A 60,948-nucleotide genomic window follows, 5' to 3' on the forward strand; every position below is an offset into this window, starting at 1 on the left:
GCTGCAGAATACCAACAGCGGGAAGAAAGGGGCATTCACTTGGCAAAGGGAAAATTCCACCATCTTTCAGGCCTTGCTCAATAAACTCAAAGAGGTTTTACAGTAGAAGATGAGGAAAGCAAAGGTTGCCCACCCCCTTTTTTTTTAAATGAGGAAAGTTAAGCTGGAACTAATACACAGTTTATAGCCTCTAATCCTAACTAAATGTGGGATTTAAAGAAACAGCAAGAATTAAGGCAACAAAACTGGATGGTCTAGAAACCCAAATCCTTTCCCTGTCTCTGTTACTTATTCACCATGGGCCTCAGGAACACTAGTTCAGCTTTTAATTCTTTAATATTCTGTGAAATATGAGAGATAATAACCGCTCCTTCCTTCAACCAGGTATCAGACACTCCAGATCTCACCACCACCCCTCTGAGGTGTTACTACCCATATTACAGATGAGAAGACTGAGGCTCAGAGACATTAGTAACTGGCTCATTGGTGACAGAGCTTGAATCTGAACCCAGGTCTACTTGACTTCAACAGCCATGTTCCTAACTGCTACATTCTGCCATGTTCAGCCTCACTGTGGGACGGCCCCCTCACTCCACGCTGAATGGAGTGAGGACAGCGTCTTCCTGTAGGGCTGTGATGATGCTCCAGGGGTGGCCTCTTCCTCCTCTTCTACATCCCAAACTCTTGCCTCCGTGGGGAGCCGATTTCCTGCAACTTTTCTCTCTGGCCTGACCTCACTCCCTCCTATCTCTCTCCTTTTGGTGGGACGTTTCTAATGGAAAGGTATAAATAGTTCTTTGTAACTATCCTTTTAGTTTTCCTCTTTTAAATTAAAAAAAAAAAGAAGAAAAATATATATTTTTAATGTGGAAGTATAATTCAGTGAAGTAAAAAATTATGTCAGAACAAAGAACATAAAAGACAGAGCCCTTGCCGAGACCGGTTTGGCTCAGTGGATAGAGCGTCGGCCTGTGGACTGAAGGGTCCCAGGTTCGATTCCGGTCAAGGGCATGTACCTTGGTTGCGGGCACATCCTCAGTGGGAGGTGTGCAGGAGGCAGCTGATCGATGTCTCTCTCTCATCGATGTTTCTAACTCTCTATCCCTCTTCCTTCCTCTCTGTAGAAAATCAATAAAAATATATTAAAAAATAAATAAATAAATAAATAAATAAATAAATAAATAAATAAAAAAGACAGAGCCCTTAAAAGGACACGTACCAAACCTGGACAAGCCATTGCCAAGCTATTGCACACGTTGGGGACGTCACAGACACCTCCCCCTGCTGTGCCCCAGAGAAGCTCTCTGGAACTATCACAGGCAGTGAGAGTCTCTGTGCTCCCCTTGCAAACATCACCAGCATCAAAGCCCTGGCACCATCGGAGAAGAAAGCTGGAGTAGGGAAACGAGCCCTTAACTAGAAGTTAGTCAACTCCTTCACTGCTGACCAACCTCAGACCGCCTGTCTGGGCCTCAGCTCCCCATCTGCCAGCGACTTCCAAATGCTGGTGCCAGGGAGACTGCAACCAAATCACCTGGAGAGCTTCTCAGAAGTCCAGCTCCACCCTGCAACTTGGATGGAGTATCTTTCAGATGAAGCCTAGGAAGCGATAAGTTTTCAAAGTTCCCTGGGTGGTCCCCACCCCCAGCCAGCTGTGGGAACCATTGAACTTCTGGTAGATGATATCGAAAACACCTTCCAACTCTATGAACCTATGAAATTTCCCTTAGTCCACTCAGGGCAGCCTGATAGTAGCCCCCCCGTCCCCCCGCCACGTTCCTGGTATTGCCAAGTGCATCCCAAATGTTGGGGAAAACAGGGACATCGGTCTTTATTGCAAATCAGAGGTCCCAAGGATGGATTTTGATGACCATTTAAAATCAAGTCCTAATGAGGGGTGTGGCTGCCACCCAAGAGAGAAAGGGGTCTGGTTCTTGCCTGTCTGGATGGAAAGCAGTGAATACTTCCCTGGAAACAGACAATTTGTAGCACATTCTTGACAGGGTCCTGCTGCAAAGAATCTCTCCTTCTTTAAACAAAGCAAAGGCCTTGCTTTCAAGTTTATTGACAAACAGACCAAGTTAAGCGTTTGATGTTTTTATACCTAAACATACGTGCAGAGCAAAATCTCTGTAATGATAACATCTTTCGGGGAAGAGAGTTTAGATAGCAAAATGTAAGACACGAGTTCTTACTTTGGAGAATTTTTGAAAGAAAGAACTTCTATTACAGTTATGGGCTGAATTGTAGCTTTCCTTCACTACCTCCCCGCGCCCCCCCACCCCCCCCCCCAAAAAAAAAAAGATATGTTGAAGTCTGAATCCCAGTACCTCAGAATGTGACCTCGTTTGGAAACAGGATCTGTGCAGAGGCGATCAAGTTAAAATGAGGCCATTGGTGTGGGCCCTAATCCAATGCGACTGGGTCCTTATGGGAAGGGGAACTTTAGACAGACACACACGGAGAAGATGCCATGTGACCGGAGTGAGGCATCTCTAAGCCAAGGAGTGCCAAAGGTGGGTGACAAACACCAGAGCTCGGAAGAGACCAAGAAGGATTCCCCTGGACGTTTCAAGGGGAGCATGGGCCCTGCTGACACCTTGATTTAGGATTCGGCCCCCAGAACTGTGAGACGTTACATTTCTGTGGTTTCAACTCACTCTGTTTGGGGTGCTTTGTGAGGGCAGCCCTAGGATTTTATAAACATGACCTCATTTAATCCTCTCAATAACCCAGTGAAGTAGAGTTATCATCCCCACTTTTATTATCCTCCCCCATTTTAGGAAAACAGTTAGGCATGGCTAAGTAAGATTATGAAATTTGCTAAAGATCATGCCCAGTCAGTGTGGCTCAGTGGTTGAGCTGTCAACCTATGAATCAGGAGGTCATGGTTCGATTCCCAGTCAGGGCTCATGCCCAGGTTGTGGGCTCGATCCCCAGTGGGGGGGTGAGGGGGGTGTGTGCAGGCGGCAGCCAATCAATGATTCTCTCATCGTTGATGTTTCTATCTCTCTCTCCCTCTCCCTTCCTCTCTGAAATCAATACAAATATATATTTTTAAAATAACTTTGTTGAAGATCAGACAGCTAGCAAGGGATGGGGCATGGATGTGATCTCGGGCTATCTGACCCCCAGGCCTTCCTCCCATGTTACACAGCTGCCGACACTCTAGACAGAGGAGGCTCCATGGAAGAACTCGCCCTAGGCACGTCCTCAACCACTGAGGCCAATGTTTATGGCCTAGTCTCATTATTCTGTTTAACGTAAAATTGCAGATCGGATCTAATAGGTACATACCAAACTACATTAAATGTAAAATGGTTTCAAAGTAAGTCATCTGAGGTGATTTAGACCCAGCTTCTATTAGTATAAAGCAATTGATAGTTGGGTCTACGTATTTATAATAAAGACGATAAAAACGGGAATGTAAGAGGTGTGACTTTCCATTTCACCGTTGATGGACTTGCCCCGAGAACAGGCTGTAGTAAGTTCAGAACCAGAGTCTGAATAGTCTATCATCTTACTCTTAGTCCAGTAGGCTCTGCCTCCTTTAGAAGCAAATACGTATGTGATGTTTTCCACATAGGCCTATTTACAAAGAGAAGGCATATGTTATGTGATTACTGTTTTTCCAATGAGATTTTTCCCCCCACTGAATTAGCTCAGCAGAATACATAAACAGTTAGGGTTGTAGCTGAAAGAGTCAAATGTCTGTAATATTTAATATGTTAATTTGGTTTATATATATTTGAATCACACATTCTATAAAATAATATCTTAATAAATATTGCTATTATCAATCTCACATGTGGTAAAACAAATTTATTCATTCTTCACAAACATCTTCAACATTAATGTCTCCATCATCACTAGGACCCTTTCTTCTGCCTAAGCACTTAAAATTCCACATAAAACACTATCATTAGAAATGTTACATCCTTTGTATTTTTCTTCTAAACGTAGATCATCGTTGTTACAAGTATAACTACTTGAATTGCTTTTTGGTGATCTTTAAGAGTTCATTTACAATGATAGATAACACTTACCAATTTGTGAGGTTCTCTCTCTAGGAATAGTAACTAACCAACTGTGTGTTGAATTTCTTTGCATCTTCCTTTACTAATTCTAACAGCAGATCATCTCTACAAGCTTCCAAAGTTAGAGTTGATTGGAGTTGTTTTCAGGTTAATGGGTCTTTTCTTATATAAAAATAACAAAGAAATTTTAGAATTCCCCTATAAGGAGACCCCTCTCTGTTTGGTGAGGCCTAACTTTCAGGCCATAAAAGCTTTGGCCTCAAGGTAACAGCACAAAGATCAGATATGGGAAGGAAAATGCCTGAGATCACCTAGAGGTAATTTCAATGATGAAATGATGGTTTTCAATGATGAAAACAAAACTGAACCTTTTATTACTTTGTTTAAGTTGTGTTATCCTGCTTATACTTACATAATTCACGCGGAAATTCCCTGGGAAAGCTCATGAACGATCCGATTAGCACAAACTTGGAACTTGGTTGTGTGGAAGAGCTCTCCCCTTGGTTCTAACCTCTAGAATTCAATGGGTGGAAGAGCTGCATCAGCCCCTCCTGCCTCTGTTGCAGGTAGATCTGCAGGAATGTTCCCTCAGACAGGCTCAGACCAGGCCACCGCCCGGGTGTCCGGAGGAGGCGTGGCTTTTGTCTGTAGCCTCAGCCAATCAGACGCAGAGTTGAGGTGTGGCTTTACCAACTAGGCTTACCCCGCCCCCCCACCCCCCCACCCCCAACCCTTCTCAAATCTTCCAGACCCTAAGCCCTACACCTGGCCCTATGCCTCATGGTCCTTTGTTGTGAGCTGCTTCTTCAAACATTCGTTTTCAAGATACACATTTAAATTGTGCTTCTTACTCATTCTCCCTGTTTTGTTTTCTAGAACTTCAACTCTTTTCTCCTACTGAGCATGGTGGGTTAACTAGGCTTTTGTGGACTGGACATTGCCTGCAGTGAAAACCACATTCTGTGCTGGAAACAAACACCCTACACAAAGAGACCTTGGGAACACGACCTCTTTGTAGAGCGGGGACTGCCTGTCCAGCCTCATGTCTGAGAGTCAAAGCCTGCAAGCACTCTCTTTTCAAATCTGGGCAGCCCTTTTTTTTTTTTTTAGGTCTCAGTCTGGGATGCAAAGCTATGGATCTGGCCTCGTGTGGAGGCTTCTGAAAAGCAGACCATTCTGACATTTTTTAAATCATCCTCTTTCTAACTGGGAGGGGTGGTATAGAAACAGTTCCATGACTGCCTTCTTCCTCTTTAGGGAAGCATCAGTCCCGAGAGGAGAGGTGGTAGGAGGTGATTAAACTGTCCCTTCACTTGACAAAGATAATCTACTTGATTCATTAAATTGTCCAACCACCATATATTAAGCGCCGATGATGCTGGACACTGTTCTAGGTGTTCCAGCGAAAACTCTGACAGTAAACCAGGTCTATGGGGAGACTGACACTCGGTAACAGAATTAAACAAATAATAAGAACGTGTCCAGTAGCGACGGACAACAGAGGCTATGAGGAAAACAAACCGGGAGAAGTGTTACACAGAAGTGTGCCTGGGCAGGGACTTTTGGCTGAATGGCCAGAGAAGTCCCTAAGGAGAGGCTTTTACACTAAGACCAAAACCCAGTTAGGAGACCACATAGGGAAGAGGATTCCAGGTAAAGGGGAAAGTGAGTGCAAAGGGCCTGAGGTAGGATAGAACTTGATCTTATTCTAGGAACAAAAGGGTCAGGGTGGCTGGAGGGTAGCAACTGAGAAGAAGGGAAGGGAGGTTAGAGTTGCTTATAGAGGTGAGGAGGGACCAGATCCTGCAGGGTCCTCCCTCCTGGGTGAGCTGTTTAGTTGTAATCCTAAGTGCAAGGACAACATTGGAAGGCTTTAAGCAAGGTAATGGCTTATGGGATCTGACTTGAAAAGCCACTCTCCTACTCCAGAGAAGGCAAGAGTGGAAGCAGAAGCATTAATTAATACGATGATGCGTGAATTGATACGGTTTGGGTGGTGGCCATCAGGGTCTGTGTACTTACCCTGTGCCTAGAAGTCTTGGAAGGGCATTATATTGATCAATCTTCACAACCACTCTATGGAGTGGGGATTATTAGAATTTCCATATTACCCATAAAAAAAATAAATAAAGCCTGGGAAGTAAAGAAACTTGCCTCCAGCTGGTAGGGGGTTGTTTGTTTGTTATTATTATTTTCAATCCTCACCTGAGGACATGCTGAGAGAGAGAAAGGGAGAGAGAGAAATACTGATTAGATGCTTTCTGTAAGGTGTTTTTTACCCCAACTGGGGATCAAATCCTCGGAAAATTAGACTAGCAAAATGGATCTGACTAGAATTCAGTGACAGTAAACCAAGACAGTGACTGAATTTGTGACTGAAGAATGTGGAGCTACCCCAAACTCTCATCAAAGTGACTTGACCGTCATAGCAGGAAGGTAGAAACAGAATGTGATTATGACTTTAAAAGTGTAAATCTGCCTGGTTGGCTATATAGGATGCCATGTGGAGAAACCAGTTTGAAGAGACTAGAACATGTAAAAAAGAAAGAAGCCCAAAGTCTCAGAAGCAGACAGGGCCATCTAAGCAGGGATGGGTGGGGTGGGTGGGCAGCCTTCTTCTTTTAGGACATTGTATCAGGAGTATTTCTCTTGTGGCCCACACAGCTAGTTCATTATTCTAACTCCAGGCTAACTAAGAAAACATCTGGGTGGAATCTGTCTTCTTGAGTACATTTACCTACAAAGAGAGACTGTGCTTGCCATGACAACATGTATGCCAGTCATAATTCAGGTATGTTCATCAGTCTCTGGGATCTGGTTAATGTGAGTACACTTAAAGAAGGTCAAGATCTAGGCCTTGATGAATGTGGTGACATTTGTGGTAAATCAGCTGGAAATCACTTTCTGTATAGAAGTATCAAAAGAATACACAGTGTACCCACCCTCTGCAACATTAGCATTTGCATCTGACCAATCGCAGTAATCTTAATTATAGCCCAGTGAAATATTTTTTAAAAGCAAAAAATTTTTTAAAAAGAATACTTAAAAAAAAAAACACATTTGATTTTGATGGTCGTTGTATTTTTCAAATATCTGCATCCTATTGGTTTTTCTGCAGCAATTTCTAAAGCAGTTGCCTCTTTAAAAATCATTTCCAATTGTTCTTTTTTTTTTTTTTTCAAATTACATCTCCCAGCAGTTTCATCAGACCCCAGCCTAGCAAAGGTTTTTATGTCTCCTAATGCCAAGACCAAAGAACCAGACACACTTCAGAGGAAGAATAAGTGCCCACGTGGACCCAGCCAGGGAGATCTGCGTCTTCCTTCCCTCCATGCCCCAAAGGATCTAAATTTAGTTTACTGGGTAGACTGCAATGACATTAACATGTTGCAAGAACAAGAATGGAGAAAAAAGAAGCTTGATGTGGCATGAGGTATTTTAATGCCATGGTAACTATGATGTCTTCTCTATTATTTCACTCACTTCCTCGGGTCAGGTTATTCTTCCCTTTCTCTCCTGCACTTTCTGTTGTTGTAATCAAATCAGGTCACCCTGAATTCCTGAGTCCTCGTCACCGCTGCAGGCATGTCTATTTCCAGCAGAATGCATTTTCTCCATTTCTTCCTTTGCTCTCAGACCTTTATTCGGTGCCCTTGATGTTCCAGGTTGCTCTTCACTGTGCGCCGTATGCTACAAAGGCTTTCCTCTCATCCACACCTCCCCACAGCCTGCTCTTCCCTGCTCCTCTCCGGCCCCGCCCTCCAGCTTCTGCAGTTGTCACCAACACACTCAGCCACTGGATTTGTGACTCAGTGCTTCAGAATCCAAGGACCTTGGTTCTTCTGAAAGGCCCAGGCCTCTACGTAAGATACAGGTCCCTCCCCCGCGCCCCGATCTCAGTGCCATTAAGTTGAGGTGACTCTGGGACTTGTCCCTGGGGCTCTCCATGCTGTTTGGCCTTTCCCCAGGAATGGTGGACAGAGGAGGTTTGCACTTAGAATGTTTGTCGCCCAACCTCCTCACTTCCAGATGGGAAAACTGAGGTCCAGAGAGCTTCATTGACCAGTTGCATGGCTCATTCTCGGAGGAACCGACACAAATAGGATGTAAACACAATCAAATTGGTGAATTTGGTGGGAAAAAATCTTGTTAAGGTATGAGCAGTGCCAAAATGAGCTTTGATGACTATTTAAGAGTTTCTTCATTCTGTCCTTGTCTTCTGCCATCATTATAAACAAACAAAGCAGACCAGAGGCATCAGCCATAGATCCATGGGACACCTTCCAGGGGCTTGGAGGCTGAGGAGACCACCTGGCCCCTCCGGCCCCTATCAGCTGGGTGGTCCGAGGGGTCCGAGGACAGCAGCACTAGTAAACTCCACACAAGTTCCACCTCCACGAGGTTTCCCCCAATTTGCCAGTACACATAGTAGTGAATTGCCAATCGTTTCCCCTAAACGTAGGAAGGTGTATAAAATCCAAGATGCCTATAAAAATATTTATTGCCAAAACATTATGTCAGTCTTATAAGTAAGCCCCAGCCTTCTCTGGGGAATGACATGGGTGGTAAAAATGAAGGAAAGAACTCAGTATTTTGACTACTTGCTGCAGTGGAAGAGGGACTTACGTTGCTATATGCCCCTGAAGAGAGGACTGCATCCTGGGATGCAGAGGCGGCAAACCACCGCCGCTCAGTGTGATGTGGAACAAGTCCCACCCCGGGCCTGGCAGTGCAGCCGCTCCTCCCAGGGAGGCTGGCTCAGCGCATTGACCTGCTGAGCGAGGAGCTCGGCCCTGGCCCTGCGGCAGCTGCAGCCACCCCCTGTGATTAAGAGCTTTATTGATTTTCTAGCCCATGGCCACGTTGGTGGGGACAGAGTAGACAGAGGAGAATGGCGGGAAGCCAAGTGGGAAGAGGGTTTATAAAATGAGCTCTCAATGAAGAAAACTGTGGGAAAGAATGCGATGGAAGCAGCTTTGGGGCCAGTAGATGTGGGAAAGTGGAACAGCTCAAAAAAAAAAAAAACGCTCTTCCGACTTGAGCTAAAACAAAGCACGTCTGTGAGCAGGACTCGGGCGCTGTGTATAGGAAGCGAGATTCCTCTCTGCAACATCACCACCGACAGCGCCTCACCTTCATTCTGCACCAGGCACTGGGTTGGGTTCTGGGGCTTCAACTAAGAATCAGCCCATCTAGAGAAAGGCATTGAAAACATACCCAGAATGATTTGCAAAAATGCAAATGTATCTTAAGGGAGTCTAAAAACATTTTACCTTCATTTGGGGCCCAGAGTCAGCCGGGATGAATGGTGGCTGAAGGCGGGCAGGCCTGCGTCCTGGCCGCTGCCTGCCTCGTGGGCATAACCTGGCGAAGGTTCTCAGGGAGCTTTCAGTCCCCTCACTGCCCAACCTGGCAAGAATCCCCACCCCTGACAGGCCCAGAGGAGGGTTGTGTGCAGGGCGCCCTGTGTCCTCAGGAAGCCCTGGGCAGTCTGGCTGTGCAGTGCAGGCTGGGAATCCTATGGCACCGAGGGCATGGCTGGGCATCCTCCTGGGAACCCACAGATAGGAGCAGGACACTTGTGACGTGGTTCCTGCCCCCACCCCCCATGAACTGGTGTCTCTGTGCCTCACCTGTGTGTTTTGAGGGGAGATTTCTTCCAACCTACATTGCCCCCACCTCAGCCCCCTTTTAGTAAAGGAATACATTATTTTTGCTTCCTTTTAGCTTTCAAATAATTTCTCCCCCCCCCCCCTGCAAATAAACTGGAAACAGGGAAAGAAGATGCATATCTGGTGTGTGTTTGTATATCAGTGTCATATATAAGGTAGATGATATGTTTAAAAGGGGAAGTAAGGAAAAAAATATAACTCAAAACCAGTGAGCAACCAAGCTCAATACATGCTGCTCCTTTTAAAAATCTGAACTAAAACCCTCTTTCTGTGGTTCCTATTTGAAAACGATGTAACCTGAGTGGCTCTTTCTTCTCCCACCTCAGCAGCACCTTCTCTGTGTAGCTTTAGTGCCCAGGTATCTGCTATGGAGGACTTTGAGGAGGTGCGACGTAAGCCACAAGAGTTCAGAGAGGTGTGGACTAAGTTAGAGAGGGGGGGGCCGGGGTGGGGGGTCTAGTCTAAGCTTGGGGACCTCCAATGGTCTAGCTCAAGCCAGGGGACCTCCGAGTGGTCTAGGGCAGTGGTCGGCAAACTCATTAGTCAACAGAGCCAAATATCAACAGTACAACGATAGAAATTTCTTTTGAGAGCCAAATTTTTTAAACTTAAACTTCTTCTAACGCCACTTCAAAATAGACTCGCCCAGGCCGTGGTATTTTGTGGAAGAGCCACACTCAAGGGGCCAAAGAGCCGCATGTGGCTTGCGAACCACGGTTTGCCCACCACTGGTCTAGGGTCTAGGCTCAGCCAGAGGGGACCTTATCCCAGCACTGTAGCCCGAGCCTCTTTTCCCGGGGAGGGATTCGGGCTGGCACCAGAACCCGTCTCCTAACTCCCTGTCCTTCTAAAACGGTCAAAAGGGGTTGAAATTCCTGGCAGTATATGGAACAAATGTCCCTAACATTGTCCTCTTTTTGACAGAGGAAAACTGAGTTTAAGGAGAAACTCACAGTACTCGATAAAAATACCTGGCATTTAAGCACAGAGCCCAAAAGCAAGGCGTGGCCTCCCGGGTGCTGGAAGGGCTTTGAAGTCTCCTGTTCGGAAAACAAAATGGAACAACTTTCCCTGCGCTCCCCCGCCCCTCCGCTGAGCAGTAGCTGTTGTTGGCAGATGCCCAGAGCAGCACCGGGCAATTCCACGGTACACTGTGTGCATGTGCATCTCTCTGAGCAGCTATTTACAGTCGCCCTTCATGCCACCTGTCAGAGACAACGCCACAGTGAATGTCTGGGCCGGGGACCGGTGCCCCGAGATTTTCTCCACTGGAAGAGCCCGAGTCTGTGGGATGGTTGCCACTTGGAGAACAGGATGACAGCTGGAGACGGCTCCCATCCGGGGCGGGAGGCGCAGGGCGGAGGCGCGCCGGACGGGGGTCCTTCCTCGTCAGGTCCGTTTCCACGACCACACCGCGAGGAGGAAGCAGCGGGCCTGGCGTGCGGCCGGTTTCCTGCCGGATCCAGAGCCATCAGCCGTTTGCACTCGAATCACGGAGACGCCCGGCGGTCCCAAGGAGGGTGGGAGCCGCAGTCCGGAGGAAGGAGGAATCGGGGCTGGATGTCACCCCCTGGATCCGGGAAGCCCGCGCTCTGCTGCGATGCGGCGACCCCGGAGCACCTGCGCTCCCGTGCGTGCTGCACTCGTGCAGCTCCGGGTGGCAAACGGGGTGAAGCGGGGACGTGGGCGAGAGGAAGTCGAGGCGCCGGAGCGTCGGAAACGCCGCCAGAGCGTCCCTCGCTCTTTGGAGTCTGTCGGGGGTGGGGGTTGCTGGCAGGCACAGCGCGGCGAACTTCCAAGTGTCCCCCGCACAGCTGGAGGTCGCGAGTGCGGAGCCCGGGAGGGCGGGTCCTGCGGGTCCCAAGTGCCCGCGAGACCCCCTCGACGCCCGGGACCGCGTGGCGCGCCCGGAGCGCACGGAGCCGCGGAGAAGCGGAGGAGAAACGCTGACGGGCCGGGGGGGCTGCTTGGCTGGGGCGCGGAGACCGCGCGGACCCGGAGCGCCTTCCGCGTTGAGGAGCCTTACTTCTGGGAAGGGACAGGGAACTGTCAATCAGCGAGGGAGGGAGCGCACCGGCGCCGGGTGATGTCAGCGGATCAGCTGCTCGCTAACAAAGAGGGGTTATTACTGGAGAAAGTTGCGGCGGCGAAGGCCACGGCGGCACCCCGGAGCCTCGGAGGCGAGGGGCAAGTGGGCGAAGGGAGGAGGGACGGCTGCGGCAGCGGCAGCGGCAGCTGAAGGCCAAGGAATCGAAAGGGCTGTAGGGGGAGGCCGTGCGAGCCAGCCCCGACTGCTCCTCCTCTTCCTCCTCCTCCTCCTCCTCCTCCTCCTCCAAACTCGCAGGGTTCAGCCCCAGCGCTCGCCCAGCCGCCCGAGCACCCAGAGGGACGGGAGGCAGCCGCGCGGCCCCGAGCTGGGCAGAGTCCCCAGCCGCCATGGATAGCGACGACGAGATGGTGGAGGAGGCGGTGGAAGGTACAAGCCTTTCTCCGGGGTCGGGGGAGGAGGCGCCGAGGGCTCGGAACGCGGAAGGAGTGGCGGGTGACCCGCGTGACCGCCACTGTCCCCTACGCGGGTGGCCGGCCGCACGGCCCGGGCAGGGGCGGACAGCCACCGCCACGCCGCCGGGAGCGCGCACTGCGCGGCGGGGCGCAGGCCGGGAACCCGCTCGGCCGGGCCGGGCTCCCGGGAGAGAGCACGGCTGCTCCAGCCCGCAGCCCGCAGCCCGCAGCCCACCCTCGGAGTGGCGAGCTGTGCCCCACACTCTGGCCTTAGCCCTTTCAGGGATGGGAGGTGGGGGGTGCGCGTGGCGACAGCCCCCGGAGACCCGCGGTCTCCGCAGAGCCGTGCCCCGGCTCCGTGTGGCGACCCCGAGCCCCTCTCGAGCCGCCAGCCCTTTCCTTCCGCTCGCCGCGGCGACCGCCACCGCGTCCGCGTCCGGGTGGGTCGGCGGCGCAGCGCCCTGGGCCGACCCAGGCACGTGGCAGCCGCGGCCCGGGCGGCTGTTCTTCCGAAAAGATGAAGTCATGGCCCGGCGAGGGACGACGCTCCCGACCCGGGGCTGGAACGCGCGCCGACCGGGAGGCGGGGGCCCTCCCCTCGCTGTCCCCGAGCGAACTCAGTCACGCCGCCCCCTCCCCCGTCCTGCTTCCGAGCGGGTGCCGCCGCCGCCACGCTGTGCGGGCGCGCCGCGAGCCCGGACCCAAATTGCTGGGTGACACTTAACTTTCTGAATTCCGTGCGGTTGGCTGAGGGTGATATCACCGCCTCGGTGTCGAATTTCTCCGCCCCTTCTCTGCTAGCGCCCCTCCCGACTTTCCTCGCCACTTTGTTTTGCCGAGTTTCTCCACCTCTTTTTTTTTTTTCTTTTTTTTTTTTGCTAGGTCTAAAAAGCGAGGTGGGGATGTTATACAATCTTGTTGTTTGTAGCATGAGATGTCAGGATTTTGTAACCGTGAAGACTAGAAGATACTCTTTGGCGTATTTATTTATTTGATTCTACCCAGCCAGTACGTCGTGATGTGTTGTAATGCTGTGTGGTAGAATTGCAGGATATGTTTTTTATTTTAAAAATATTTTTTCATTCATACATATGCAGTATACGTATTTGTAAAACTTTAGAACCCAGAATATTTTAAAGTAAGCATCTAAGTACATAGTTTTTAGTTTTGGGTAGAATTGGGTTTCTATCTCATTTGTTTAAACAAATTCTCATAAATGGAAAAGAAAACCAAAGTGGCAATACCGTACGTGCATAAAGATACATAGTTATTGCTGCACTAGAGGCCCGATGCACGAAATCCTGCAAGGACCCCGGGGAAGGATGTCCGGAAGGTCCTTGGCTGTCTGGTCTAATTAGCATATTATGCTTTTATTGTTATAGATTGGGAGAACTCCATTTTTTTTGTTTGTTTTCATAAGACATAATTGACTCCTTTTGCAGTGCTCCAGAGGTCTTGGGATGAGATTTGAATAATATTTCTGAAATTTCTAAAAGGTATCCATTATAATGTAACTATTAACACATATTTCTTTTTTTTAAAAGACATATTTCTTTACCAGCTTCAAAGGGTGTTTAATGTTTTAATTTCACAATATTGTGAACTTTATCTCTTTATCTCTCTGATAAGCAAGGCCTGTGTTGGGCCTCAATGGGGCCCAAAGACATTGAGCCCATCCATTGGAAGCCTTCTTACAACTTAAGTTATTGATTTCTTGTGCCTTCCTGTTATGAAAGATAAACGGGGGAAAAAAAGCTCTTCTCTTATTGTCAGGGCTTACTTTCATTCTTTAAAGTTTACTTTTACTTGTGCTTGTAAAATTTTAATGCAAACCCTTGGTCATGGGCTGCGCTCCCCAGTTAAACAACGTTCTCCTTTGAAGCTGTCTAGAAATCTAAGTCCGTGGTCCCCAGACTCCTTGTGAACAACAACTTTAGAAACATAGCAGTGTTGTTTTTGAGCTTGTGCAATTCATAGGAACAGAGAATGTTCTTTATCTAAACGAGGAAGGTTCTGTTTAATAGGGTGACCAGACACATTATTCTCCAAAATCAGGAAATGCTTGAGAATGAGAGGGGTTTGGTACTTATGCTGGTAAAACAAAAACAAAAACAAACTCACAGCTACCGAGAACAGATCAGTGGTTACCGGAGGGTGAGGAGGTGGGGGCCGGGGGAAGGAATGGAGCGGGTCAGTTGTATGGTGATAGGTAGTAATGAGGCTTTGGGGGGTGATCACTCTGTGGTGAATACAGATGAATGAGAATGTTTATCCCTGAAACCTTTGTATGTATATACTTAGGCTGGGATAACGTGAACATTTGGGGCAGTCTGGGGCACCTGATCACTCAGTTGTGCCTAACGCTAAACAGAGGAACACAGAATCTTTACAAGTCCTTAGAGGCATCTAAGGCCCAAACTCGCACAGCGTCCAGAGTGTACGGTGCACACGCAGGACATCGCACCAGTGGGCTTTTTTCCAGCCATGCTTGGCCTTTTTAGTGGCATCTGTTATAGTCTTTACTTCACATCTAGCACATGCAGGGGGGACTGGCATAAAGCTAGTCTGAATATCTTGGTATTCAAGTACCAACTAACCTACCCCTCCATCAACAAAGCCTCTGTTCTCAGTAGTTTCATTGTCTTAGCTATCATTATCATCATCATCATCATCATCATCATCATTATTGCTATAATTGTTTAGTTCTTACTCTGTGCAGGTTCTGTGCTGAATGTTTCACACACACACACACACACACACACACATATTCAGTCTTACGAGGTGGGTACTAATATTATCTGAATTTTACAGAAGAGGAAACTGAGGCATAGAGAAGTTAAGAATTAACCCAAGGCCACCCAGGAGGGTGCAAAACAGGCTTGGACCTCCAGAACCCCTCTTCACTGTACCTGACTACCTTGCTACATTTTTCGTATTTTTTACTTTTGATGAGTCATCAAATGTATGAAATACTTGGGAACCGGGCCTGGAAGCAACAGTTAAATATTATGTCAGTATCACTCTTTGTCAGTGGTAACTCTTTAGGCTGCTTCTGAAGGGGTTTAGTGACATTCAGGGGGAAAAATGTATTTGGGGGAGGAGAATTTAACTTAACCCTGCAACAGACATCCTTTTTCTTCCTCTGAAGAAATTTCTTCTGGGGAACAAGTTGGTCTGTTCAGGACTTGAAATGTCTTTTGTCACATCATACACATTTTGGTTCTCTGTCAGGGCAGAGCCGTGGCGCTGAAGTTCTGAGCTCCCAGGGGGTGAATTCCCGAGGGGAACTGGGTGGTGGAGTATCTCTGTGGGTCTGTGTACCAGCCCTGCTGTCTCCTCTGGGAAGGCAGCTGGCCCTGGGCCTCGGAGGCCAGACCTCCCCCTGAGCTCCTGCCGTGGATTTGTAAAATCTCGTTGAGACTCGCTGGTTCAGTGGGAAGTGATATAATCTCAAATAAATATATCTAAACAGGTGAATTACGGTGGTTGAGAGGAAGTAAATATTACTTCCGGCTCCGGGAAGGAGATGGAGGGGAAAGAGCTCCCAGAGAGGTGGTTGTGTGGTTGAGTCCAGCTGAGCAGGGACTTTGTGAGTAAAGACAGAGGGGTGGGATTACGCAGGCACCTCCAGAGACAAATCCGTCGGTTCTGCTGTAACAGAGGGCCCAGGACAAAAGCAGAGGGTAAGACAGGGAAGGCGGCTGTGTCACCAGCCACGGGCGTGGACTGAGCTGGAAGCCATGGGAAGCCGTGGGAATCACCTACAGGGCTCTTTGCAATCGTCCCGATGTGCACTTCTGAGGGCAGGAAAGAATGGAAAGGCCTGGAAACATACAGGAGACAAAAAAGGGGGGAAAACAGAATCCCCAGAACTAAGGAGCCAGAAGGAAAACAAGCATCTCAGTGTTGCACTGCCTTAAGCCCCTCAAAATATCAAGAATATTTTAACTGTCCCCCTAACATCTCCTGCCTGTCTCTCATGCTCATGCTCTAGGCTTAGGGAAAATGTGGGGTCCGTGTTCCAGCCCTCTCCCTGTGGCCATGCTTTAATATTATGACCCTCATGACTAACAGTTGAGCTCTGGTAAAGAATTACTCTCAAAAATCAAATTATGTTTCCACAGCCAGGGTAAATGCATCATCATGAGGGCATGTTCTTTGCACTGACTGGAATAAGCTTGCCTTTTATTATTATTATTTTTTGTGTCAGCAGTTCTAGTCTACAAAACCAACAATGCATGAAAGAGTCTCTTGTTCTTAGGGAAACACACACACACACACACACACACCACCCTCAGATCTGTGAGTGAGCCTGAGGCGGGAAGCAGCCCCGTGTCTGATGCCGAGGTAGTCTGCCTTGCCCAGATGATGTACCATCACGGCTCAGAACACAGACAGGCCTGGCTCTCATCAGGATGAGGAGAAAGCTCAGAGGTAACTCACAGGGGAAAATCTCACTTTCTATCCATTCAGTAGAGAGTGACCACTAGAACAAAGTAAGAAAGTAGACTGTGAGACTGTTAGCATTTCCCCCCTTTCTCTAACTTCTATAAATATTTTAAATCGCGCTGCAGACAGGAGCTGGGACAGCATTATCAGCACGGAGCAGTCATCCCAGTGACGCTCCCTTGTTGTCTGGCCTGCTGTTCAGCCTCCGTTTAGTGGGAACCGGCCTGGAAGGCTGCTGGTTGGCTTGGCGCGTTTCAGAAATTGGCCTCGCTCAGAGCAAGGAGGACGAGTGTTTCTCTTTGAGTGAGGTAACACTCGGAAGGGGTAGGAATGCTGTTGCAAGTCCTGGTGGCCCGACAAGGACTATCTTCACGACAAACGCCCTTCCCCTGCTGGACCTGGGACCTGGGACCTCGCATACCTACCTGTTTAGAGGTGCCTACTTCCACCCTCAGCAGGGAAGCAGGGCAGTGGGGCAGGAGGGTTCTGCTAGTTTCCCTTATCCAGAGAGAAAGGGAATGGAAAGACTTGGGGAAGGGGCATTCAGCATTCAGGAGCACGTTCAGAGCCGTTCACGTGCTTCCTGGGCAAGCCACATAGCATTGGCTTCCTCGTCTACGTGATGGGCACTTGGGAAATTGTCGTGAGGTTCAATTTAGGTAACAGGAAAGCACATAGCCCAATGCCAAATGCAGAGTAAGGAACACAGACTTTTTTCCTTCTTTGCGTATCAGTTTCCTCTCCATTACATTGATTATTGCCAACAAGACAACTATGACCTGCTCTACTGTCCAGATGGCATCCGAACAAGACTCTTTCCAGAGGCTCCTCTAGCACTGATGTGGAAAGGAGTGGTGAGGCACAGCAACCCAGTCCCTTTCTTTCTTTGGAAAGTCTCTTTGCTGCTATTGGTGTTTTGTAGATTAAGTTCTACGGCGAGGATAACAATTTCTGGCTATTAAACATCCACGGTGGAAGTCTTAAATGTTGACAACCCTTAATATCTAGCTCCTGTTCGTTGATCCTGTTCATTGATCACATCTCCTCCTTTCGGAAGAAAACAACAAACAGGCCAACCAGGGGTCCTGCAGTGGACTGACAGAGGGAGTTTCAGGACTTGATCACAACAAGCAACCTAACCCTTTAGAATGGTAGGGAAGTGTCCGGTGTCCAAGCACCTCCTTCTGATGCCACCGGAGAAACGACCATCATCCAGCAGCTCCTCTCTCCCTAGAGACTAGCAAAGTGCCGGGACCCCTCTTCACTGACCTGTCGAAAGAGGCATTGAAACAAGTAGCCCTCGTGGAGCGAGGCTGATCCTTTTGCTTTCATCCCGATTGGGATCAGTACTGACCCTCAAGTGCTTTTAGTGTGTTACATGACACTTTCCATCTTCTCTGCTATCTAAATCCCACTGCTGACGGTGCATCTGCAGTGTTTTATTCAGAAACTAGAGGCCCGGTGCATGAAATTCATGCACGGGGTTGGGGGAGGCCCTCAGCCCAACCTGCACCCTCTCCAATCCAGGACCCCACAGGGCAGTCGGACATCCCTCTCACCCGGGACCACTGGCTCCTAACTGCTTACCTGCCTGCCTGCCTGCCTGATCACCCCTAACTACCCCCCTGCTGGCCTGGTCACCCCCAACTGCCCCTTCCCCCCACCGGCCTGGTTGCCCCTCACTGCCCCCCTCTGCCGGCCTGGTCATCCCTCATGGCACCCTCCCCCCCAACCACCAGCCTGGTCGCCCCCATCTGTCCCTCCTGCCGACCTGGTCACCCCACGCAGCCCGCTGCTCAGTCATTTGGTCGGCCCTCACTACCCCTCCCCCCCCCCCACTGGCCTGGTCACCCCACACAGCCTGCTTGTTCAGTTGTTTGGTCCCTCACTAATCCCCCTTCTGGCCTGGTCGCCCCACGCAGCCCGTTCGGTTGTTTCAGTTGCGACGGTTGCTTAGGCTTTTATAGATATATAGATAGATAGATAGATAGAGATAGATAGATAGATAGATAGGACAGGACTATTGTGACTGAGGGAAGGTGGAAATGAATTTACATTGGGGTTTTTTCCCCCCTCAATGTTCATAGTTATCATAATATTTCTCTTGATCTAAAGTAGAATAACAAAGATTAACTTTTGAAAGTCTGAAATATGTGAACTGTTTCTATGGAGAAAGTATTCCAACAAATTAGTAAATACTTCACTACAAGGCTAAAATGAGTGTTCATACCTACATCAAAAATAAACTGCTGGATTCATAGGAATGTGAATAGCTAAATTGAATTTGATCCCAACATTATTTCATAAAAGAAAGTGTTTAGCTGTACCTGTTTTTTAATGAAAATTTTAAAAGTAGATTTAATTTATTTTGATGAGAGAAATGTCATCAGTAGATATTTAGAAGATAATTTTACAAATTGTTTTACATGGCTCCGGTGTCATTGAATTATGTCACATACAGTTGGGTTTTGAACAAGAAGAAAGCAATTATGGCTTATTTCCCTCCTGACCATTAATTTCCTGGCCCTTGGTAGAAAAAAAACAAAAAACCTGTATTGAGTGGAAAGGAACTACATCAACTGTGATTTATTTAAGTAGCCACATTTTTTTTTTATATTTGTCCATTGTTACTTTATGCTTACATAAGAATACAATAAAAATAAAGAGCTTTTTGCTTTTTTATAAGAGTATTTACTTACTATCTCTTCCAAGCGATGATGTTCTTTTATCGCTTTAGAAGAAATCATTTTAGGAGACTAAAGTGTTCCTTGTGGTGATATGGTTTGTGCTTCCTTTTATGCCTGTGAGCCATCTGGAAGCCACATTTGAGTGTTTGATGTCCATGCACTGCCCACAGTTTTGAATGCTTTTGTATCTCCTCATCCCTGACCCAGGTCATTCACTCACGAAAAAGCCACTAGGTTAACTACTGCCTTCGTTTTCACCCACCTCTGCAAAACCAGCTCACCAGAATCATTGGGGAGACACCAGTGAGGGGACTCCCAGGTTCTGTGAAATATGTAGATAATCGTAAAATCCTAAACATTGACTACAAACATAAATGTTAGAATATACCAGTCTGTGACCCAGGCAGAACCAGCATTTTAGAGATCACAGTGTCAGAACTGCTGGGGATGTTCAAAATCGCTGCTTAAATGGCCATGTGGCTGCTTCTAGCTGCATTTAAACATAGCCCTCTGGACACAGTTATAGAGGAGATATGACAAGGTCATTACTAAACATTCAAAGCTGGAAGATTTTGTAAAATGAAGCAGTAAGTTCAAGGTTAAGCTTAAGTTCAAGCTTAGAAGGACTCCGTTCCCATGTTAGCCCAGTGAGGTATATAAATATCCGGGCAGTTTTAGAGGCATAGCCACGCCCCTGTTTGAATGTAATGAACCGCAGTGGGGTTTTCCGAAGTCCCCTGGCTAGCAGCCCTCCACTGCATACTATATAACATATAAAACCATATCGCATATTAGTTCCAGCATTAGAAGACTCATTGCAGGGACAAGGTACTTGGCAATAGACTATAAAATGGTGTTACCTCAACTACATTTCGGTTAAGCATCAGTTTGGGGGCCTTAATTCCTAATGTGAGAAGTACCAGGTGGGGAAGCACTTGGTAAACGGAACAGGCACTGCGGATGCTGCGACTGGTAAGAACGCTCAGTCCCCGCGAAAAGACAAGCTTATTTTCGGTTCCCATCGGAATGTGTCCCAGTCCCTCCATCGTAGACCCGCCGTTCGTAAAGGGCACAGAACAGTCAGGTTGATCCGGCTGATGCAGGCGAGGCGAGCAGCCTTTGCTCTCTCCCCTGGAGCAGGGAAGGGACCCTTTGGCTGCTCAGGGGACCTGCTGGCCTGGCCGCTTCCGTGCTCCGACGCATCGGTGGGGGCACAGGCAGATGGTAAGGTTGGCCTTGTGATTCCCTTCCTCCAGGGCAGCTGGATGACGATGGACTGCCGCACGGGCTCTGCACGGTCACCTACTCCTCCACAGACAGATTTGAGGGGAACTTCGTTCACGGAGAGAAGAATGGACGCGGGAAATTCTTCTTCTTTGACGGCAGGTAGCACTCGCGGTTTTGTTGTATTTCGTTTGGGGGAGGGTACCAAATCACTTTCTTTGAAAGGGTGATACAAATGGAAGAAGTTAAGTGGATGTTTGGGTAACAACTTAGAGACAAGGTAATAGTGAGCCCAACCTGCATGCACGCACTGCTTTGGGGACCAGGGGAGTCACCCCCGTGGTTATGGAGAAGCCAGCGTAAGGCTTAGCTGTCATCACTGCCTCCTAGGGTGTGCTTGTCCAAGGGGTGCGCTGCAGTGCCGGGTCCGAGGGCCCCCATCTTGCACAGGTTGGTTAGGTGGTCACCCATTTCTTTGATAGGTTTCACCTGCTCATTCGGGTAATGCGTCTCAGGGAAGTGACACCGGGGGCTCATTTGTGTCAGGGGCCGGTTGGCGCAGTTCCAGCAGTGACTGACACGCTTTTTTCCAAGGGTTCCGCACACTGCATGCCTTAGCCCGCGCTCTCAGACCTCAGGGTCCGGTTTCTTGCTATCCTGAGGGAAGATTCAGCCACCTCGGTGGTTCTGCAGCTTCCCCCGTTTCTCAGCATGTTCCTTCTCCTCCTGGGATCGCTCAGGAAAATGGCGAGGTAGACACCGGAGGTGTACAGCTCTGGCCTCACAGTGCTGTGAAAGCTTGTGTTGGGAGAGCTGGTCTTTATGCGAGGTGCCTGGATGCTGACGTCAGCACCCGTGTTTCCTGTGTTCTGCCTCTAGTTAAAGCGTTTTCGCAGCAGCCGTCTGTTCACTGTGCTCTCAGCTCCTGCGTGAGGGCGCTGTGGGGCAGGAGCTGCTCACCTCTGGTGAGGGCTGCAATGACTGTAGACCTTTCCTCTTTCAAGCGGTGACTTTTAAACCATGTCAGCTTTTTTTTTTTTTTTTTAAAATATATTTTATTGATTTTATTACAGAGAGGAAGAGAGAGGGATAGAGAGTTTAGAAACATCGATGATAGAGAAACATCGATCAGCTGCCTCTTGCACACCCCCCACTGGGGACGTGCCCGCAACCAAGGTACATGCCCTTGACCGGAATCGAACCTGGGACCTTTCAGTCCACAGGCCGACGCTCTATCCACTGAGCCAAACCGGTTTCGGCTAAACCATGTCAGCTTCAGAAACAGAGTGGCCACGTGGCTTTCCCAAGCATTCAGAGGAACGAGAGGCACAGGAGGGTTGGGTATTGCAGAAATGGGTTTCGCCAACACCGTCATGGGGTTCCACAGGACGTGGCCCCACTCCCTCAGCGCCTGGCACTGGTGACAACCTGAAGCTCCTCACCCTTGGAGTTCCTCTGGGAAGGGAAATGTCCAAGCTGGCCATTGAAGGGTGAGCACAGGGACTGGCTTGTGACGCAGAATCCCTTTTCCATAGATGGAGTAGGTGGCTTTTGAAGATATTAACAGTTCCTCGGGCTGTCAATTATCTGAATTAAGGAGGGGTGAGAAAAGCAATAAAAACCCATCTTCGAGCTCTTGTGACATGTTATTTTAATTAGTCATTCCAACCTTCTCTTTCCCATTACCCCAGACCCCATCCCACCTTTATTTATTTATTTATTTTTTATTTATTTATTTATTTATTTATTTTTAGCAGAGCTTTGCTTACAGACTACCATTTTGAATGGGTGGATAGTTTGCTTGCTTGCTTTTGCTCTGCTTTGAGTCCCTGGTGGCTACCTGAGTCCCGTGGAGGACTCTTAAGATTTGGTATCAGTGCTTTCTTCTCCCAGGACCCCTTCCCCTGCCAGAGGGACACGTTTCCTGTTCCTCCTTTTCCTACTTCCATAGCAGTGTACTCACTGCTGTCTTCTGGGAAGTGTCTTTTTACCTCCTGCTGCAATTATTGTTTGATCCATTTCGCAAATGTAAGTTATAGAAATGTCTTGTTTCCCCCACAGGACAGCAGTTTCCTTAAGGGCAGAATCTTGTCTGTTTCCTCTTCTGGGCTTCAAAGCACTTTCCCTTAATTTAATACTTAAAAAAAATTCTTGCTGAATGAGCGTGGGAGCTGAATGAAAGTAGAAGTCACCCAGAACACACACACTCACTCACACGCTCACACACTCACTCATGCTTTAAATCTGGTAGTTTGATAAGCAGAGTTGATTGACTCCAGGAAAACATCCAGCAGGTTTGGTTGGTTGTTAGTGTTAGTTTGGTTGGAATTTAGGGTTGGTTACTGCGTTGTTTCACAGACCTGATGCACAGAGTATTGATGGACTAGACTGAGCTTCCAAACCAGTGTGCCCACAATGAGCTGCATGTTAGTTAGTTCCAAAGTACTAGTCCCTCCACCTTGGGGCCCTGAGTGGGGCCCGAGACTCCCCGAGCACCGCCCTTCCTCTGTCCAGCTAGTCACTTCCAGCTCCAAGCAGCTTCACCCAGTCACCCCAGTGTGTCACACAAATGTAGTAATTGACATGTATGTTATGACATGACAGAGCTGAAGCACCAGGCCAACAACTATGGATGGGACAGCAATAAATTCATTGACCTTTTTTTTTTGAGGCACCAACTCACTAGTTTTCTGCCACTCAAACCCTGGTAGATACTTCGCTCAGAGAGTAGACTCAAGGAATGATGGCGTTAGTGAGGACCTTGAGAGCGTACCTTTGTTAGCTTTCCTCAGGCAGATGGGGACTGATGCCTTGAGGGAGGAGGTCAGTATCACTGCTTGTGTGACATGTGATGAAACTGTGTGGTGACAGGTTCTCGTTACCTTCTTCCTTAAACCCAATACTGATCCTGTTGTGAGACACCTGCTAAAGGGATTCGCTGTAAAAGGTGGTGAGAGCCTTATGCCTGGGTCTTGCTAAGCAGAGCGCAGCATTGGGTCACGGAGAAGTCGGTTGTTTCTGCATGAAGCAGCACCTTACTTTACATTGGTCTATTAATTTTCCTCCCTATTGCCACTCCTAACTTTTAGGGTCTGATGAGTTAGGTAGAATAAGGTGGGAACCCTACACCTTACCTGCCAGTCAGGAGGCTGTGGTTGGGAAAATTCCCTCACAAAGGATGAAATCAAAGTTTTGAAATAACAGGTGAGGAAACAAATTAGAGTTTTTAAAAGTTGTTCTAACCTGTGGTGCTGGCTAATGTTCCCGTCAAAGGTTTTTTGGGGTTTTTTCATCATAAAGTGTAGAGACAGATTTAGATGGAGACCTTCTAATGTTATATAAAACCTGAACTCAGGTGTGTGATTTTTTTAAAAAACCAACTTATTGAGGTATGATTCACATGCAGAAAACTGTATGTATTTAATGTCTACAACTTGGTGAGTTTGGAGTTAAACATATGTCCATGAAACCATCACCATAATCTGTGCCATTAGCTGGGTGTGTGATTTATGAGAAGGTTTCATACAAATGTGAATTTCTATCAAGAACATTCCAGAATCAGTTTTTCCCTTAACACAGGTTATGATAAACCTAAATAAGGATTTTAAATATTCAGATCACCCGAAAAATGGCCCTGTTAAATTTTTTAAACAAGTTCCTAGATAAAAGCAGATTCTAATTTTTTAATTGCATATGTGACAAATGTTTGGTAGAATAAAAAACTTCAAGAAATACAGAAATATAAAAAGTGAATGTGCTCCTCTTTTTTCTTTTTTTTTTTTTTTTTTTACCCTTAGCCCCATGTCACAAAAGTCACCACTGTTGGCAGAAATTTTAAGCATCTTAATTATTTTGTATTCAAGCATCTTTACCTTGTATTCAAGATAAAATAAGGAAATAGCTATTTTTAAATCTCTAAATTAAGTTTAAATAGTCAAAATGTACATTGTTTGCCTTTTTACTACTGTCTCAGCTTAGACTATTTGCTAGTTTTGAGATTTTTTTAAAAGAATGAAGTTTTTTAAATATATTTTTATTGATTTCAGAGATGAAGAGGGAGAGAGAAAGAGAAACATCCATGATGAGAATCATTGATTGGCTGCCTCCTGCATGCCCCCCCCCCACTGGGGATGGAGCCTGAAACGGGGCATGTGGCCTGACCGGGAATCGAGCCATGACCTCCTGGTTCATAGGTCGACGTTCAACCCCTGAGCCATGAGGGCCAGGCTAGTTTTGAGATCTTAATCAACAGTTAGTCTTTCCTTCATTATGTGACAAAATGAGATCAGAAAAGCTGTTATTACAACAGGTTTATTAACTCAGAAACCTGAAGTCAGACCACACTCGTCCTTTGCCAGATAGTTTATCCCACAAATGAGGAATAAATGTGAAAATCGACCTTCATTTGGAAATTGTCTTTTCAAGCAGCTATTATTTCCCCTTTTTCCCTCTTTTTAAAGGAAAGAAGAAAATATTGCTAAGACTAGGTTCCTGGGACCTCTTAACATCTGCTTGGGTCCTAGATAAAGCTGTCCACGTGGTGAGGAGGAAGGGGCTTGGGCTTTGTCAGGGGCTCTGGAGGGATTTGCTGGACCGCAGTGGGATGTTATGAAATTGTTTACTATGCAAATACACACGTCTGTAATTTTCATACTAATCCTCAGTTCTGGATGCTTATTACAATGGTTTTTCTCATCATTGTTCTCATTTTAGCCAAGATTATGGACGCAAAGGCAATTTAGCAGGACTTCTCAAAATCCCAGGATGGAAACAAGGAAGGGGTATTCCAACACAGACTGGCTTTGACTTGTATAATATTAGGGAATCGTGTGTTGTTTTTAGTCTGATTGCGAGACGGAGATGAGTTAATTCATTTCATCTTATTATTGTTATGTTATTGTTGCTTCTCCTTCCCTGCCAATTAGATTTCCAAGTATTATTTCTTGTTCCTGACGTCACTGTCCTGTGCCCATCCTGTTCTGAAGTTGATTTGCTGCATTAATGTGTCCGGCTAAGAGGGCTCCTTGTAGTTTATCATTGACCAGGTAACCTGAGTGAGGCTGCCCACCCGCTGAGCCACCGAGAAAGGCTGACGGGTTCCAGGGGACAGATCCATGCAGGACTTCTTGTGTTGGCTTTTGAGAAAGTGCTTGGTCATATTGCAGAGAAACTGGAGTGGGAATGGACTGCTGAAGTCATGTCCTCCAGCCTCCCACACAAGGAAGAAAAAGTCCTTCTCCGTTCCTGACAGTCATCCAGCTTTTGTTGGCACCAGACTCAACAAATACATTCATCTGTGTCCTAATAAACAGTCTGATGAAGGCAAACATTTTTGTGACACACGAGGAGAAAGGGAGTGGAGAAGATGGATAACTTTGAATACCTGTCACTCACTCACTTGCCTTCCTAACAATCTGTGAAATCGGTTTTATAATCCGATTTCACATATGAAGAACCTAAGGCATGTAGTGGTTAGCTAACTTGCCCAAGGTCCCCATTAGGAAGGGTTGGAGGTGCGAGTCAATCCAAGGTGAGCTCTGGTGCAGAGCCACCCCCTTCTCATTACATCAGCACCCTCCTCTAACCAGAGCAAAGACATTCCTCTGATCCTGACGGCCTCTCTTCCACGCTTCAACTTTACTGGAGGTCGCTCATCAGCTATAATTTTTCAAAGGATCCTGGGGTGAAGTCAGTGACGTTCCTGGGAACGACGTGGTAGGAGCCTGGCAGTTGGATGGGAGGTTTCTCTGAGGAGAAGCTCAGAGGAGCCCTGTTCTAGCGAGCTGGCCTCTTCCTCGTTGATAAAATGGGGATAGTGACACCTACTGCTCAGAGCTGTTGTGAAGACTGGAGAGAAAACCTGTCAGGACCTTGTAGATGGGAGGGCACCTGGTAGGCACTCATTGGAAAGCATGGATTTCTTTTTTCTGTTACTGTGTATCTGCATGTTCCCAGCTTTGTGGAGATACAATGGACACAACACATGTAAGTTTAAGGTGTACAGTGTGATGATTTGATACACCCATATACTGAGAAACCAGAGGCACGGTGCACAAAATTCGGGTGCAGGGGTGGTCCCTCAGCCCAGCCTACGCCCTCTCACAATCCAGGACTCCTTGGGGGATTTCTGACTGCTGGTTTACAGGCCTAAACCGGCAGTCGGACATCCCTCTCGCAATCCGGGATGCTGCATGCACCAGTGACCATACTTTTCATACAGGTGAAAGGCATCTTGCTGTTGTATGGGCAGCTACATTTGTTTGCCCTGATTATTAAAAGTAGTACATAACATGATCCTTCTGAGACAGTAGTACCATTTTCCCCTTCTTATGGGTGGAAAAACCAAAGCAGAGAGAAGTTAAATAATTGGCTTTGTCACACAGTTGTAAGTGTCAGAATCAGGGCTGACCACAAAATGCACAAGCCGGAGTCCATGCATGTCATCGCTGCATCATCCTGCTTTTTCAGTGTTAGAGTAGCCTTGCCTTAGGTTTTAATTTTTAAATCAAAGAGACTGTTCCCAATACATAGGCCTGGCCAGCGATCAGGGCCGATCTGTGGGGTGACCGATGGGGCAGTCGGGGGGGGGGGGGGCGCGTCCCCCGCTGGCACCCACCTTGGCTGGCGGCCTGGCAGCACCCGCTCACCGGCCCCACCCCCCACCGACCAGTCATTCTGCTGTTTGTTTGATTTGCATATTAGGGTTTTTTGTAGATAGATGATTACAAGAGGGTTAGTTTGCACCTCCATCCCTTCACATAGTTACCATTTTTATGTGTGTGGTGATAACATTTAAGACCTACTCTCTTAACAGGTTTCAAGTATTTGACGCAGGATTGTGATTTATAATCACCATGCTGTACATTAGATCCCCAGAACTCACTCATCTTAGAGCTGGAAGTTGGTACCCCTTACCAGCCGCTCCCCAATCCCCCCACCCTGCAGCCCCTGGCAACGACCATTTCTATGAGTGGGGCTATTTTAGGTTCCACATGTGAGGACATACAGTGTTTGTCTTTCTTTGTCTGACTTGTCTCACTTAGCATAATGCCCTCAAGGCATTCTTACCTTTTATCATTATTGTCGTTACTATTATTATTAGTCGGTAGCAATGACTAGCAGAGCTTTCTTATGACTTGTTTTTCGAGAGCAAAACTGAATCGTCTCTCGAATATTTCACTGTCATCTTGAGCCTTTTTAAGAATCAGATCCTACAGACTCATAGATCTTCCTTTGAAGGCCCTCAGCACAATCCATGACGGGAGCATGGTGGTGCTCCATTCGGCTGCTGCTCACACCCTGGAGGAGGCTGGGGCTTCTGGTCAGAGGGGTCCCGGCAGATGGTTAGGGTTTGTGGGTTTGTTGTTGACCTTCTTCTTCTTCACTTAGTTTTAACTATTTTAAGAGGTCACATATACTGGCATATAAAACAATTCCTAAAACAATGTTTTTAAGAAGAATCACAGTTTAATTTGGTTATAGCTGGGAATTTAAAGTGGAATTCTGATTCAATTTAATTTCCCTCTTGGTTCTCATATGGCTATACTGCCTGGGAAAGGAAGGGAGCTCATTGGGGGAAGAGAACAGAGGTAATGCCTCATGTGGTAGAAAAACCATTTAGACCACAAAACCATCAAGGAAAGGCCAACACTGTTAAGTGTTCTAAAACCACGTTTGTGTATTCAGATATTAAAGAGAATTTTAAAATGAATGCTGTAATATTTGACTGGAATGCAAATGTGTCCGTCTAGGTAAAAGGGAATGTGACCACACATTTTTTTCTGACTGTGTCCTCGGGGATTTTAAAAGTTTGGTCACATAGGTTTTACGGGAAGAAGCAATGAAAGCACAGTTTGGAAGCTAAGATGCATAGACGTGCACCGGAGCCAGTACATAAACTAGAGTGAGCAAGGGTTCGAGAGCAGGCGTCAGCAAACTTTTCCTGTGTGGGGCGAGTCCGTCAATATCTTAGGCTTCTCAGGCCACCAACAGGCTCTGTTGCAACTATTCGGCTCTGCTGTTGCAACAGAGGATCCGGGAAGAAATGTGCATGGCTGTGCTCCAGTAGAACTGTATTTACAAAAACAGGCAGCAGGCCATGGCTTGCCACCCTCCTCTGGAGGAGGGAAGAATTGGAAAGAAAGGTTAGCGCCTTCAGCACCCGGCTGAGAGGCTTTTCTTTTAGTTCCTGCACGAGGGAGGGTTTCAAAGCCGTGTCGTTTTTATTGCTCTGGAGTGCCTGGTGTGGAAACGAGCCCCTTTTGTCTTCAGATGCCGTCCAGCCACCGTAAATATTTGCCAAGGAAGTAAAGCTGTTTCCTCGGGCAGGTGCTGAAAGCCAGGCAGTTTGGTGTTGCTCTCCAGTGCCTCGAGAATTTGCATGTGGGCATCTTATGTCAGTTGGGCTGGGAGGAAAGAGCAGTTTATTCTTGGTCTTCTGACACTAATAAGGATGGGCTTCATTGCAAGGGACAATGAATATGGTTAGGGAGGAATATGTCTAAGTCCATGTTATTGTTGAACTGATCCATAAGACCCAGGCCTTGTAGATTTGATCATATACCTGGGAAATATCGGCAGACTAGTTCGTCAGGGGCTAATTCTACCCGCCATACAATTCAGTTTTGAACATGGTTAAGAATCCGGTCAATCTGGTTGCCAGGTTTAGCCATAAAAATCCAGGGTACCCAGTGAAAGTGGCATCTCGGATAAACAACATGTTTTAGTGTCGCCATGTCCCATTCAATATTTGGGACATACGTTTACTAAAAATGTATTTGTTGTTTATCTAAAATTCAAACGTAACTGAGCGTCCTATATTTACTCCAGCAAGTCTAAAAATGAAGATCAAGGATGAAATAGTTTTCTGCAATATTTATTGCATCATTATGTCAGTTGATTAGTTATCCTTCACCAAGGTTGCGTGGGTTTTTTTTAAATTGTGGGGAGTCTAATGACAGTCAAATCTCATTAATTCCAACTTTGCTGATTTAGAATTTTTGATGGCTTATGCAAGGGTTCTGCTAAAATGCACCCATTTGTCATTCATAGTACAAACAAGCCTGAGAGAGAACTATTTATCTCCTTGGGAGACTACAAATAGTGTAATTACAGTGTAATCAGAGGCTATCGTTATTTGGACTGTACTTTTCATTTAATAATTACAGATCATTCTGTCATCTATTACAGCAAGATAAGACTTTACCAGGCACGTCAGGTGCAGCTGCCTCAGGCCCCACGGCCCCTTGCCTCCCACCTATCACGGGTACACAGTCCGTTGGGCTCTCTAGATTCTAGAGTCTAGAACCTCACACAATGCTCGCTACTTTAGAAAAGCACCCTATCAATGGTTGTTAGTTGCATTCGTGAGTGAATGCTAATGACACATGTCAAAATAATCAAACTGTCTTTGTTGCTAAACATCTTACATTTTAAATTCAAAAAATGATTTGAGTTGGTCTCCCCCCTTATTCCGAAGTTCAGTTCATAAAGGGATTCTTGGTAAAGTTAGTTTCGTTGCACACTGGCCTGTGGGAGGCTAGCACTGAGAACGTACTGTTGAAATTCTGAAAGTGTCTTATGAGGAGAGAGAGAGAGAGAGAGGCACTTGCAAAGTCATCCTGAGCACCTTTCTGAGCATTCTTCTAGTCTAGGACTATGGGTCTCAAACATTACCAGGCTGTAATGATCATTTTCCATGATCATGAACACACACACACACATGCATGCACGCACGAATACATTTCTGTATATCTTCCAAAGAGATGGAAGGGAAATGCAACTTCTCATAAAAAAAGAGAGAGAGAGAGAGAGAGAGAGAGAGATGGAAGGGGATTCTTTTGATTGGATACCAATAATGGCAGTCGCTGACAAATAATATAATCTAATAATAGACAAATATGCAAATTGACTGTACCTTCGCTACACCTAAGTCACGCCCACCAGCCAAGCCACGCCCACCAGCCAATCAGGACAAGTATGCAAATTACCCCAACAAAGATGGCGGCTAATTTGCATATCAAGACAGCGTCGAAAGAAGCCAGGGGCGAAGGGAAAAGCAGGCGGGCTGGCAGAGAAGGCGGGGCGGGTGACAGGGGCGGAGCGGAGGCGGGGCCGGGGGTGAACGGAAAAGCAGGCGGGCTGGAGGAGAAGGCGGAGCGGGCGACAAGGGAGGAACGGAGGCAGGGTAGAGTGCAGCAGGAAATCCTATTGCAGGATTTTTCCTGCAACGGGAACGCTAGTACATGAATAATTTAAAACAAACATGTAGACATTAACACATTCTAAACCACATCTGTAATATTAGAGACCACTATATACAAGCCAACTGCAAGACCCTTGAGTCTACCACTCTTGAGGGAAGTGAGGCCAGAGTGGCTTACACGTGGACCAGAATGTCTACGGCCAGGCAACGGTCGGCATCCGGTCTTGGAAACATACTCCGGTGAGGCCTGTTCTCAGTCTCCACCTGTGGCTTCTTTCTTGTCCATCTCCTCCAGCAGAGAAAGAGTGATAGGAACCAGGAGACCGGCAATGCAGTCTCCCTCTCCGTTGCTAATCCTTCGCAGTATTTTCCCTAGCAGTCCAGCAGACTTCTGGAGGATGTGCCGAGTACAGGTCCGTGGTTCTCAGAAGTGATCCTTTCTTTTTGGAGAGTTGAGTCATGGCCTGATGATCCCTTTTGTTCTCCCTTCTCTCACAGCACCCTGGAGGGGTATTACGTGGACGATGCCCTGCAGGGCCAGGGAGTTTACACCTATGAGGACGGGGGAGTTCTCCAGGGCACCTATGTGGACGGAGAGCTCAATGGTCTGGCCCAGGAGTACGACACAGACGGGAGACTGATCTTCAAGGGACAGTATAAGGATAACATTCGGCATGGAGTGTGCTGGATATATTACCCAGTAAGCCCTGTGACTGCTCATTTTGCTGGAAAGTAGCATGCTTTAAGACAAAGCTTTGTCTCTTCACAATAAAGAGTCAAATGTATTCTCTACGTCAGAAAATGTGAAGCTGTGAAACTTGAGAGCGAAGCCAAGAGTGTGGGAGCTACGTCCTCTCACTGTTACTCCCTCTGACTGAGGTTGTTGGCCCTTCCGTCTACTAGGAATTCCTTTTCAGCGTTGTTTTGGAAAAGAGTGATTAATCATGATTAAAGCAAGTTGAGACAAATAGGTTGTATTATATCATGAATAAAGATGAAAATATATTATTTCTTAAAATATTTCTTTGATACAGTATAGAAAGAGATGGTGGAATATTTCGCTGTTGCATTTAATTTTATTCCATTGCTCAGATGTCAGAACTAATCCAGCGATTCCTCATCTTTTTGGAGTTTACTAAAGCAAAAAGATGTGGCAAAATCTCTGGTTGGGAATTAATACTCTTATCTGTTGTTTGCATTTCAAATATCCCATCTGTTGTTGTTGAATTTCCAGAAAATTGTTCAGAAAATAGACCTTAGAAAATATTTTATCTAATGTTTTATTTTGTCCAGAGCTTCAGTCAAAATACATTTTTTTCTTACTCTGAACTCCATCTTCTTATGATTAAAAAGTATTCATAAAAGTTGTCCGTTACATGTGTAAGAAGAAAAGTAGTCCCGGCTAAATATACTTACAGATTTTTGTTCTTAAAATAGAAGTTATGTTCTAGGAACGGGGCATAAGGAAAGAACATGTAAAAAAAAAAAAATGTTTTATAATTACTGAAGCCTTTACACACGCTCTTGGTAGGACCTGCAATAGATCAGAAGTCCTTTAGCTCCTGCCAAGAGGGACGTGGTAGAGAGACACACTGTCCCGCTTCGGGAGTGGGTAGAGTGAGTATCTTGCTGCCGATGTGACAAGGATTTTTGAAGCCCGGGAAAGTGGGCGCCCCGCATGCGATGGGTACCAGGAAGACGCAAACTGTGGGTTAGCAGATTCTCCCGCTCCCTGTCGTTTTACTTGTGACTGTGATCAGTTAAGTCCCTGGGGGACATCAAAGTTGCACTAAGTGAATAGGCCTACCTTACAACATGCAGTTGCATTTTGAAACCTAAATGTGCAGCTACATGTTAGCCTTATCCCCTTATTAAATGCCAAGAGAAGACTCTGCCTTCGCAAGGGAGCCCTGGAGAGGGACAAGCTTGCAAACGAACTTGGTTGACAACACTTGCTCTCTCTCTGGTGTCGGTTGGCGGTGGAGGGCGCTAATCCCATCCCTGGGCTCTTAAGAAATAGGCGTCAGTGGCAGGGATGTGGGCTTTATTACGGCAGCGTGGGATTGGCGATGTGGTATGGGCTTCCCCTCTGAACTGGGCACGTGGATCAGCCGCAGAGCGGCTAGGAAGCTGTAGGTTTCCCTGGGGGAGCAGGGCCTGCCTGGGGCGCTTCGCCCAGGGGAGGAGGGCTTGATGCTGTTAACCCCTTACCCAACAGCGATATGGGTGTCCAAGGGTGTCAGAGAGGAGGAGCCGTTGAGCAACACTCCCTGCCACAGCAGAGGAGAAAGTTCTGGTGACACAGTCCAAGCAGGAGCAAGGGGAGGAGGAAATAATGATTCTCCCTGCAGTATTTATAAGCTCACTCTAAGGACAGTTTCTTTCTTTCAAAATTTTACCTTGGAACAGTGATGCAGGGTTTTTAATTAAAAATTCATAACCCCTTTAGGAAATAAAAATCGCTGCTTTATCATTCCAGGAAAAAATTCACTTGCCTCCAAAACCAGATGCTTAAAGCATTTAAGAGAAAAAAAATGGTGAGACCCTCACAAGACAGAATAAATAGCAATGTTGGCTTTTATTCATTTCGGCCCGTTCGAAGCACGAACACCCTAACCCCCGTCAGCTCAGTCATCGCTGAAAGCCTGAAGACAGATTTTGCAAAAAGTACCATTCTCGTTATTGCTGGGTTGTTAAGAAGTGACTCGGGGAGGAGAAAGAGCAATACTATATCCCTGATGCACCTTCTATCCGGGAAAACGCTATCAAATACTGTTCTTTGTATGGAAGTGCTGGGTTCGTGTTTTTTTTAATTCATAACCTCTTTTCTCCAAAGAGCAATTAGACTTCAGGGAACTGTACACCATGTACCCGGCACTACTCCCTCCCTCTGGCTCTCGGTAAGAGCAGCATGGGGGTCACACAGAAGTCACCCTACATCACTGACTGTGGGTAGCTGCTCCTAGAACCCCCGAGTTGGGGAAATAACCCATGTCCTGGCATTACTGTTGTTATATCAAACCCACCGAGGTCTTAGATTTTCAAAGTCGCACCATCAGGACCTTCTGAGTGGCAAAAAAAAAAAAAAAAAGAAGAAGAAGAAGAAAGAAAACAAAAATCTCTTGCACCTTTAGATTATTTTTTAGATTTTTGGGGTATCCCAGTTCAGTTCTGAAAGTACTTATGGATCACCTACTGTGTCCCTGGCACTTACCAGGATGTAGAGTTCTGACAGCCTCTGCCCTAAAGCATTTAATGACCCTTAAGAAGGGAGTGAATGGCAGTTAAAGAGGACGCACAGCTGGCTGCTCTGAGAAGGAGGCCCGCGGGAGCCGTAAATAGAGAAGAATGGGGGAAAGACAGTGATGGGGAAGCAAGTGCAATTCCGTTGATCTTTTTTCACTTTTTCTTCTAACTCCAAACGTTACCCAGAAGTCCCTTTACTTACCTCTTAGAAAATGCAGCCAGCTCTTCACTCATGTGCACTAAACTAATTCTTAAGTATTTTGAACTAAAGATTTTCTTAATTGACCAGAAATCCGAAACCCAACGTTGAGGAGATGGTATGGATAGTTAGTAGGTAAGACTCACCACATTTGATAATGGCCCCAAGTAGCACTGAGTTCTATGTCCTTTTATTGCTTGTAGCTAATATTACAAACAAGACATATTTGGTTCTTAGATAACAGACCCAGATGGAGTGTCCGTAACTTGTCCCGGATCATCAGGCACCTCACCCTCTCCTGCTCTAACTCGGATTTGTGCCGTTTGTTCTCTGGGGCTGGATGTGTTTCTCACTCCTGTGAAGAGCTCTGAGTCCTTAGACTGCTAGGGTCCATATTCGCACTATTCACCATGGGAGTGCACAAGAGAAATTTCTTGAAACGCGTGTCACATGGATCAATACTCTTATGTAATTTTTCTGGATTTTGGTTTCTCCCGTCAGGATGGAGGCAGCCTGGTAGGGGAAGTAAATGAAGACGGGGAGATGACTGGAGAGAAGATAGCCTACGTGTACCCGGATGAGAGGACTGCACTGTACGGGAAGTTCATTGACGGAGAGATGCTGGAAGGAAAACTGGCTGCCCTGGTGTCTACTGAGGAAGGCCGGCCGCACTTTGACCTGATGCCTGGAAGTAAGTGGAATGGGCCCCAGGTGGGCTGCTCTACTGCCAAAGCAGGTGGTTAGGGCGGGTTTGAGAGAAGTTTGTTTCTTTGTCTGGTCCCCTCGAATGGTGTATTTCCAATCCACGTTAAGTTATAAGAAGAAAAAAGCAGACAAGATAATAAATGTGGGCATTAGTAGGCCTCAATAATAGTTAGGTATTTATGATCTGAAGAGACTCTCTAAAGGAAGGTTGTCAAACATAGAAATTCTAGCATTTTGCATTGAAGTCCAACTTGGGTTGTCTTAAATGTATCATTTTTTTAATCCTTGTTTTTATTTTAAGTTAAAAATTAAGGCCATCTGAATGCAATGGGGGGGGGGGGTCTGGATTGGATCTTGGTACAGAAAAAGGACATTAGTGGAAAAACTGGTCAAATCTCAATAAAGCCTGGAGTTTAGTTAATAATAATGTAGCTATGTTGGGGTTTTAATTTGGACAAATTTGTACAGGGTAACATTAAAAAAAACACTAACATTAGGAGAAACAGTGAAGGGCATTGGGAACTCGCTGTGCTATCTCTGCAACTTTTCTGTACATTTAAAATCATTCCAAAATCAAAAGCACTTTTAAGTGAAACAGTAGTCTTTGAACTTCAGGTTCTAATATCTGTGCTCTTCACAAATATTCTGAAAGGAGACAGCATCCTAATGTTTAGAAATGAGGAGACTTGGGCCAGAGGATCCCACACAATTGGTGATGCAAATTTTAAAACTTCAGAAGTGGCAGCATTTTTAGTGGCAAGATCCTTGAACTTAAGAGTCACTTTATTTGCCAAGAGGGTAAAGAGGGTCAAATATATGGTGATGGAAGGAGACTAGACTTTGGTTGATGAGTTGTAGACCTGAAACTTACATAAAGTTACTAACCAATACTACCCCAATAAATTTAATTTAAAAATTTTATAAAATAATAAATAATGACAATGGGGAAATGTCACCTAATTTGAGTCTTAGCTCCAACATTTACTGTATTATATTCTTGGGGAAGTTATTTTCATTTGTCTTTTCAGAACCTGTTTCTTCATTATAAAATACAGATCTTGGCACCTACCATAACACATCATAATGAAAGGTCTTGTTATTACATTCTTCTTGGTATTAGTAAGAAACAGATTTTGGGAAGCAATAGTGATCATTCTCAGGGGAATGATGGTTTTTCTTAGAACTCGTGGTTGCAAGTAACAAACACCCTCTTCAAACTAACTTAAGGCAAAAAAAGGAGGAGGGGGGGAGAAGGAAGGAAAGAAGGGGAGCAGAAGAGGAGGAGGAAGAGGAGGAGGGGGAGGGGGGAGAGGGGAGAGGGAGGACAGTAGTGTTTGCTGGCAAGGTCTGGCAGGCCTCAGCTCTTTAAAGGACTGTTGAACAGTTTGGGTCCCAGGAGGGTCAGGAACCAGGGCTGCTTTGCACAGGTCTCTGATGTTATGTTCTGCCACTGTGTTTCTCCTCACTGCCTCGTTCAGCTACACTTACTGAACTGCTGACTGACCCACAGATCTTGGATCTTGTCTTACAGGGTCTGGTGGCCATCTGGCCCAGCAGTTGGGGGAGGACGAGTAAAATGGAATGCACATCTCTCACCTGATACACTTCCGGTCTGCCTCCCCCCTGACCTCACCACCGTACCTTTTCTCCTTAGGCTTCTGTAACCACTGACTGCTTCTGGGTCTCCACTGGGTTCTTGCTGATTTCCTCATTATGCCTCTGGCTGGAACTTCTTCTCTCCATCTCTTCTCCTCTGCACATAGGAATCCCTGTCCCTGCTAGTTCCTGTTCCAGCTTTAAGTCTTGGCTCATCTCTTAGAATTAATGTTTGTCAAGTGAATGAATGGCTTAGTCAAAGGTCCTAGTGTGAACTATGGAGGAAAGTAGGAACAGTAAAGGATGCCTTTTGTCCGCCTGGAGCATCAACCTGTCTAAGGGAGTGGAGGAAAGGATGGCAAGGGTTGGAAAAGGTGGCATCGGCTCCTTGAAAGCGGGAAGAGATGTTCCTCCTGTCTGTATCGGCACAGCCCTAACACAGTGTTTCATATGTGGTTGCACTTGGTCCGTTTGTGATGAAAGTGTTAGTCCAAGGAAAGGAAATGGAAATTCATGAGAGGATACTTGCACAGTGGAACACCTATGCCACAGAAAAGTGGTTGGGTTTTTTGTTGTTGTTGTTTTTTTCCTTTTTAAAACTAACTTCCTTTAATGGAGTGTGTGCTGGTCTGTTACCAGCACGCTCACAGATGTGTGCTCTCAGATACCTTCCCCTGCCCTGCTTTTCCTGCAGGGTCTGCCCCTTGCAGGCTGCATTTCCCAGGCTCCTGTGCCTCTGGCTTCTGTCTGGGTTTGGCCACAGAGAGTCACTGGCTGGGGACACCAGAGGGAAGGGAGCAGGAGGAAGCCCCCTCTTTCCAGCAGTGTCTCCAGCAGCGTCCTGCCTCCTGACTCCATCTTTCCCCAGGAAGGTCCCCAGGGCTCTAGCTTCCTTGGGTTCTAGCTCCAGGAACCCCAGCTCTAGAGCTCCAGGAACCCCAGCTCTGCGCTTGTTCCTCTGCCTTAGGGTTGTGGCTTCCTGCTCTTGGCAGTTTCTGGGCTCCACACTGCCCTGTCTGGCTTCTCAGCTCTTCCACCCTCTGTGTAACCATTTCCCTGAATTCATCTCTTTCTTTGAAATATGCAAGTGGTCTGCTTCCTGGTTAGACACTGACTGACTGGATTGTTTTCTAACTTTTAGTTGGAGACATTAATTTGGGTTTTGATTGTATTTAAAACACACACACACACACACACACACACACACACACACACACACACAAAGAGGACCTGGTGACCATTGGGAACTACTAAATAACTGTTTAATGGAATTATTTGTGATGCCTTAGTGCCTAACATAATTGACTTTGCAGGAGCAAGGCCTCCCGTTCCAAAACTTGTTTCTTTCCTCATTAGCCTTTGGAGCATCATCTGTCTTCACTGGGCTCCGGGCGGATCCTCTGAGGCTAATCCTTTGCAGGGAACCAAAGTTAGTTCTAGGACGGCTGTTAATTCTAGGACCATAGTTTCTGGGATAAATTACTAATTGGCTTCTGAACCACTTTAATAGAAATAGGATGACTTTGTAAATGCTTCATCAAAAGCAGTTCTGCTCTTCTTAATTCTGGTGAAGCCAAATGTTTATTTTTAGTGAAGGAGGCAATTGCCAGGACTAGGCGGCTGGATTCTACAGACTGTCTAGTATGAAGAAAACCACAGGAAATTTTTAAAACCATTATCCAATCTGATCTGACCAGAGAGTTCTCAAAATTTCACAACAAAGCATTTTCTTTATTAAAATATTTTCATTACACAAGTATTTTTTAAACTATTGTAATAAAGAAATTTCAAAAGAAAAAATGGCATTTAAGAGATACCTGTGATGGCTATTTATTAACACCTGAAACTAAAACTTAAGAGCAGATCTAAAAACTGTCCACTTATATTGAAGAATTTCATTCTAGTTGGTATAACTTGAATAGCATTTTTTGTTATCTAACTCGTTCCAGTCCCATGGATAGAGAGAAATGTTTTCGATGCTTTCCCCTGACTGTACCTGGCCTGAGATTTTTGTTTGCGTTTTAGGTTCCGTGTACCACTTCGACAAGTCGACTTCATCTTGCATTTCTACTAATGCTCTTCTTCCAGATCCGTATGAATCAGAGAGGTAATTTTCTCCTTGTGGTTTTAACGGCCCTGTTTGTGGGAGGTGAAATAGCCCTAGTGATGGGAACCCATGATCTTCTGTGGCTCTCTGCTCAGGCCGAGTTCCTGACCAGAAAAAAAAAAAAAAAAGTTCATATGTTCTGAGGAAGTGTTTTTATTCTCATTTAGAATCTGTCCCTGTAAGAGATGTCTCCACCCATAAAGCCCAGAACAGCCCATGTGTCTGTCCTAGAAGGAAACCTCTCCACAGAGAGGCACTCGGGCCAGGTAGCCAGCCCCGCCCTGCCCAGGTGTCCCCTTTCTCCCGGCTCTGGTGTCACAATTTGGGCTGCAGCCGAATGCTGGCCCCTCGGAGAGCATTTCACACTCTTTAAAGCTTAGCTTGGCCCAGGACCAGATGCCTTCTTTTCTACTCAACCCAGCTGAGAGGGTGTGGAACACAACACAATTTATTCACTGAGGGAGAACAGGAGCGAAACGAAGAAAATATAAGAAGCATAAAAGCATTCCAGCCTGTAAATTACAAGTGTCTAGTCTATAAGCTCACTCCCAGAGTGTGAAGTCCTGCTCCATTTCCTGTCTTGTCTAAACTCAGTTTCTAATTCTTGGTATGGCTTCTGGTGCCCTGCTTGGGGTGCGTACTCCCTAGCAACTGGCCAGTTGATGAGTAAGAGCACCATCTGCAGGTGGTTCTCTCCTGGCCTCCCTTTTTGTAAATCTGGCTTACAAAGCATGTTTCCATTCCGTTTCTATTCTGTTCCCATCTCTCAGAAATAAGCCTTTTCCCTGGTTTAACGGACAGGGCTGACCCCACAATGCCATAATGAATGAATGGTCTCTTTCTTGACATGAGGCTCTGGCCCATTTACAAAGGGAAGGGTTTGGTCTCTTGTTAGCTCAGAAATACAACAGTATCTTACCGTATGTATCAGTCTGTTGTATTACTGTCATTGTGATGATGCCGCATACTGATATCCTCAAAACTATCAATGGTTTATGGATGTAAACCTTCTGTTTTGCACTCGTGGTTCTATAGGTTGGCTGAGGTTCAGCCACTCTTGACTGGGCTCAACTCAGCTCAGACGGACTAGGCTGGACTCCAGGTTTCAAGCTGGGTTCAGGTCTGTTTCACGTGTCTTCATTCCAAGACTCAGGCTGAAGGAGCAACAGCCCCCTGGCCGTCTTCTTCCTGAGAAGATGATGGAAACTCTGGAAGAGGCTGGCAGGAACTTGCCATGCTCCCTAACACCTGAGACCTGGCATGCAATCACTTCCACCCACGTTCCTGCAGAAAGCAGGTCATGGCCAAGCCGTGGGTAGATTTTATTAACTGTTTGTCACGCTTCCATATAAAACATTCATCCAGGGACTTAATTAAAAGTCTTTCCCTCCTATTTAGCTCTGACAAACTTGGGTATAGCTTTAAATAGCTTTGGAAAATGTTTTGTTTTTGTGTTTTTTTGTCCAGGAAGAGAGTGAAAATTGACCTTAACTAAAAACATTAAAAATTTTTTAAAACTTATATCAAGCACCGATTTGCTTTATGAATATATCACAACAACCCTCTTATTAGAGAGCAAATTTTAAACACCATTCTTAAGAGATGATACATAAGTACCAGTTCTTCAATTTCCAATGCCAGAATATTGTGGTTTAACTTTTCCTTTCTTCCTTCCTCATTGGATTATTATGAACTGATGTCTTGGATTCAGTTGCCATATATTTTGGTGGCTGATGTAAGGAGTCCATCAAAGATATCAAACTTAAAGAATCATTATTTGCCTCTTTTTGCTCTTTAGGGTTTATGTTGCCGAATCTCTCATTTCCAGCGCTGGAGAAGGACTGTTTTCAAAGGTCGCAGTGGGACCTAATACTGTTATGTCTTTTTATAATGGAGTCCGCATTACACACCAGGAGGTGAGTGAGGTACAAGTGCAAAATCAACTTGATTGGTTCAAAGGCTTTGTTTCGAACACCGTTAATTTTTTCATTAGTCCCTTTAACTGTAGTATTCACTAGAAATACAAAGGAACAAACAGGCTTTTTTGTAAAATTGATTGGATATTGTCTTAATAGCAGTCTTTGGACTGCTGTAGCAAAAATACAGTAGACTGGGTGGCTTATCAACAATGTACACTTATTTCTCAAGAGTTCTGGAGGCTCCAGAGTCCAAGATCAAGGTGTGAGCCCACTTCTGTGGCGAGCCGGCACGACCATGGCGTACTCAGCCCAGGGCGCCTTATGTGCCGTGCCAGCTCAGCCAGGTCAGTGAGCCTGAGTCGGGGCAGTGAAGGATTGAGAAAAGACAGACAAGAGAATGAAAGCTGGGGTCTCGGTGGGACGCTGTCCTCTCTGATGGAGAGCTAGCGACAGCGCCACGGACTATAAGCCGTGTCTTTATTTTATAGCCAGATTCCACGAGGCAAAGTAAGGGCGTGGTCGAGATGTTTACAACATTCTCGTGGGTTTCGATCCTATTCAACTACATGCACCTGAACTCTATCAAGCCCACATCACTCAGACACGTGGGGCCACGTGTTCGGACCATAGGTTCAAGTTTACAATTACAGCTGTTGGCTATAATTATGCTGGGAGGGCTCTGCCCTCCACTGGGACTTGCACGTGGCCATGAGAGGACTGTGCCCTCTCATCAGTCCGAGGCTTGAACCTGTCCAAACACTGTGGCTGCTCTCCACACACTTCCTGGTTCCCAGAAGGCCCTCTTTTTTCTGTAACCTCACATGGCAGGAAGGACGATGGAGCTCTCTGGGGTCTTGTATAAGGGCGCTAATCCCATTCATGAAGGCTCTGCCTGCCCTCATGACCTAATTACCTCCTAATACCATCACGTTGGGGATTAGGCTTCAATGAATTTGGGGGGACAACACAAACTTTCAGATACAGCAGATATTTTCTTCCTTATATTGAGCCTTAAAGTTATTTTTTTAAACTCCACAACTATTTTATAGAAAGTGGGATGTGTCAATAAGATAGTAATTGCTTCGTACTGGACTATACCTAGTGTCTGAAAAATTGCTGTCCATTTGGACTCTGTCAGAATCTAATTTCTGACCTTGGGCAGGGTGCTTTGTATGAAGACTCCCTACTTCTGTTTGTGCAGAAGCCATATAGTCGCTTACATCTAGCCAGGAAGGGTTCTTCATCAGTCTGTAGTGAGTTTCTTTCTGGGCCAACAGTTCTTTTGAGACCCAATTTCAATGTCAAACAGTTCCTTATGTGTACATGTCAGCAATGATATTTCAGTTCTCGATGGTGGACAAATGGTGGTAATGCAGGTCCGACCATCTCTGGTTTGGTCCTGGGCAACCTGCAGTGACGCACAGCTGCTGACTGCTAGTATGGCAAGGCGTTGTCAGCATCTTCCATCTCTGGACTGCTTCTCTTCTGTCTTCATGGCTGGAGTAGTCCTGTCAATTCCTCTCTGTTGCCGGAATCCACATGGTCTCGGAGTTGTTTCCATATTGTTTATTCTTATTTCTTCACTTTACAATTAACTTCCTTAAGTATCTCCCTAAAGACAAAAAGTTTAATGCTCTTAGCACAGCCTGTACTCTACATCCTGACTTGGATTAAGCGTATGGGACTTAAGCTCTATTGGTGGAGAGGTGCCCCCTTGAAAGAAGGCTTCAAGTGGCTCCAACTCTGCTTTGTTTGGGCTACTTAAAAAAACAAATGGATGTGTAAAAACTTGAGTTTGATGCTGGTGGGCTTTTGAGGTAACAGGTTTCAGCATGCCGTGAAAAAATAAACAACCTAGGAACATCTGGTCATATTTATGTGTCTTTGTAATGGACTTTCCATCCTTCTTTTCATATAAGATAAGGAAAAATCAATAAATAATAAGTTGAGCTCCCTGATGATGGCCACGAATGCCTTTTGCACCATCAGCAGCAGAGCAATGCCTTAGGCCAGTGGTCGACAAACCGCGGCTCGCGAGCCACATGCAGCTCTTTGGCCCCTTGAGTGTTCTAACGCCACTTCTTCAAAATGGACTCGCCCAGGCCGAAAACCGACTTCTGTGCATGGGCCACGAAGTTTCAATCGCACTGTACGTGCGTGCCCGCACGTGGTATTTTTGTGGAAGAACCACACTCAAGGGGCCAAAGAGCCGCATGTGGCTCGTGAGCTGTGGTTTGCCGACCACTGCCTTAGGCTCTTTTCATGTTCCTGGCACTCAAACCAGGAAGTTTCAGGGCAAGTGAGTCAATATCTCTGACCTCCTCTGAGCTTTGGGGAGAAAGGTCCTCTCTCATGCTTACTCGCGTGATTTCTGCAGGTTGACAGCAGGGACTGGGCCCTCAATGGGAACACCCTCTCCCTTGATGAGGAAACGGTCATCGACGTGCCTGAGCCCTACAACCACGTGTCCAAGTACTGTGCCTCCTTGGGACACAAGGCAAATCACTCCTTCACGCCAAACTGCATCTACGACATGTGAGTATGACACCCGGCTGCTGGGCGCTCTGCGCCTCGGGCCCTGAGACAGGGGAGGGCATGTCAAAGGTGTGCCCGGCCCCAGAGCAGGCTGCTCCCTCCGAATACCCGAGGGTTCCCTGCCCGGGGCCTCATGGTTCCGCCTTGAAACTCAGAATCTAGACAACACCACCCCTTGGCCTGGGCCGGCAAAGAAATGGAAGGCGCTTTGGAGAGGAGGAAGACTACAGAAATACTGTGTTTAGTAGTTGCTGTTTCACAGTAGCTTTTTTGCCCTTCGTTGTCTCATTCTGGAAAATTGAGGAGAGTGTTATTTGAAATAATAGTAAAAATTGAAATTACTCTGCATAACGGAGAGTAGGGAATGCTTTCATGATGTGAAAGGAAGGAGGAGAGACTCCTAAGCGCAGGGCACGCATGAGGTCTCGGTGCTGTAAAAGACCTATAAAATCAGAGTCCCTATTACTTGACAATAAAGAGGAATGAAGGATTGACGAATGCTATGACATGGACGAGCCTTGAAAACATTATGCCCAGTGCAAGAAGCCAGTCATGAAAGACCATTTACATGAATTGTCCAGGAGGGCCAAATTCCTAGAGACCAGGTGCAGATCAGTGGTTGCCCAGAGCTGGGAGCAGTGGGGAGAATTGGGGGGTTGAAAATGGGGGAGCTTTTTAAAAATTTGATAGTGGTGATGGGTGCTCCACTAAAAACCACTGCACTGTATACGTTAAATGGGTGAATTTTATGATATGTGAATTATATCTCAACAAAGCCGTTGTTGTTTTTTAAATCAAATAATCCTACCTTCCTCTTGGGGTTTGACTCTCTTCTTCCAGCTGCTCAGTGAGCCTCTTCTTGGAAACCTCTGTTGGCAGGGAGCTTGCTGTTCTCCACAAAGGTGGCTGTCGGGACAAACAGATATTCTGAAATTAGTTTTGGGGCTCTCTGAGTGAATTTGATTTTATTTTTTGAGCCCAAATAGGTTTCCCTGTAACATCCAGCTCTTGGCCCTAACCGGCTGCCTTTCTTTCTGGTGCGCCATGTCAATCTCTCCTCCACGTAGTAGCCCTACAAATATTTCAGTAGTTTTATGTTCCCCCTGAATGTTCTCTTCCCAGAGTCAAGTATCTCAGACTGTTCCTTAAAGGGTACAGTTGGGATCCTTTGTACCGTCGTCACTGCTGTCCTTGGCTCAGCGTGAGAATGGCAGCTCTTCCTAGGAGCCGGGGTGCCCGCCGCGCAGCCTTCCTGCTCCGCTGTAGCTTGCAGGCAGTCCCTCGGCCCTCAGGCTTGTTAACGTTAGCGGGGACCGATCACGTGCATTTAACCTACAGGAAAATTGCCAGGATTTGACTGTCCCTTCTTGCATCCCTGAGACGGCTTAAAAATTGTTCTGGCTGGGACTTGCTTTCCTTGGCAGTCAGCAACAAGTACTGAAGCTACAACTTCTTCTTAAAGGGCAGATAGAAACGGCAATGTGTGTGTCATGTGAAATGAAACTGACACTCTTATTAACTCCAAGGCTTTCGCCGCCAATGTAATTAGGCCAAAGCATCGTTCCAAGCTGCACACAGCTTAACAACAACCCTTTAAAGTAGTGGTAACAACGATAATAAATGCTACTTAGACTGCTGTTCTAAAACAAATCAGTTCTGTGATTTCACTGCAAAGATTATTTTTTTCACCAAAAAGAAGAGAGACCAGGAGACAAGAGAAGGAACCATTTGTGCAAAATCAAGTCCCTGTATTCTTCAGGGTTATTTTTTGAAGCCCGATGTGACCAATTAGTTATTTGGGGCAATGGGGAGACTCCCTGAAGAACAATCAAATATAAAAGTCAGATACCAATCCATGGCATCCATTTGTTTCTAAACTCAGTGGCATTGTTATGCACACTCGACACAAACAAAACGACGCCTCTGTAAGCTGTTTTACCCATAGTCGGGTACAGAATGCCCAATGGACAGTCAAGAACTACTTTTCTAGTACAGGTGACATGTCGAGAAGGGGCCAAGCGGCCTTGTGCAGCTAACGTTTATCGCCACTTACTCTAGGTCAGCAGGTCCTCCCAGGAACTGGGTGGGGCAACTCCAGTCACTGTCCCAGATCCTGAACAGGAGCCACAGGCCTCTGGGTCAAAGGAGTTAAGAGTTCTTGTCCGTTGTGTTTTAGTACCACCTTGAAGAGCCAGCAGCTGAAGCTGAGTTCTTTCTTTTCAGTCTGTCCATGTTCTACTCTAAAAATAAGGATGGTGAGCAGCAAAGTGAAAAGAGGATTGCAAGAGAAGTCAGAGCTGCTCACGGGATTTTTTTCCTGCACCAGAACATTAACTAGAACTCCATTTCAGGAGTATTATTTTTTTAAATATTTTAATTTGAGACAGAGTTGTGATTTTAATAAGGAATTCCTGAATCCCTTGTCCAGGGGTCTGCTCTGTGAGGGAGCACAACCTGAGAATTCTGTGCGTGTGCACACGGTTATGCACATCACATGCTCTCACACGTGCACAGATTCTTACGCACATGCACAGGCTCTCACAGGTGCATGCTCTCACACGTGCAGAGGCTCCCACATGTGCACAGGCTCCCACACGTGCACGGGCTCTCACACGTGCACGGGCTCTCACACGTGCACACTCTCACACGTGCACAGGCTCTCACACGTGCACGGGCTCTCACACGTGCACACTCTCAAGCGTGCACGGGCTCACCATAGTAACTAATATTAGTTGAGTCCTCACTTTGTGCCAGGCACTTGAGGTGCTTTAAATGTGACCCTGTTTTGTCACAACAACCACTCATGTCGGATAAGGATCACTGCACGTGAGGAAAGTGAGATTCAGAGATAGAGCTGAGCTATCCAAGAGGAGGCACCATCATCTGTGGAACCAGGACTCACATTACAGTTTTCTGACCCCCAACTCAAATGTGCTTTTCGGAAAACATGACCCCTGAGTTGGGTAAAAGTAGGGGACCCCTCGAATGAGGTTGACATTGGTCCTTTTAACCACACACATGATGCCCTTAAGCCACAGCCACACTCCATTCCCATCCCCGGACAGAAGGAACCAGCCAAGGACATAATCATGACCCATGTGCCAATCTGACTGTAGGCCTGGAAACTTCTCCTGCGATGTCTCAATGCCCTTTGCTCAAAATGTGACAGTAAACGCATGAGACTTTTGACCAGATGCATGTAAAAACACAGCCCATTTCTTTTTGGCTGTGCCTCACACACACCCGTTTTGGGTTTCGGCAGCTGTTAGGGGAGTCCATTGCCTATTTATTTCCTGTCCTGAAGGGAGCTGGCAGGTGAGCTGGGTGGGAGCCGTGGCAGAGGAACGTGATACGGCGAGTCCTGCCTCTGCTTCTGCGGACTCCGTCGGTCTGGGATGAGAGGCTGCCCCTCGCGGCGGCTCTCCGGGGAACTGTGACACAGGATGGCAGGGAGGCCAGCTTTCCCGCCCAGAGAAATCCTCATCTACACGTTTGCTAGAAAAGAATACGTCCTCTATCTGTACAGAGCTTTTCGCTTTGGGACATGCACAGGGCTCTCTTACACCTCCCAATGCCCTGGTCAAGCCGCCCCTGCCCTCCGCCAGGTACAGCCAGGCAATCCAATGGTACAGGCCAGATGAGCTGAAATGCGGGCGGGCTGCGCTGGGTTCGATTCCTCATTAAGGACAGACTTTTGTTGTTGACCGTGAGTGCTGGTTTATAAGTACGGAGTGCCAAATATGCTCAAAAAGGAGGATAGAGCAGTGCTTCGGAAACTTTCACGTGGCTGGGAATCATCTGGAAACTTCTTTGATGTCTCAGTGCATGCCTTTGTTCAAAATGAGACAGTAAATGCAGGTGCCGACCCAGCAGGTCTCCATGGGGCTGAGGTTCCCCTGTTAGCGCCTCCTGGGTGATCTGGGGACCCCACGTTGAGGACCTACATGTGGTGTCCGGGGGGGAGCACGTGGGAGATTCCGCATCCGCCCCCACCCCCCAGCCTTTGCTTCTAACCTGCCTGGGAATGACTGTGCACATCTTGACGTCTAGGTTTGTCCACCCCCGTTTCGGGCCCATCAAATGCATCCGCACGCTCCGAGCAGTGGAGGCCGACGAGGAGCTCACCGTGGCCTACGGCTATGACCACAGCCCCCCGGGGAAGAGTGGGCCCGAAGCCCCCGAGTGGTACCAGGTGGAGCTGAAGGCCTTCCAGGCCACCCAGCAGAAGTGAAGGGCCAGGCCCGGGGCTCCGGAGGCCTGGGATAGGAACTTGGATCTATGCACCATGTCCACCCAAGGACGGGACAACCAGGGACTGCTCGTGCTGTGACGTCACACATCCTCTCACTCTGCGGCTCGCCACCACCACCTTCTCGCATTCTAACTAGGTTTGACTGTATCACTCATACCGGGTTTAAAATTAGCCAGCCTTGCAGCAGCGTCCTACTGAGAGGCATTGTGGAGCACTTGACATAGACAGCAGGGGGGTCTTGGGTGGTTCAAGTCTAAATCTGGACCACGTTCAGAGATGCCAAATGATTAGACTGAAAAAGGGAAAGGGGGGTTTTGTGTCGTTTTTTACTCAGTGGTTTTTCCATGATGTTTTTTTCCTATGGCCCATGCAGCGTGTGCTGTCGTCACGCCTGCAGCTGGGCCATATGGAGGATAGAGAATTACTACATTTTTATTCTCTAAATGTAGTATAATTTGCCTTTTAACCTTTGATCTGTATCTTGCAATAGAATGGCTTTGTTTTTCCCCCTAGCGAACAGCACCCCACCTTTGGGTCCTTTCACCCCTCAGTCCTGTTCCCTTAGGTACCTTTCACAAGGGGAAACTCCCAATTGGGTTTTGTGTCAGTGCCAGTGTGTAGGTCTCTCTGGCTCTTTCTATATCATCGTTTCATTATTATGTCCTAATAGTAAAGAACTGGCTCATAGAGCCGGGGCATTATTATAGAATTATTATTCTCGCATGTAAACAAAGATATCTTTGCATTAAGATGTGAGAAGAAAGAGTTTACTTTGTTTGCATTAAGTTATGGAAGAGTTGTAATATATACATATATATTTTTTAAGAAAGCAGAGAGGGAAATTAGTATTTCTAAGCCGTAACTGTGGCAATTTTGCAATATCTTCAATAGCGTTAGTGATTCTTTTCTCTGGGCATACACATTAAATGTACATAACACAGAGCAGTCCAGCTTGTGGCACAGTGCACTGAATTCAGAAGTCAAATAGCAAGCTCGAATTCTAACACAGAATTCACAACTTGTCTTGGTTTGGTTTGTTTTTTAATCGCCACTATTAAGAGAGACATACTGATCACTAGGTACAAATCAACCCTTAATGCTAAAACTCTTCATCATTGTAATTTCAAAGCACTTAACCTGCTTCAGAGCATTGTGAATTAAGAATAACACCTGTGTAGTTTTAAAGCAACGATATCAATAGCATTTCAGCCTTTTTGCAAGCCATGTGTAATCACGACTGCAGAAATGAGAAAAAAAACCTGTTTTTAGTTTAGCTAATTAGGTATATCACATAACCGGGATTGCTCTGACTGAATTCGGAGAGTTTGGGGTTTTTGTGTCAGCTAGGTCTTCCCTCGACGCCCCCATAGGGTGGCTGGGAGGTCTGCCGAGCAGCAGTGACTCGACCGGCAGTTGTCACCTGACCATTTGGGTCCCGAAAGCTGCATGTGGCTGGTAGTGAGCTCTGGCTGAGGAGAGCGGGTTTGCTGGGAGGAGGACAAGAGCAAAGAAACCAGCAGAAGACAGTCTGATAGTCCTTGTCCGTTACGCATTGCTCTCAGGAAGAATTGCAGAGATGTGCCTGACCCAGGCTCTCACAACCTTCCGTGCAGGCAGCCCCTGGGCACGGGACTCAGCCCTCCAGACGGTGACAAAAGCCGCCCTTCCTCTTGTGTGCGAGGCCAGGCTTGCGGGAGCTCCCCTCCCCGGCAGGGCCGGAGCAGCTGGGCGGCACGGTTTCAGGGAGATAGGCTGATGGTGCACACGTGAGAGGTCTCAGGGCTGCCAGAAAGATGTCCCACAAAGGACCGAAGAGAGCCTTTAGATTCAAAGGCACCAGGATAGGATCGCTTCTATTCTGCAGGAAGAGGCCGTTCTGTAAACGGTGACCGGCAGGCAGCCTTGGGACTTGTGTTCTGATAGGTGCTTTCCTTCCGATGGGTCCCCACGCGAGGGGGTGTCAGCGGGAGAAAGGTGGCTTTAAGGAACCCCAGAGGGTTGTGCTGTGGAGTCAGGTCAGGGAGGGAGGCCAGGGAGAGGGTGGCGGGGTCACACCTCCGAGGCAGCCACACACTGAAGGATTTCATTCCTGAGACTGCAAGGGGGTATAATTTCTGTCCTCCTGGGCTACTCTAAATTACCCCATGCACATGGAATTTTTCTTCTTCTTTTTCTTTTTTTTATGATAAAAGGGACTGAAGAGTTGTGAGTAGTGACTAACCCACCAGTTCATTAGGTGTGGGATGGTAACACTCTGCACCTACAGCCAGCGGGGAAACAAAGCCAGCGGGACCTCTCTCCATCTTCCCCCCCCCCCGCCCCTCGGTGTCTGCTGGCTCTTCTCCTCCTTCCTCTTTCTCCCTCGTCTGTGACCAGGCCTGGGTGTCTGTGCGCCCCTACACCCCCAGCCGACCTCCCGCTCTCTGCCTCTCTCTCCTCTGTGCTCGCAGCTCCTCCCTCGGGGTCTCTCTGGCTCCGAGCACCCTCTGTTTCGACCCGCCCCGTCTGTCTTTCCCTCTGTGTGGCCCTCTCTTCGTGGACTCTGTGTCCCCTCTGGCTCTGTCGCTCACCCTGCCACACGCGCACACCACACACCCACCACGCACACACAGTCCCAGATGTGAGGCTTTGTCACAGGGTAGAGCGGGGGGGAGGTTGGGGTTCACTGCGACCTGGAGGTAGGAAAAGAAGCCGAGGGAGTTGACTGTCCCTAAGGAAGTAACGGGTGGGTAAGCGAGGGTTGTTCCTGGTTGGAGCCGAGTCTGAGGGGAAAGCCTGCCGAATCCTTACACCCGCTGCGGGAGGAAATGTGTCAGGGAGCCTCATCGTCATAGTCACAGCAGGAATGGGGAAGAGTCCATGTCGTGGGGAACAAGGAAGTCACTTTTTGCTCACCCCGAAACCGGCGGGTGCCCGTGGGTGTGCAGCCCGCCAGGTCACCAGGGGATTCGCTCAGAGCCTCTCAGTCCAGCCCCTGCATGACCAGAACTTTCCTTAGCAGCTTTTCTGTGATGAAATATTCTCTTGTGTTACTTAGGAATAGGAACGAATCCGTGGGAGTATGTCCCCAAATGGACACTGGGGCCGACTGACAAAAACAACTGTAAGAACTGAATTTCCGACGCAAGGAAATGACGAGATTACAAGCAGCAGGCCCGGAAGGCTCGAGTTCTGTAGGGCCCGTTCTTAGGTTCACGGCTTCCTCCCTGGTCTGCCTGAGCAACTGAGAGGGAATTCCTTACCCAAGGCCTCTGTGAACCTGCCAGGGGCTGCGGTAAAGCTTCTTCTCTGCCCTCTGGGGGTTCTTCAAGCTCGAAAAAACCATTTCCTTCCCACCAACCATCTGAAAAGGCCCAGGTGGAGGCCAAGGGTAACCATCCCGACCCACGTGCAGCTGTAACCATTACAGTGGCAGGAGCTGTGAGCAGTGAATTCTAGAGTTGTCTTCCCAAGTGAGACAGACGTGGCACTTTAGTACCTTTCCTTTAACAGAGAAAAGTTTAAGTCACTCAACTGCAAAGTGCATTTACGATCTTCCAAGAAGGTAAAGTTTTGTTTTGCTTTGTTTTAAAACAGTTGCCTCACGTTTCTGTCTTAAGAGCAGTGATTTAGAATCCGGACACTTTTCCTTTTAGAAAAACGAGCAAAACGATGTTGCAAGACTGATGGTTGTGATGTTTCTTTGCCACAGATCAAAGGTTCACAAAATATATTAAATCTACGTCTACTGGAGGCACCTTGGTAGATTGGGGGTCTGTTTTTTCTTTGATCTTTCCCTTCAGGAACTGGAGCCTCGGTGTACCTTTTTTACTTTAAAAATCCTAAATTTTAATAGTTTTGTTTTGGCAAATGTGTGCATACGGATTCAGAGCAATGAAATGATTTCAAGCCATACAACCACCAGGGTGGAAACCCTTTTCACAAATTTTAATGTGTTTGTATGTAAATAGATGTTTGTATGAAATATTTTCATGGTAGAATGAATATATTTAAATGAAGTTGAATTATTCCAGTGCTGTTTAAACAAATTACAAATTTTTTGGTGAGATTTATCTGAGTCTATTGAGATACAATGCAGATCAATTTTGATTTTTTAAAAATCAAAAGCCTACAAATAACTCTGACCCGAGGCAGCTTCCCTGCGTGGTTGCACCTGATGTGGAGAGAGCTTGTAGGCTTCCCCAGTGCCTCCGCCGCTTCCTGGTGTAAGTTAGGTGCTCGTGGAGGGGTGTCCACCCTTCAGTGACCTCGCTCCTGGCCTCCGGGGGCCTGCGGGTGAGTTCGAGGCATTAGAGACGCCGGTGCATTTTATCCAGAGCACAATTTCTTTGCAGGGCAGCAGAATCAGAAGCCAGACGTGGCCGTGCGCACCTCAGAACGGGGTTTTCCGGCCACCATCCACCGCCACCCTTACTGCCTAGTCACACATGTCAGGGAGGCTGCCCTCAGTGGAGTTGGGGTTCAGACCCCGGGGTGGGACTTCACGGTTTTGCTAGCAGTGCCTGCCTCCTGGCCTCCACCTCGCAGAGAGGAAGGAGGAGGGCGCAGCTGGCCAGGGGCCCATTTCTCAGCACAGAACATTTCCTGTCTCAGCTCTGGGAGACTATGCACGTTAGCACCAAACTTCCAACCAGAGAGAGACGTCCTCGGATAACGCCAATCCTTGCTTCCTCCGTCTGTGACTTCGAGACCAAGACCAATCACACCCCTGGGATACCCCTCCCAGCTCTCCTGACGCTTACGTTACTAAAACACTCCTTTATAATGATTTGCAACTTGAGTGGGGGTTTTCTTTTTTCTGCTTTGGTCCTGGATATAATGACATGATCAATTTTATGAAAAAATTTCACTGTGTATACTAGCAATATGTCCACACACGCCACTGTATCTTAACATTGGCTTGGTTACATTTGGGGTCACTGTAATTAATCTCGATTCATGGACTAGGAAATACAGGGACTACGTAATGCCTGCTTATCACAGAAGAAATTAGGTTCATGGTTCTGAGCTCCCTACTTCAAAAGTTTTTCCTCCTGGTTTTTCTGCCTTCTCTTTTTATTCTGAAATGCATTTATGAGGTTGTGAGGTATGTTTACGGATTGGAAGCCAGGGGTACGCTTTCAGCATTTATTGCAACCAAAAGTTAACCCCACCACAGTTAATGAGCATCTTTGACTGGTCTTCTGTGGAATTTGAACTAAATCTATGAGCCTTATTCAATATCTATAATTCTATGGTTTTTTAAAATTATGGGGAATTAATGAAAGATGTTTACATGAGTAATGTTTGCCCTTACTGTGTTATGAATGAGTTTTTTTGTAGTGTGTCTGGGTGCATGTGCAAGAGAGTAGGAAAAATGTTTCTGAAACAAAACTTGACAAATATTTGTAATGAAAAGTAAATTTAAAGATTGCTATAATTGCGCTATAGAAACAATGCAAGTATTAAACAAAATATACAATCATTGTCATTGTCTTCCTTTTGTCGTCAAGGGCAGAAGGGAATGACGGTTTTCCTATCACTTATCCAACTATACATTTCGATTACTAAGCAAACTTTACATTTTAAGTTGTTTAAAAACATTATTAACCATTTTCAAAGCATTGTGGCAGGACCTGAGGAGGAGTGTGGAAAGATTAGAGTTTGTGGTATATTTGTCATGACTCCACGTACACCCATAAATCCAGAAAACTTAGCAAGACCAACCCAGAGCATCTCTGATTGATGACGTAAGTGTTAAGGGTATTGAACGTAAATGAGATGATCAGGGAACCGACCTGGCCGGTGGGAATACAAAACAAACACACCTGCCCTCACTGGTCCCCCTTCTCTGCACCTGGGGAAGCCAACAGGTCACGCCAGGCTGCGTGCCACACGTTGTCGATGGCTGGTTGAGCGAACCATCTAGGTGGCCTCCCTCAGATGCCCGGCTTTGGGGTTCCTGCAAGTGTATCTTACCAGGTGCACACAAAGCATTCTCCAAATAGTTCACGTGAGAATGACACTCTCGTTTTTTTTAAATCGTGTTCTTAGTTTGCTCATTCATTCAAGACACATTTCTCAAGCTTTACCACCTAGCAGTCCGTATTCCAGGCCATTAACAAATCAGTGCACAAAAGCAGAGTCCCAACCAGCCAGGAAGTGACGAATTGACAGGGAAGTGCTGTGGAACAAGAAGGGGGGGGGGGTAAGGAGTGTTGGGAGAGGGATATAGGGGTGAGATTGGGAGACCTCACTGAGAGGGGAGAGCCCAAGCTGAAGGAGAGGAAGGAGGGAAAAGTTCTGGGTCCAGGAGGAGCTCTAAGGAGCCAAACCCTGAGTGGGGAGCTGCGTGGAGTGTCCAAGAACAGGGAGGCCAGGGAGTCAGAGTCTATATGGCCCCCAAAGCCTTTTTAAGGACTTTGTTTTTAACTCAGATGTGATGGGAGGTCAACCAAAGATGTAAGATACTAAACAGCTCAGCTGGCGTGGCCCAATGGTTGAGCATCAACCTATGAACCAGGAGGCTGTGGTTCGATTCCCAGTCAGGGCACATGCCTGGGTTGCAGCCTCCATCCCCAGTGTAGGGTGTGCAGGAGGCAGCCGATCAATGATACTCTCCCATCATTGATGTTTCTATCTCTCTCTCCCTCTCCCTTCCTCTCTGAAATCAATAATAAAATATATTTGAAAAAATACTAAACAAACGAGCCTTGTTCAACCTAGTTTACTGAAGGTTCCAAACACTCCTTTGCTATTTTCATTGTTATTAGCCCTTCCAGTGGAGCAGAAGAGTGGTCAGGCCTGCCCGCCTTGGGTAACAGGGCCACTCTGGGTGTGAACAGGTGAGGGTAGACTGGAGCGGGATGGGGACCCAGGCAGACACAGGAAGTACAGCATGATGGTGGGTGGGATGGAAGGGGTGATGGTGGTGAGAAGTGGTTGAATTTTGGACATGCCCTAAAGGCAGAGACAATGGAATTTGCTGAGAGGTGGGGTCAGCTACGTTAGAGGGTAGGTTTTATTTTCCAGGTAAGGGGTGGCCAACAGATCAGGAGACAAGATAGAAACAGTTCGCAGGCGGAGAGGGCAGTCCAGCAGGGGGCCGGCCACCTGAGGGAGCAGCAGGGACAGGCAGGAGGCAGGGGCGGGGAGTGTGGGCAGGGGCCTTTGCTGTGGCTTCTGGGAGAGGGAAGGCAAGGCCGGCGAGCAGGCTTCGGGGGCTGGTGGGAATCACGGTGGCGGCTCTGGGTGCGGGGCTGCCTCTGGTTGTCTGGAGCCCAGCTCTGTGGAGACAGTGGACTGGGCGGAAGAGCCTGTAAAGACGTTGGTTGCCCTGAGGGCTCTGGGTTGGCTGGTTTGTGTATGAAAGACACGCGTGGTTTGCTATCTCTAGAAATTGGTAGCCCAGGGCTGGGAGGACCCCAGATATCAAAGCATCAGGATAACAAGATAATGTTCCAGAGCAGCCCGTTCGTTTTTCCATGGTGCAGCTCCCTCTTGTGGCGAGAATTTATTCTCCTGCTGCTTCTGAAATGAAGCCATAAAACGAAACACGTTAGCCAAGGGGTGATTTGATACATTTTAAAATCAAACATGAACTCTGGGTCAGTGTTTATTTTTGTCCCCAGGTTGGACTTGGACGAGCCCAATGAAGACACCATTTCCAGACACATTTTTTATTTTTTAAATAAGTTCAAATTTCAAAAGGGCTAATAGTGCTTTCGGAGCCTGCAACTATGTTGAGCAAAGTTGGTTTATCTTTTAAAACAAACTAAAGCATGTTTGCCCGGCCGACATGGCTCTGGTTGAGCGTCGACCTATGAACCAGGAGGTCACGGTTCGATTCCCGGTCAGGGCACAGGCCTATATTGTGGGCTCAGTCCCCAGTGTGGTGCATGCAGGAGGCAGCTGATCAATGGTTCTCTCTCATCACTGATGTTTCTCTCTCTCTCTCTCTCTCTCTCTCTCTCTCTCTCTCTCTCTCTCTCTCCCCCCCCCGCCCCGACCCCTTTCCCTTCCTCTCTGAAATCAATAAAAATATTTTTTTAAAAAAATAAAGCATTTTCATGTCACAGAGCTCTTGAATATCTACCTGGCCGGAGCAGTTTTCTGCGAAACATGGATTATGAGTTCATTAACCCTAAATCAACCAAATCTTCTCTGATCTATCATATTTTTTCTAATGAGTCAGCTATGGTGTGGTAAGAATCACAGATCACCAGGGGAAGTTACCTTCCAGTTACCCATGTGCACAAACTGTGCAAAATCACAAGGAAGTGTGTAGATACACCTTCACCTACAAGCAGCTTCCTCGGTTTCTTCTAGACTCTAGACTCGAGCTCCTAGACAGAGCAGAGTAATATAGTTTCTCCAAAACAAGGAAATCTTAAGTCGCTTAAAATAAAAACTGGAGCTATATTCAAGCTTACCATGTGAACAGGATACACACTGAGGGGCAGTGTGTCCATCCCACACCTAGAAATTGTTCCCTAAAAGGAAACTAATTTATCCCAATAGGATAGGGATATTAGAGACATTTCTAGAGATTTATTTACATAGTAGAGCAATTCACAATATAGCGTGTGTGTGTGTGTGTGTGCGTGTGTGTGGGTGGGTGGGTGGGAATACCACTTATCTAGGTAAGACTTGCATCACGTAGGCCACAGCCAAAGACCTGAAGACAAGTGACATCGAGCAGCCACTAACCATTTAGAAGTTCGTGCCCTTTACTCTGTAGAACTGCCCCAACACAGCCACCGTGGACGTCAGACTCCAGCCTCGGAGCCTCTGCCCCAGCAAGATGTGAGAGCCATCAAGAGACGAGGGTGGGAGAAGCATTAGAAAAATGCAGCCGGGTTTCTAGAAGTCTTCTCCGTTTTTTTAGCACCATAGCTTGAAACCTGTGACCTGAACACTCTCCGCCCAAGCTCTGCTCCTCATTTCAGCAGGCAGAATCCCCTGCGAAGGTGCAACTGTGCAGGTCCCTGGGCCCCTCCCAGAGATCCTGCACGTGGACCCGTCCCGGGCAGCACACAGGAAGCCTGCTGTTTCTGCTCTCCAGTGCAGTGCAGCGATGCTCAGAAAGAGACTCCTGAGCAATTAAGATCAAAGTAAGTGCTCTGCCTGGTGATAAAGTAAAAGTTACTCTCTGGGAGCCGTGTTCTGATCAGGGCAGAGATATCCAAAGTCACCAGAAAAAGGGGGAAAAAATGTCTCTCAAACCAGCAAAGCTTGATTTGATAAAATACCTTTAAAAGCAATCAGGATGTTTGCTTTTAATGCAAAGTCCAATGCAGGAAGTGGAGAAAGTGGATGGGGATGTAGATAAAACCAGACTGGCCGTGTGTGGGTGATGGTTGAAGCCGGTGATGGTGACATGGGTTCATTCTCATATACTGTGCATTTTTATGTTTCCAGATCTCCATAATAAAAAGTTGAAGAAAAAAGAGAACGTTATTAACTACTAGAGGCCTGGTGCATGACATTTGTGCACTGGGGGTGGGGGGAGAGGTGTCCCTCAGCCCAGCCTGCGCCCTCTCACAGTCCAGGACCCCTCGGAGGGATGTCCACCTGCCGGCTTAGGCCCAATCCCCCCATGAATCGGGCCGAAGCTGGCAGTCAGACATCCCTCTTACAGACCAGGGCTCTCGCAGTCCAGGACCCCTCGCTCCTTACTGCCTGTCTGCAACGGAGGCGGGAGAGGCTTCTGCCACCGCTGCTGGGCTCGCCAGCTGTGAGCCTGGCTTCTGGCTGAGTGGCGCTCCCCCTGTGGGAGCACACTGACCACCAGGGGGCAGCTCCTGCATTGAGCGTCTGTCCCCCTGGTGGTCAGTGTGCATCATAGCGACCGGTCATTCTGCTGTTTGGTCAATTTGCATATTAGGGTTTTATTATATAAGATAAACATATTCAAACACCAGTGTCACAGGGGCCAACATTACCTGTCGTAATTCTGCCCAAGTAATTGCCTTCCTTGAATTTCCCGGGCTCATTGGCAAACTAATCTCTACTGTGAACTAGATCTGTTAGGTAGCATTAAATGTTCCATGTATATCAGTGAAAACTCCCTTGTTCTCGTTCCTGGAGAAAACATTCGAATGGTGCTAGCACAGCCCCTCAATCCACAGTCATCGTCTGCATTACCTGTGACCAGACCAGGATTCTGGTTTTGATTCTAGGCATATTACAAAGAATTAGAAAAAGTTTACCATCTAAGATAATAGTACTAGTAAACCCACTTAAACCAGGCACCGGTAAGCTCATCCTGTCACAACCCACTGAGAGTGAATGCGCAGTGTGGGGCTGAGGCCCACCTCCCCACAGTGTGGACTTCAGGATCAGGATGCCTGACTCCACATGTGCAAGGCATGTGTCCGTTTGACAGCCAGTGTCCAGTCATGTGCTAAATATTAGCAACGCTGGGTTTCTCTGACTATACCTACCTCATCTGTATTCCTGCAAACAAAACCTCTAATGTCCTTCCCACAGTCCAGAGAATTGCCTCCCACCTCTCCTGGGGTGTGTACTCTTACCATTGTCCTGTTTGATGAAACAATATGTCCTAGTGTAACAGAAGACACTATTATTTTAATTTTTTCTTCTCATTTTAAAAAAATACATTTTATTGATTTCTTACAGAGAGGAAGGGAGAGAGAATTAGAAACATCGATGAGGGAGAAACATCAATCAGCTGCCTCCTGCACACCCCCCACTGGGGATGTGCCCGCAACCAAGGTACATGCCCTTGACCTGGAATCGAACCTGGGACCCTTTCAGTCCGCAGGCTGACGCTCTATCCACTGAGTCAAACCAGTTAGGGCATTTTCTTCTCATTTTTAAAAAGACTTCTTTCCATTCTACTGTCTGTCTGATACGCTGGCATCCCCCCAGTGCCTTCAGCCGTGATGGTGGCTCAGGTGCACTTGACTTTGAATGCAGAGCTGGAAGAAGGCCTTACTACTAGACGCACCAGGACACGTGTGGCTGAGATCAGCCTTTGACGGGGCCCAGGACAATGAAGGGGCATGAGAAGGGCGCCTTCAATCTGCGGTCAAAGATCAGGACTCAAGCCCTGTGAACTTTGTGCTCTTTAATGCCGTTTCCTCTTCAAACAAACCCGATAAAAACTGCCCCTTCTACTGCACAGGCTTGTTTTGAGTATAATGCAGGGGCTCCCGCGGCCGACACTGGATTAGCTACCCAAAAGCCATTCATTCACAAGCCATTTTTCCCTTTGCCTCCCTGTGCCTTCATATGCACATTCCAAGCTACACTGGCCACCAGATCCAGTTCTGGCCCAGGAGATGTCGGGAGGAGGGGCGGGCCGTCCCCGAGTGGAGCCCTTGGCTGGCTTGCCCCCTGCATCTCTTACTGGTACTCTCCAATCCACTTTGCATAAAGCAACCAGAGTGACCTTTTAAAGTAGCAAAGCAGGTCACACCATCACTCTGCTGAAACCCTCCGATGGCTTTCCGTCGCGGTTAGAATAAAATCCAAACTCTTCGCAAGGGACTGGCTCCCTCTACCCCTCTGGTGTCATTCAGTTACTCTCCCCCACGCACGGCAGGCCAGCCAGCCCTTCTGTTCCTCAAACATGCCAAGCGTTTTCCTGGCTCGGGGCCTTTCCACCTGCTCATTCCTCTGCCCTGTGCTCTCCTCCAGCTCGTTGCGTGATTTGCCCTTTCAACTGTCAGCTTTTAACTCATACGGTCTGTGCCAGAGATGCCTTCCCTGCCCACCCTGTCTTAGAAAGGCCCGCATTCACCCTCTACCTCGTCACCCAATTTCATTGTTATCTCTTAACCCAATCCAGTTACTCTGTGTATTTGTTTACTTGTTAGTTTTCTTTTATCACTGGAATATGATCATCATTAGACTACAGCTTTTGTCTACTTTGTGTATGGCTATATCCTTAGCCCCCTGCACAGCGCCTGAAACATACGACACAGCCATTCAATATTTGCTGAATAAATGAATGGGTCTTCCTTACGCATCTCGTCTTTTATTCATTACTTCTTCAAAGGAAATGAGAGGCTTAACAAGAGTTCATAGTGGGAATAACAAGTGCTTAACACAGGACATGCACTTCCAGGGAGGGGTAATCAGGGAAGCCAATCAGGGGTAATCAGGTAATCAGTGGTAGCAAAAAGAAGGGGGGCGGGGGCAGGGGGAATGATTGTGATTGGCTGAGAGTAGAACGTACTGGAAAATTCTGTCTTCATCATTGCCCAATAGCTATTTGAATTGCCATGGCTGTACACACCTTAGGAACTCTTGGGAGAAGACATTTGGAAGTGAAGGTGACCTGGCCAGTCAAGGTAAAATGCCTGCTTCCTGCAGACTCAGCATCACATGCCGGGGTGAGGGGGCTCTTACTGTTCATTTAAATTTCTCACCAGCTGGCGTAACTGAGTGGTTGAGGGTCAACCTATGAACCAGGAGGTCACAGTTAGATTCCTGGTCAGGGAGCATGCCCAGGTTGCAGGCTTGATCCCCAGTGCGGGGCATGCAGGAGGCAGCTGTTCAATGATTCTCTCTCACCATTGATGTTTCTCTCTCTCTCTCCCTCTCCCTTCCACTCTGAAATCAATAAAATATTCCTTAAATAAATAAATTCCCATTTCTCTTTATTTCCTCTCCTCACAGGCCTCCTCTATTCAAACCAACTGCTTTGATTCACCTCCTGGAGCTCTTCAAAGCACTGATTAACATTTCACATTTCGTCTCTCTCTGCAGATGTGTGTATGTACAGATGCTCCTCTGCCTACCACGGGGTTCCATCTGATAAACCCATCACAAATTGAAAATAGCGTAAGTGGAAAATGCCTTTATATATACCTGACCTACCGAACATCATAGCTTAGCTCGGCCAGCCTTAAACGTGCTCAGAACACTTACATTAGCCCACGGTTTGGTAAAACCATCTAACACAGAGCCTATTTATAATAAAGTTTTTAATATCTCATGTAAATTATTCTGTGGCCATTATAAAATAAAAAAATCCTAAATTGAACTCTCGTAAGTTGGGACCATCTATGTATATAAACACACACACATATATATTTGTTATCATTTTGCAGAAATTTTTGAAAGCGGGTGGTTGCCATGCTGAGTGGTTTACAAATGGAAACACTTAAGGGAAGAGGGTGATTGTGTAGGAAACAAATGATGTTCAAATATAAAAGATACTGACCGCAAAGACGTGCAAACTACAGAATCAAGGCTCCTATGAGCAGAATAAATGAGCCTAGTTCACCTCCTTTCCACCATATAGTTATTATTTTGCAGACATCAAGACACTTTAACCCCAAATATTTGTACAGATATCTCCTACTTTTCTCCCACTTAATCTCAATACCATTATCACAACTAAGAAAATTAATCATTCCCTAATACCATCTAGAACACAGATTATATTCAAATCTCCAAGAACTCTTTCTTTGGAGGTTTCATTGCACATCATATCAAATATATTAAAATGCATCCCGAGTACTGTTTTTCTGAAAAATGTTTTTAATGATTTAGCTAAAAATAAACCACTTATTTTGTAATCAGCTAATCTCTCAGCAAGCATGGTACGTGGTCCTTTTGAAGGGAAATACTCTAACCTATTAATTGATTTAAAATATAAAT

General features: G+C 46.9%; 1 protein-coding gene across 2 annotated transcripts; it reads left to right on the top strand.

The window, feature by feature from the left end:
• The first annotated feature begins 11,979 nt into the window (after nt 1–11,979).
• Nucleotides 11,980–60,242, top strand: SETD7 (SET domain containing 7, histone lysine methyltransferase). Of its 2 annotated transcripts, none has more exons than XM_008143654.3 (8): nt 11,980–12,185; nt 20,604–20,733; nt 31,274–31,475; nt 34,722–34,911; nt 38,547–38,628; nt 40,427–40,544; nt 42,925–43,082; nt 47,133–48,083. In XM_008143654.3, the coding sequence occupies exons 1-8, from the start codon at nt 12,146–12,148 to the stop codon at nt 47,311–47,313; spliced, it is 1,101 nt and encodes a 366-aa protein (XP_008141876.2). In that variant the 5' UTR covers nt 11,980–12,145; the 3' UTR covers nt 47,314–48,083. The 2 variants fall into 2 exon arrangements, with proteins under 2 accessions (XP_008141876.2, XP_054573691.1); XM_054717716.1 differs by lacking the exon at nt 47,133–48,083 and adding an exon at nt 60,052–60,242 and having other exon boundaries at nt 12,085–12,185.
• The last annotated feature ends 706 nt before the right edge of the window (nt 60,243–60,948 follow it).

This window comes from Eptesicus fuscus, chromosome 6 (genome assembly GCF_027574615.1).
Source record: "Eptesicus fuscus isolate TK198812 chromosome 6, DD_ASM_mEF_20220401, whole genome shotgun sequence".
NCBI classification, from domain to species: domain Eukaryota; kingdom Metazoa; phylum Chordata; class Mammalia; order Chiroptera; family Vespertilionidae; genus Eptesicus; species Eptesicus fuscus.

What these genes read in the sequence shown, in the direction of transcription:
- SETD7 (XM_008143654.3), top strand. Translation starts at nt 12,146, where the DNA reads ATGGATAGCGACGACGAGATGGTGGAGGAGGCGGTGGAAG. An exon ending in GATCCGTATGAATCAGAGAG is followed by an intron (nt 38,629 to 40,426) that starts GTAATTTTCTCC and finishes TTTGCTCTTTAG; the next exon opens with GGTTTATGTTGCCGAATCTC. An exon ending in CCAAACTGCATCTACGACAT is followed by an intron (nt 43,083 to 47,132) that starts GTGAGTATGACA and finishes CTTGACGTCTAG; the next exon opens with GTTTGTCCACCCCCGTTTCG.